Below are 61,929 nucleotides of genomic sequence, written 5' to 3'. Positions count from 1 at the left end.
TGCCTGACAATGCCTTGCCTGCCTCTTGGAAAACTCCTACTCATGCATCAAAACTCAAGCCAAATGTCCCCTCCTCTGGTACACCTCCCCTTCTCCTCTGGAGGAGCCCCACACTGAGCCCTCCAGATTGTGTTTCATCTTCTGCTTTAGTCCTGGTCACACAGCACTGGGGCTTCTCTGTGTCCCCAGCATGGTCCACAACACCCCAGTTCATGAAGACATCAACGTCTGCAAAATGAAGAAACTCCCTCTGCATGGCGTACCCTGCCCATAGCCCCTGCCCCTACTCTAGGAGCCTCCCTGTGCCCGCTGGCCCCAGCTCACCCAGGCACCCTTGCCAGGACACTTGGCAGGCAGCCGGCTGGGGTTGCCCAGCATCTTCCGGTACAGGGCGGTCTCAGTGCTCCGCTGGGCCGCGTGCTTCTTCACCAGCTTTGAGAGCTCTGCATGGATCGTCTATGAGAGGGGGGTGTCTGTGAGAGCAGGTGGCAGCAGAAGCCAACGATCACTGCTAGCAGTCTGCCTTTCTGGGGCCCTAGGGCCCTTCGGGGCTGGAACCACTGGGACATGGGAATTCTGTCAGCTATTCTCTGGGCATCAGCGAAGTGAGGGCTGCTATCTCCATCCTCCTAGGAAGCCAGAAGATGGAGGGGAGCAAGGGTGGCCAGGAGAGAGGAAGGTTCTGGGAAGAAAGCTGAAGACACTGGCATTGGCCAGGCTGGCTAGTGCCCTTGGCCTCTGGGACCCTGTTGGGGGTGAGTCCAGACTGCCTATGCAAGGGTCAATAAGGGTCTCAGCAGGTGGGCTGGGGCCCTTCAGCTACCTACCCCCTGCCACTTCCCAGGTAGAAACACCATAGGGAGAGCCACAGCAAGAAGGCTAAGGGGCAGACCACAGAAAAAACTTCCCAGACAGGCCGGCACAGCAAATCTCAGGGTGCCCCCATTCTGCTCACCTTGTTGGAAGGTTCCAGCTTCAGGGCTGCTCTCAAGATGGGGATGGCCTCACTGTACTCGCCTTGCTGGGCCAACACCTGTGGGAGGAAGTGGGGAGTACATCATTCTGGACCCACGCTGGGCCACGTTCTCCTTCAAGAGACCCAGCCCTGCCAGGCTCCTGGCCACCTGACTAGTCCCAAATGTATCTCTAGCAACTGCCCCGGGAGTCCAGTCACCCCTACACCGCTCCCCTGAGCCCTCAGACTACATGAGCAGACCACCAGGCTTGGTGTCATTCCCCTAACCTGCTCCTTCTCCTGAGTGTCTGGCTCATCCTGTGCAGGAGACCCAGGTGCTGGTCTCTCCTCCTCCTTCACCACCTTGGCTGGCTCGAGAAGCCAAATGGATGCTGCCAAAGCTCTGGCCACATCGAATGATTCAGAGCCAGGCATGTGACTCAAGCCAGCCAATGAGATCCAGCCTGAACTATGCTGGTACCACTGAGAGGCCAGTTGCTAAGTGGAAGGGATGGAACCCTGGAGCTTTTGGCAGAGCAGGAGGGAGCATCTTGGTCACCCTGAAAGAGGAGCCTGCCTGAGAGAGAAACACGGCAGACAGACACAGCATCTGCACAACATTTCTAAACACCTGGATCCAGCCGTGCCTGAAGCCAATTACCCCTGACTTGGCAGTTCCACAAGTCGTTAATTCCTTTGGCTGAATCTATTTGAGTAGTTTTCCATCACCTTCAACCAGCAGACCCAAACGTGTATAAGGCTACATAAGCAGACAGTCTCACTCCCCACAAGAAAATTCTAAATCCTTGAAAAACAGGGACAGCATCTTTTCTCTCCTCTCCGTTTCTATACAGAACTCTACACACAAAAAGTACTTTAAAAACGCTGGCTGGCCTGTTCAGGCCTCTCATTAACACACTAGGTGACCCTGCGTTTGCTTGCACCTCAGTTTCCTTGGTTTACTGCTAAAAAATGCTGAAAGCACCCCCTATCCCAACAGAGTGAAGATGAACAGAGACGGGGACAAAAGCAATTAAAGTCAAGTCCATTCAGGCCAAATTCACTCCTACATTCCACCAGCACTTACTCAGCACCTACTGTACGCCTGGCTCTGTTTGAAGGGCTAGAGATTTAGCAGTGAATGAGACATACAAAATCCCCACCTTCTGGTAAGGGAGATGGACAAGAGGCATGACACCTGCCCATGCTGACAGTGACACAGGAAACATGAAGGCAGGGCAGAGGGTCAGGGTGGGTGTCGTAGGGAGGACTTCCTGAGGAGGTGACATCAGAGCAAAGACTTGAAGGAGGTGAGAGAAGGACCCATGGGTGTATTTGGGGTATGAATATCTCAAGCAGAGAACATAGCCTGTGCAAAGGCACGGGGGTAGGAGCAGACCTGGCCCAGGCAACAAGTAGTGGAGAAGCTGAGCAGGATGCAAAAAAGCAAGAGTACACTGGAAGATGATGGCAGGAGGAAGACCAGATAGCTCAGAGCCTTAAAGGCTGAAATAAGAACCTGGTTTTTACTCTGAGGGAGATGGGAGTCACAAAGGGTTATATGCAAGGAACAGTTACCAATGGGCCAAAGGGCAGTGTCGGGGAGTAGAGGGAACCTAAGACCCAGGGTTCAAATCTGACCTCAGTCAGGGGACTTCCCTAGTGGTCCAGCGGTTAACACTCCACGCTTCCAATGCAGGGGGAACGGGTTTGATCCCTGGTTGGGGAACTAAGATCCCACATGCCATGTGGTGCAGCCCACAAAAAAAAAAAAAAAAAATCTGGCCTCAGTCAATGAATTGCTGTGACCCAGACCACACCCCTGCACCTGTCTGGGCCTCAGTTTCCCCATTTATACCCCAGAGAGCTTGGCTGACTGATACCTATGCCTTTCTCAAATCTAGGGTTTGGGACCAGAGTCACTGCTCTGAGGTCAGGGAGCCAGCCTGCCCACCTGCTGCCTGTGAGCTGCAGCTCACCTTGCCCTTGCGGAAGAGCGCCTTGATGTTGTCGGGCTGGTGCTCGAGCACGAGGCTGCAGGAGCGCAGCGCTGCACGGTAGTGGTCCAGCTTCAGCTGTGAGGCTGCCAGGTTGTTCAGACACTTCACCTTCAGCTGCAGGAGCTGCTCCTCCTCCTCAAATGTCATGTCCACTGTGGGGGGGACAGCACTCAACTACAGCCACTGTTAACATGCCGCCAGCCGCCCACAACCATCTGCAGAGGGATTATGTGACCCAGGCCAAGGCCCACCCCGCTGCACCTGGTGCTGGAGGAGACTGAGGGGGAAGGGTCTCTGAGTGTCCCAGTCACAGGAGATGGGGGGTTTCCAAGATCCCAGTGCTGGGGCCTCTACCACCTACTCCCTGGGGGACCTCAGGCCTCTCTGGCCTCAGTTTCCCCATCTCTAACATGGGCCAAGACCAGTGCCGTCCTCAGGGCACTCCCAAGGAGTCGACAAAATGGAGCCTAAGTGAACGAGGGCCTGATCATGGATTGACAATATCTGCAGTCACCCACGTTCCAACATCTACCTGCACTCCGTAACAGTCCACTGACCTGGGATATAAGTCTAGAAATATCTAAAGACTAGGCGTAGCTAAACATCTATCCATATTCTAGAATTTTCTAGAACATTTTGAATCTGGGGCCCTCTGTGGCTTGAAGTTTCTAGCACTAGTGGGGATGGCTTTGCAGGGGAGGTGCTGGAATTCCACCTGGCGGTCACCTTTGGCACTAGAAGTGATGGCCTTGATGGCGAGGTCGTAGGAGTTGGCGGCCAGCACGAAGTCGGCCCGCTGGTAGTGAGCATTGCCACACTCCCGCTTCCGGTTGGCCAGGGCCACGCGTTCCTGCCCCGTGAGCATCTCCAGGTCAGGCCCATCCACAGCAGCCTTCAGTGTCACCTCCAGGCACAGGGCCGCGTGTGGGGGGATGTATGGGCTCCTGCTGGGGGATGGGGTGGGGACAGCACTCAGACCCAGCGGCCACCATGACTGAACCCCAGACACACGAGGTTCAGTGGGAGCAGGCGGGAAAGGGCTGTCACCCCCCTCCTCAGTAAAACACATGGGAAGTTAACTCCTGCTACTCTTGAGCTCCGTGACTTGGTGCGGGAGTTCCCCTCCAGGAGCCTGTTTCCTTTTCTATAAAATGTGCACGTAGATGGGTTGAGATGGGGGAGCAACCCGTCCCACCCACTTCCTCACCCCCACAGGGACCCCTGCAGGCAGCAGGTACTCACCTGCCCTGGGGGCCGTAGCAGTACTTGGAATCAGCAGTGACCATAGCCGTCTCTCCCACGTCCATGAGCGGGACACTGAGATCCAGGGCCTGGGGTCGGGGAGGGGAGCAGCATGAGTTGAGTGGGTCCAGGTGCAGCACAGCAGTGCCCACCCACCCGGCCGCCACCACCACCACCACCTCCCCTGCATCTCACCCCAGCCCCTCCCCACCCAGAACTGCCCAGGCCCTGCACCGTTCCCACCTGGATGACATCACAGTCACCCAGGGTGAACACCAGCTCCGGCTCCTCCTGTACCCGTGTGCCATTCTCCAGCGAAGTCTGCAGCTGCACAGTGACCACCTGGCCCTTGGCCGGGCGGCTTGAGCCTGGTGGGCCTGGAACCAGCATCTTCTTCCTCAACAGCCCATTCCCTGCCATGGAGCAGGGACAAGCAGCCTGTCACTGAGCAGCTCAGATGGGCAGCTGCCCCCTGGGCACTTCCCCCCCCAGCTCTGCCTATCCTGGGGGTGGCACAGCACCAGGGCACAAGCTGAGTTTTCAGTGGCCACTCTGCCACTTACTGGGCAGGTGACCCCATGCCTCTGGGCCTCGGTGTCCCCGGCTGGACACTGGGCATGAAAGGATTGATTTGGGGACTGACGATACTGGCTCCAACGATGGGCTCAGTGAACGCTGGCTGGTCTGTTATCTTAAGAAAACCAAGGTAGTTCCCCGGTGGCCTAATGGTTAGCATTCCGGGCTTTCACTACTGTGGCCCGGGTTCAATCCACGGTCAGATAACTGAGATCCCGCAAGCCACGCGGCGTGGCCAAAAGAAGAAAAAAAAAAGAAAGAAAGTCAAGGCTCAGTGAGGGCAAAGGGCTGAGAAAAGCCATCCTGCCTACCACAATCAGGGCAGCAGGGATACCCAGTAATGAAACTCTGGAGCTACCCTCTCCTCCCTCCTCTGGTTCCAATCTCAGCCCTGTGACATGTGGACCTCAATTTACCCAGCCATGAAATGGGGTGATCAGGGGGTGATCCTGGTGACACCTAGTGAGTAGTTTGCTTGGTTAGCAGAGCACCTGTGATGCCAGGACTGTGTCCCGACCAAAGCACCACATCACAGAAGGACCTATAAGCAAAAGTAGCCCCCAACGCCCCCCTCCAGCTGCCGAAGAGACCACTATGTTCCCCTCCATACCCCAAACGATCTTAGGAATGGCCAAATGGCCACAGCCAACACCTACTGAGTACCAGGCATGAGGCCCCGTGCCCTCATGAATCCACTCAAGGAGCCCCCGCAATGATGACACCCACTGTCATGCCATGACAACTGCTGGGGCAATAGAGGGCTTACACCTATGGGGCACGTCAGACTGACATCATCTGCAGTCACCCATGTTCCAACAAGTACCTGTATTCCGTAATATTCCACTGGTCTGGAAAATACTACCATGAGTCTGAGTAGACCCTAGTCTAAAGGTTAGGGGCCGAGAGATCTATTCATACTATGGAATATTCTAGAGTGTTCCAAATTTCTGCAGTGCTCCCTAACTTATACGTGCCCCCGCATCCAGTTTGAGAACCAATGATCTAGTGGATGCCAAGAGACCCCTGTGTCTTGAGGTTTCTGGGCACTAACAGTGGATATGCTGGTAGGACCTCAACCAGGCACGGCCTCTCACCCAGGTAAACCCAGGGATGTAGAATCATATCCCCTCTCAAAGCCTCAGTTTCCTTGTCTAGAAGCCTGAATTCTGACTTCAGAAAGCAGCTGGCTCGAATATAAACAAACAGAGCCATCCTCATGCTCAGATGGGGAGCAGGGCAGCTCTTAACATCTGTAGAGAAGAGCTTCCCAAACTTTAATACAGCCAAGGAGGCTGTGCAACCTTGGGCAAGTGCCTTCACCTCTCTGAGCCTGTTTCCCTATCTGTAAAACGGGGATATGGTAGGAATTACATCGTGGGGTTGTTATGAGGATAAAATAAGATGATGCACAGGCCTGGCACAGAACCAGTGCTCAGTAAATATCACCTGGTGTTATTTTTAGGCGCAGTAAGGTTTGTATCTGTAGTGGAGGTGAAATCAGTACCAATTCGATTTTACCAGTGCCAGTATTATTTCATACTACTGTATCATTAGCACTAATGATGGTAGTAATAATGTTTTACTATTATTTGTGTGGTCATTAGCATTATTTAGTGTATTAGATATCAGAACTAGTAGCGCTGTGTTTATCTTCTAGAGTTGTTGTGATGGGGTACATGGGGGTGGCACATGTGTGGGTTATCCTAGTTTCTTTCTTGCAGGACTTTTCTGAACAATTAGCACACTAATGAATACTATGAACCAGACACAGGGATGAACAAAATGGGATGTTCCACAGATCTATTTGACCTCAGGACACATTTTTCTGGGGACAGGCACTTGCCAGACAAATGCCAAGAAAAGTGGGGGTTGGGAGCTGCCAGCGCCTGCTGTGCTGGCTGTGTGGCTCTGGGCAAGTGATTCAGCCTCTCTGAGCCCTGTTAGTAGCTCTGCAAAAGCAAGTCATGGGGTGGGGAGGCAAGGAAAGGGCATAAACGTGAAGTGTCTCAAGCAACTGCCTGTGGCTGGCGATCAACGTGGTTACCACATGTTTTACTTCCAACCTCCTTCACAACAGAGATGGGGAAATGAGGTTCAGGGGAGGAGAGGGCCTAGGCCAAGGTCACTCCTGAACCTGAGCTGTCCGGGCCCTGTTGGTCAACCCGAGCCACCCCTGCTCCTTACCCAGGATGTCCAGCCACTCGTCCAGGGCCGGGGCGGGCTCAGGCTCCGGCTCCATGGCGGCCAGGAACTCTCGGGCCAGGGCCCCGGGCTGCTCGGCCTCCTCCTGTGAGGGCTGCCCTACATCCTCAAGTGGTGGCAGCTCACTCAGATCCTCCTCCTCCTCCTCCTCCTCCTCCTCCTCGCCCTCTGCGTCTTCCACCCCGTCCAGCACTTCGAAGTCCTCAAGTGGTGGGACCCCAGCAGGTGGCGGGGCAGTGGGCTCAGGGTCCGCAGCAGAGGGCTCAGCACAGGATGCCATGCTGCTGGGGGGATGGGAATTGGCCCTGGTGGGGAGAATGGATGGGGGTAAGAATCCCACCAAGCCCCTCAAATCTCCTCTGCCTCCATTCTCCACACCGCCGATCACTTGCTGTGTGACTCAGGGGCTCCAAGCCTTAGTTTCCTCATCTACAGGGTGGGAAGAGTAACAACCCTGGTTTGTCCAAAGGACTTAACAACCCACTCATCAAGCCCTGGCATCAGGTTCAAACAGTGTTAGCTATTATTAGAGTTAATTATTATTTAATCTTTATAAACACCCCGGGGAAGTAGGGAACATCCCCCTGCAGAAAAGGAAATTGAGGCCCAGAGTGGCAAAGCCATTTGCCCAAGGTCACAGAGCAAGCCAACCACAGGAGGCAGGATTTGAACCTAGGGTTTTATCTACTTAAATGTCCAGAGCTGGTGCTGGGATTTTTTTCAGGGGGACAACCCCTGAGATCTTGGGGAGACTATTTTTTAGAGCCCAAGGGAAAAATAACTGAATCTTTACCAGGGCTCCCCACCTCCAGTTGTCCCTTCTCCTAAGGGGAGCCACCCAGAAACCCCAAGGCTTTCCTTCCATACACTGAACCTAATACCACCGCCCCCAACACCAGGGACCTTGACCCAAGCCATTCCTTGGGAGCCTTTTCTCCTCTCCTCAGGCCTTCTTACCACCTTCTCAAAGTAGCCTCCTTTGAGGAGGAGTGGTCGAGACCCCCACGGCTTCTTCCTTGGACCATCAAGAACTGTCCGCCTCCCCCAGGCCCCAAGCTCTGGCGGTGGTAGAGCCGTCATTCTAACCCGCAGCATCCCCTCCCTAACCCTCACCTGCCTGCTCCTTCAGGACTCGGGTCCCACTTTCTCAGACCCTCCCAGCCCCCACCCTCACAATCTCCTGCGCTCGCATAAATAGCCCTCCCCCCACCCCAAGCACCGACCCCAGCCCGGGCCAGCTTCCCCCACAGCTGACCCGTCGCCCCTAAACACCTTGATATCCCCAGACGCCCCCCCATCCCATAACACCCTACGCTCTCCAGACGCCCCCTGCACCGGCCTGGCCTACCGTCAACCTCCCACCCAAGTTCCCAACGCCCCATGCCTGTTTGACGCCACCAGTCTGGGGCTCCCGACCCCCCGCAACCCTCGGGCGCCCCCGGCCCTGCACGTCTCCGCCGGCAGCGCCCCCACCCGCTGCCCTTGACCTTCCGTGGCCCCCACCCCCAGCTGCCCTCACCAGGCCGCGCCCTCTCCGGCACTCAGACCCCCCGCGCCCCCCGGCTCGCCTCCCCCGCGGCCCTTCACTCCGCCTAGCAGCCGCAGCCCCCGCCGCGCCGGCCCCCGGACTAGCCCAGATCCGGGCAGCGCTCCGGGCCAGCGCTACCCCGCCGGCGCCCCGGGACACGTGCCTCCGGCTCCGGGACCCCAGCCTGGGGTCCTGCGCCCCCCTCCCCGCCCCCAGCCGCGGCCGCCGCGCCTCGGGAACCAGGCTCTGCTGCCCAGCACCGCCCTCACCGCGCCCATTGGACGCCGCCGCAGTGACTGCAGTGTCCATTGGTGCGCGAGCACATCCGTCTCAGGCACAGGCACCGCCCCCTTCCTGCTTGTATCTGTGGGGCGTTCTTAAAGGGGCAGAGGCCGTCGCGCCAACCCCGGACGGGGGCGGGGGCGGGGGCGGAGGCGGGGGCGGGGGGTGTAGATACGAGTCAGTTCTCGGGTCAGCGCCGCGCAGCCTGGCCAGACTTACAACCCATGTCTGAACTTCATTCTGCTCATCTGTGAAATGGGCATAAACACCTCTATGCACGCACTCTCACCTTGGGGGCTGTTGGGAGGACAACACTAAATGGTATTTCCTTAAGGAGCTCAGGCTTGCCGGTCAGGGCAGTCAGACTGCTGGATAACCCACTCTGAACCGCTAGTTACTTCTGTAGACCCGAGGCCCCAAGGGGGAGCAACGTGCCCAAGAGCACACAGAACCTCCGGCCCCCTACACCGCCCCCGCACCTGGTCTGTCTAATCCCGGGAGGGTGGCCTGGTGCATACAGGAGGAACTCAATAATGGCTAGGTTAACTGCTGAGAGAGCAGGGCCACTGGGAGGAGTCCCTCCTCCCTGCACCTTCTGCTAGAGTATGATAAGGTCCCCACGGCCCCAGGAGAAGGTGGCAGCATTGATTAGAAGGGTTTTTATGGCTCTTGTTTTGAAAGAGGGGGCACTTACTCCTCTTCACTCTATTTTATTTTCTTCCCAGCAGTTACCCCCTTCCAGAATGATCTTGTTCATTCTTTTGCTTCCCCCCTTCCCGCAATTTTGCTCCGGCCTGGAAAGAATTTTGTCTGTTTTGTCCTCACCACCTCCTTGAATGATGCTTAAGGGCCTATGGGAGTTCAATAGATGAATGAATAATTGAATGAATTAATGAATAAATGAGCGGGACACTGGCTTTTGGATGTAGCTAACACTGGAGGAGGTAACTGGCTTTTGGCGGTAACTTGTCAGATAGGTGCTCTGAGGTCACCTCCTACTGGAAGCCATCCCTGACCTCCCCATGGCAAGGCCAGGTGTCCTGATTGGTTGCAGTCTTGGTACAATGAACCTCCACTTCATAACTGATTCACTTGTGTCTGTGCCATCAGTTGACTTTTGCCTCACCCAATACACTGGAAGACCCCCAAAATCTGAGAAGGGTACATTGTTTCTTATTGTTTTAGTCCTGAGGCCTACATACTGCATGGCACAAAACAGGGGGAGGTATTCAGGGAAATCATTGTGGAAGGAAGGAAGGAGGGAAGGAAGGAAGGAAGGCGGGGAGGAAGGAAGGCTGGCCAGTCAGAAGAGGTGGTGGGGGGACTTCCCTGGTGGCGCAGTGGTTAAGAATCTGCCTGCCAATGCAGGGGACACAGGTTCGATCCCTGGTCCGGGAAGATCACACCTGCCGCGGAGCAACTAAGCCCGTGTGCCACAAATACTGAGCCTACGCTCTAGAGCCCGTGAGCCACAACTACTGACCCTGCGTGCTGCAACTACTGAAGCCTGTGCGCCTAGAGCCCATGTTCCGCAACAAGAGAAGCCACAGCAATAAGAAGCCAATGCACCGCAACGAAGAGTAGCCCCCGCTTGCTGCAACTAGAGAAAGCCCGCGCACAGCAACGAAGACCCAACGCAGCCAAAAATCAATCAATCAATAAATAAAATTAAAAAAAAAAAAGAATCCGCCTGCCAATGCAGGGAACACAGGTTTGAGCCCTGGTCTGGGAAGATCCCACATGCCACGGAGCAACTAAGCCTGTGCACAACTACTGAGCCTGCGCTCTACAGCCCGCGAGCCACAATTACTGAGCCCATGTGCCACAACTACTGAAGCCCGCACGCCTACAGCCTGTGCTCCGCAACAAGAGAAACCACCGCAATCAGAAGCCCGTGCCTTGCAACGAAGAGTAGCCCCCGCTCACCGCAACTAGAGAAAGCCTGCACGCAGCAGCAAAGACCCAACACAGCCAAGAAAATAAATAAATAAAATTTAAACAAAATAAAAAAGGAAAACATTTGGGACCAGCCAAGTCCCTTTTGGCTTCAATGTGCAGCCCCCACCCCTTCCAGGACCCTCGTAAATGTTCCCTGGCCTCCAACAGAGCCCAAGAGACCCGTTGAAAAGCTTGGTTTCTCCAGTCTGGGCCTCTTCTGCTACAGCTTGGCAAAGCCATGCAGACAGAGCCACGGTTCTACTTTTCCCAGCAGCCGCCACCCAGGCTCTTCTCAGCACTGGCTGCTGTCTGGCTCATGGAGCTCCACAATTCTTAAAAGATCAAATCCACACTATGTGCTTTCCCACCATCCTGTCTTTGCTCCTGTGATCCCCTCAGTCCTGAATGATTGTCAGCACCTGCAAAACTCCTAATCCTACCTCAAAACTCCATCCAGATGTACCTGCTTCCTGGCCTTCAGAAGTCCTCATACCCCACTCTGCAGGTTCCTCCAGCCTTGAGTCTCTCCTCCCTCTAGTCCAACATTGTTCCCTTCAGGGCTGGGATTGTCTGTGTCAGACTCTCCTTCATCCTCCAAGTCTAGGCAGGGACTGAGTATTTTCTAGATTCTCAGAATATGGGCCGAACCCAGAAGGGGTGACTAGAGGGTTTACTGAACAATTTTTAAAACTGTTGGTTGAACTATAAGAATGCATAAGATTCCTGATCATCATTAACTTTTCAATGAACGAAGGCAGGAGAGCGTGAGAGTAATAATAGAGTTTACCAAGGGCTTACAATGGGCCAAACTCTGTTGTAAGGCAGCGGTCCCCAACCTTTTTGGCACCAGGTTTCGTGGAAGACAATTTTTCCACGGATGGGGGTGGGGTGGGGCAATGGTTCAGGCCGTAATGCCAGCAATGGTTCAGGTGCTAATGTGAGTGATGGGGAGTGATGGCGAGTGGCAGATAAAGCTTTGCTTGGTCACCTGCCGCTCACCTCCTGCCATGCAGCCCGGTTCCTAATAGGCTGAGGACAAGTACTGGTCTGCGGCCCGGGGTTGGGGACCCCTCTTGTAAGGAATTAACCTGCATGATTTCTTAAGGTTAAGCGACTTGCTCAAGGCCACCCAGCTAGGATGTGACAGCTGGAATTAGAACTCAGATATGCCAATTCCAGGGCTCTCAAAGAGTCTTCCATGTGCCCAAGGGCATGTGTGTATCTCTCAAGCTCTGAGCAACCTTAAGAGGCAGATGCTAGGTTCACCCAGACTCACAGTTAACAAACTGAGACACAGAAAAATCAGACATATAATATATAGCATACATTTCATAAGACCTCAGAAACTAATGGTAATTGCTAACACTTATCAAGCAATTACTATTTGCCCCATTTTGTTCATGCATTTAACTTGGGTTATCTCACTTAATGCATCCTCATCTCAGTATGAACTCATGGTTTTCAGTAGAGACACAAGGGAACAGATATAGAACTAAAAATACATGTGTATATGCATGGGTTAGTAGACATACATGTATTTCCTAGCTCTGACTGCTGAGAGGGTCTCTAAGCAATAATACCTGGGTAGCAGTGAGCACACCCAGCACCCAGATCTTGGTCTCTAAATACCATTCTCCAAGAAGCAGAACCAGGCTCCTTGGAGAAATGGCTGATTCCAGGGATATTCCAAAGCAAGCACAGAACATCTTGTGGTGCCAAAAGTAAGGACGTACTCACAGAAACATGGAGACATATTAAAAGGACATAGGAGCTAAATTAAAGGAGCAGTAAAATAAATAATATAGAAACTAATTATAAGCCACAGAATAAAATAAATACTCATGACTCCATAGTGATATAAATACTTGAATACGTAATTGAGAATGGACAGCTCTTGTTTACAATAGAATTCCAATTAATAATTAAATTAAAAATCACCATTATGCAAACACATAGTAAGTAATCATTATTGCTGCCAAGAGCCATGAATGGATGCTAAAACTAAAGGGTGAAAAATATGTAAACAACAACAACAACAAAAAAAAACCAAGACCAAAACACCAAGGGTATTTACATGGTCTCTTAAGTATCCCCCCATAAGATACTTATTAATTGCAAAGGAAAATAGTAACTTGACAGTTGAGAAGCTGGTAGACACTGCCTTAAGCAAGTAATCAAAGTTAATGTCACCAACAATGAGACATAGCAACATCCCAGTGCCTCCTGATATGATGCATTGAGAAGGAAACATCACTTTTGTGGGATTCTTTCCCAAACTGCTCAACTTCAGTCTAATCATGAGGAAGTATTGAACAAACCCATAATGTTAGGTATTCTACAAAACCAGTACTCTTCAAAAGTATTAAGGTCATGAAAGATGAAGAAAGACAGGAATTGTCACAGAGTGGAAGAGACCAAGGAGACATGACTAAATGCAATGCAAGATCCTGGCCCAGAAAAAGGTCACCAAAAACGGAGCAGGGGTTTTTGAACCCGAGTGAGTCTGATTCCCAGCCTGGAAAGCAGAACATTTGGGTCTGGATCCACCACAGGCCACTCGAGGATTATATGACTCTGTGCGAATGCCTGCCGCTCTCGGATCTCAGTCTTACCATCTATAAAATTGGTTGTTTCATCCTCCCTCCCCATTCCCCTCCCTCCTTCCGGGCTGCCTCGGAGCTCGGGCTTTGGAAACTACGCAGGCGCGAGAGGGACTGCTTGATTGGCTATTTGTTGTGATGCACCCGCAAATAGAAGCTGCATCTAAGCTCCACCCGTTCCTGCCGCGCCTCCACGCACGCAAGTCAGCCCAGGGCACGTCGCCGCCACGCGCGCTCGCACGCATGGTGCGTGGTGACGTCGCGGCGGCGCGGGCGCCATCCCGGAAGCGCGAGCAAGGCCGCCAGATGTGCAGGTGCTGCTGCCACCGACGCCGGGGCCGAGTTCGGGGTGGGGTTGGGGACGCAGGAGCCTCTGGGGAGCCGGGCCAGGTCGGGCGCGGTCCTCGGGTTGTAGTGGGGTGCGGCGCGCCGCTGGCAACATCTGGGCACCCCTCCTGCGCACAGGCCTCAGTTTCTCCGTCTGCGCGGTGGACGCGCGGGCGGCGCCATGGGCCGAGTCTGGATCCGGGGCGCGGGAGTTGGGGCCGCCTGTGTTCAGGCTGTGCCGTGTCTCCCGGAATCGGGCGTTGACCTGCTTGGGCCTCAGTTTCCCGCTTCACAGGGGCGGGGCATGAGGGGATTTGTGAGCCCCGCCCCGCCTCGGGGGTTTTGCTGAGCTTGGGCAGCCAAATTAAATTATGTTAAATGACCTGGGTGGAGTTGCGGCGCCTCTCCGCATTGGTGTGTGACCTGAGCCCACCCCTGGGAGCCTTAGGTGCCCTCGGAGATGCCCTTGTAGGGGTGACTGGGGATTAAATGAAGTGCTATATAAGTGTTTGTTCTGTATTCTTGGAAGCACTAGGGAGGCCCTCATTAGAATACTGATTCCCGGGGCCTGTCCTAGGATTTCTTCACACTCCACTTGGAGAAACTGACTGCTCCGAGCCCAGCACCTCTTATCACTATTGGTTTTAGTCCCCACAGACAGCATTGTGAGATTCTGATTCTTTGTTATTCCTATTTTCTGGGTGAGAAAACGGATCTAGGAGGTGAGGTGACTCTCCCAAGGTCACACAGCCTCCCTCTCTGCGTGTGTCCCCCATAAATATATTTGGAGCAGGGATCAGAGCCCATGCTGGGTCATTTCCACTCTGTATGTGGGCCAGATTAGCAGTTAGTCAGGGAAGGCTTCCTGTGAGAGGCAGCTGGTGGGGGAGTGTGCCTTGAATCCCTCAGCCCTCACATCTGGGAGCCAGAGACAGGAAAGAGCCCTTCTTTGTAGCAGAACCATTTCCCACAGGTCCAAGTCCTGCACCTGCCAGGCTCTAGCTGTGGGCTTCCCGCCCCATGGCTCTGTCCTTTGAGAGCCCAAGTGTCCTCTTTATACATGATCTTCTTTGGAAATGTGGAGGGTGTGGGTGTCCATGCCTGGCACATAGAAGGAGCTCAAACGTGGTGATTGGGGAGGGGGTGGATTTCATCAGGTGTGGCAGTTTATCTCCAGAAGGCACGTAATGGCTGCAAACTGATAGCCAGATTCAGGGCACAAATAGATACGTACTCTTGGCCTCTATGGTGTTGGGGTAAGAAAAATATTAGTTGCTAACGTTTGTAAATGAGGCGATTTCACAGGAAAAAGAAATCCATATTTCAGGTTTATTTCTGGAAACAATCAGAAGTCTGGCAGGAATCAGGTGCTGTAAGAAGCAGCTGTCCTGTCACAGGTAGCTACTGAACGTCAGAGTCACACATTTGTGGATCCTGTGGTCTGTGGGCGTTTGAGTTGTGACCCGTGTTCACTGGCTGTGTGACAACGGCCTAGTTCCTCAGTCTCTGAGCCTCAATTTTCTCATATATAAATAAGGATGGTAACAATTGCCAGTGTTCGAAATTGGTGTCTTGTGCTCAATAAAGAGGAGGGTAGTTAAGTGGGCTCTGAAAGCCCTTCCTCATCCTGTGTGTGAATCTTAACCAATTGCAAGTGGGCCTTTCTGTCGGCCATTAAATGTGCAGACCTCAGAGCCAAGCTATGTCAGGATTCTGGGTTTTTCCTGAACCCCCTTAGGAGGGTCAGTGCTGAAGCTGTGGTCCCTCCTGCCCTAGCATGGTCCAGGAAGTCCCCACCTGCTGGGATGGCACTTGTGTGCCAGGGAAGCTGGGAGCCAAGAGCCACAGAGCCATCTGGGTTGCTGGGGCCCACAGCCTGGCTGCCAGTGCCTGAAATTCTTGGCTTTAACTTGCTGATATAAGTCTAGCTTCAGAGCTGAGTTTGAAAGGTTCTGTTTGCCTTCATCAAACTAAATTCGGGCAATCCCTTGCTGTGAACAAGGTTCTGGGCTGGGCTCTGGAGACAGAGCAGTGAGCAAGAAAGACACACACGCCTCTGTTCTGTTGGAGCTAATATTGCTGTGGGGGTGACAAGCAAAAGGGTTAACTGATAACTAAGATAATTTCAGGAAGAGATGAGACAGTGGAGCAATTAAAAAAGGTGAAGTGATGAGTGACCAGGATACCCCGTCATCAATGACTACCCCGTCATCAAAGATCTCTTGGGAGAAAAGCCATTGGAGGGGGTGATGATTTGAGGGGGCAGCCAGGAGGAGGGGGGCAGATCTATGCAGGAGGAAGGTGCCTGTAGCTTTGGGCACATGGAGAGTGGGGAGTGTGGCGGTGGGAGGGGTGATGGGATTGTGATGTGCTTGGGTGCAAGTTATAAATAGGAACTCCTGTGGTTCTCGAAACACCCCCGAGTTCCTGGCATGACAAAGCTGAGGCTCAGGTGGCATGACCCACTTACGGACAGGTGGCCTGTGGGGTTCCCAGCCCCTCCTCTCCATCCCACCTCCCCCCACTTCCTGATGCAGACTGAAAACACTTTCTTCCTGCCTGTTTCAGGCAGCGGAGGAGGAGGAAGAGATGGACCCCCCGGACTCGGCCTCGAGGGTCTTCTGTAGCCGCATCCTGAGCATGGTGAATGCGGACGATGTCAACGCCATCATCCTGGCCCAGAAGAACATGTGAGTGGAAGCCAAGGGCCCTGGGCCCCCGGTGTGGGAAGGAATCCACTTGCTGGCCAGCATTCTAGCCCTGCCCGCCTCTACCCCGGGCCCACACTGGTGATAAAATGAAGGAAATGAGCAAATCTGCTGGCTGGCTCCAAAGTAAATTCCTTCCTGGTCTGGAGGCGAGGCCTTGGCACAGGAAGCAGGGCTCTGGGACAGTTTCGCAGCTGCGGACAGTTTGGCGGGGACCACAGCAGCTCCTTTCCCGAGGCCTGGAGTGGGGAGACTTGCGGGGGGATAAGGAAGGAACTGCTGGGGGATTTAAGGGAGCCAGTCGGCTCACTTCCTGTTGGGAACCTATTCTCTCAGAGCCTAGGCTGTCTCTGCAGAGCACCCGGGGTCACTTGGAAGGGCTGTGAATGGCCTTTGCCCTCTTTGGGGCTTGGCACTGTGGCCACCATAGCCTCACCCTAATTCCGGCCTGCTCTGTGGGGAAGAAGGGCTGACACAACCTTCGGGGGGAAACACGGTCTCCTGGGGCTTTATTTTTGTGTCTTTAAGCCAAAGGCTCTTCCTTCCATTTACAACACAGCACAGACCTGATACCTTACCTTTCTTGCCCTGTGACAGGGGTGCTGGATATGTCTGGGTCTCAGCAATAACCATCTCCCTCCTAGGTCTTTAGTTCAGATTCAGACCTGACCCTGGGGAACTCCCAGACCGAGGGGAGACAAAATCAGACTTGAACCTTCCTGGCCTCGGAGTGTCAGGGCTGGGCCAGAGAAAGAAGCTGGGGCTAGGGGAGTCAGAGTGTCAAAGAGTCTACTTGAGGGAGAGGGTTAAGGCTACATGAGAAGGGTACACTTGAGTAGGACTTTTGAGTAGGGTTTTTAAAGTTGAATAGGAGTTTGCTAGCTGGCTCAAACACCAGTTAGAGCTCTACAAGACAAGGGAATGGTCTACGCAAAGGTCATGGAGCAGGAAAGGGCCTAGCAGGATCAGTTGGCAGGGACCTGGAGGCTGAGCAGAGGAGTCGGTGCCCTTTTTCCGCCACCAGGCTGGACCGCTTTGAGAAGACGAACGAGATGCTGCTCAACTTCAACAACCTGTCAAGTGCCCGCCTGCAGCAGATGAGCGAGCGCTTTCTGCACCACACAAGGACCCTGGTGGAGATGAAACGGGACCTGGACAGCATCTTCCGCAGGATCAGGTGGGTGCTTGGCCCTCCAGTCTCTGCCTCCTGCTCTGAGCCTCGGGTTCCTCCTCTTTTCAATGAGGGCCATCCTCCCCACGTAGCAGGGCGGTGGGGAGATTCAGCTTGTTTTACGAGGCTTCATTGCACATTTAGTATTGGAGAAGATCTGAAAATCTTGGAGTTTCTGAATTTAAATTTTATTCCTTTTTTGAAAATGCAACATAGTGCCAGACCCATAATGCAAAAGGCAGGCAGGAGCAGACAGGGAAAGGCTAGCCTCGTGTCCCCCTTGGCCTCCACCCAGGACTTGTCTCAAGAGGAAAATGAGATTGCCAGGTTTTGTGGGTCCTTCTCAAGCTGGTTTCCATGAGGACAGAGAAGGACGATGTCCAAGTCCCCAGCCACATAGAATGCTTGACACGGCCCCCGGAGCTCCTATCACCACTGCTGCCGTTAACAACTGCCGCTGGGGCGCCCAGGCCTGGAACAAGCTGGCACTACAGCTGTATTTCTGGCTGACTGTGCCGCTTCTTCTTTTCCGGGGGCAGCCGCATCTGCTGGCAGAGCAGGTGCCACAGATTGAGGGCAGCATGTTTCCTTGGAGCATGCTCTGTGCAGAAATCACAAGACAGGCCGGATAAATCCTTTATCAAAGCGTATCTTTTCTGGGGCATCTCACCAGGCTGGTTGCCCATGTGTGGTGTTGCAGGGATGGGAGTAGAGTAGGAACCCCAAGGGTTGACACCTTTTGTGTGTATCTGTGTCAGGAAGGAGATAAGTGTGTCTACCCAGGCAGGGATGCAGCAGCAGTGGTACTTCAGGGTGGGGGGTTTTGGGGGGGACAGTGCTGGCTGGCCATAGTCAAGGGTGAGAGACTGCTCTGAAGAGCCTTTTGTAATTCTTTGTAAACAGAACTGCATTACTTCAGGTAAAAAGGAAAAACCAGCAGGTTAAAAAGGGAAGCAGGGGCTTCTCTGTGAAGTTCAGTTTAGTGAGTGCCAGTGTTCGGTGTTTGGGGTGTGGATAGTCAGCACTCCTGGCCCCCACAGACATCCTCACCCCGGGGTTGGAGAGACAGGCTGGGACAAGTCACCCAGAGGAGTGCCTGTTGAGGCAAGGGGAAGGGAAGCTTCCTGGAAGGTTGTCCTGGTAGAAGAGGTTTAGACATGAGGCATTGCAGGTAGAGGGCCCAGCCAGCACGCAGAGCCAGCACCAAGGACACGCAGAAGCTGGGTGACAGCTGGGTAGCTGCCATCCGTCCTGGGGGTGGGAGGTCTGCTGGCTGAGCGCCCAGTCTTACCTCCAGCCCTGGAGCACAGTATGACAAGCAGTGAGGGGGAGGTTCCTGGCCTACACCGGGCCCAGCCTGCACACTCGGCAGGTTCAGCCCTGTGTGCCTTCCCTTCCCCTGCAGGACACTGAAAGGGAAGCTGGCCAGGCAGCACCCGGAGGCCTTCAGCCGTAAGTGTCACCCAGAGCTCCTACATCCTGCTTCTGGGCTCTGCGCCCTTGGATGCCAGGGCCCTCAGCCCAGGGCTGGCTTCTGGAAGGTCACCTCAAGGGCTGACACCAAGCCCGGGCCCTAGTGGGCAGTGGGTCCAGTAAGACCTGGGGCAGGGGCGGGAGTGCTGGCCTGATCTTCTTGGCAACCTGTGGAGCAGGTGTTGAGACTAGAGTCTCCTCCCTTGGGGGAGGTCACACGAGGGAATGTGGACAAGAATGATGACAGTCCTTAGCCCAGTGAATGTCATGTACCCCTACGAGCCAGGCTGTTACCCACAACCACCTATGAGGTGGGGACTGTGCCCAGAGGGGCAGTGACTTGTCAGAGGAAGCACAGCATCCTCCATGCTGAGCTTCAGTTTACCCAGTCTGTAGAATGGGCCAACAGCTCCCCACTCCAGGGCCACTGACAACCACAGGCATAAAGGCAATGCCGTCATTCCCAGTTTATAGAGCAGGGAGCTGAGACACAGGCAGGTGAGGGGCCTGGCCCAGGTGACACAGTCAAGAGGGCAGAGCCAGGCTCAGACTTGCCCCCAGGGCCCGCGTAGGCCTAACCCCAGAGAACCTGAGTCTTTACCTTACCTCAAAGAGAGGCCTCTCACCTGCTTGGACCTCTGTTTCCTCATCTGTAAAATGAACCAAGTTATGTCCCATGGGGTGGGGGTAGCTGTCAGGGGTCCCGGGCCCAGTTAATCCCTCAGCACAGTGCCTGGCATGGTGACTAAGCCAACTCCTGGGCCTCCTTCCCCCAGACATCCCGGAGGCGTCCCTCCTGGAAGACGAGGATGAAGACCCCATCCCGCCCAGCACCACAACAACCATTGCCACCTCGGAACAGAGCACAGGCTCATGCGACACCAGCCCTGACACAGTCTCGCCCTCCCTCAGCCCCGGCTTCGAGGACCTGTCGCACATCCGGCCCGGCTCACCTGCCATCAATGGCCGCAGCCATACAGATGACGAGGAGATGCCGGGCGAGTAGCCCTACTCCCAGGAGCTCCGAGGGGTCTCAGGGCAGCAGCGGTGCCACTGCCCAGATGTCTGAGGTGGCAGTGGGTAACCCTGCCTTGAGACAGTCAGCTTTGCCACCCTACTCTGTCATTTGGGGCTCACTGGGAGACAAGGCTCCCTCCCTGGGATATGGAATTCCTGGGGATCTATCATTCCCCCTCCTTCCTCACTGAGAACATCTCTCTTCTGTAGACCCCTCTGCCAGGCCAGGGGATGACCAGTCCAGCTGGAGTTGGGTTGGGCGCAAGGGAGCTTTTCCAGAGCCAGGCCTGAGGTCTGCTCTGAGCAACACCTAAAGGTTCCCAGAGACCGGAGCCAGATGTCCTCTGCCCCAGCACCCTGGTCAGGACCTCCTCAAGGTGGCCAAGCACTGTCATGTCTGAGTTCACCCCAGCCCACCCCTGTGCCTACTAATTCTGGTCTCCTTGCCCCTTCCTCCAATGACAGTATTGAATACTTTCTCCAATCATTATCTCAAGGAGGTTTCTGAGACAGTTGTAGAAGCCTCAAGGCAGAGATTAGCCATCCACTCAGCACCGAGCCTGGTTAGGCCCTGTTTCTCGGACCAGAGGTGTGGACCCTGAGGGCCCAGCAGGCTTCTCCTGGGGCCTCCATGGAGCAAGCTGCGCCACCTTGGAGAACAGAGTTAAGCAGAATATTTTTGTACCCGATGTTTACAGATGCTGTTGGGAAGTTAATAAAAAGACTCTGTTACTAAAAAGGGAAGGGTGCACCTAGCAGTGGCTTCCTTCCATCCTTGGGCCCAGCAGTCCAGAATGGGGGCAAGTGCTGGATGTGGGACAGGATGGTTATGGACAGCCAGGCACCATTGAGCTGGAAAGAAGTGGGCTGCTCTGCTTTGAGTGGGAGTCTCCAGTGGTGGCAACCATAATAACCCCACTTCCTATCACCACCCAGGCCTTCAAATGTGCTATTCCCACTGCCCACAACATTATTCCTTTACCTCCTTGAGTAACTCCTCCTCCAAATCTCAGCCCTAAGGTGGGCTCCTCAAGGAGCTAGGGTCTCATTCCCCATCAGACACTCTCACAGAGTCCCCTCATCTTTGGAGCACTCAGAAATTATGTTATTAAAGGCCTCTTCCCAGACTTTAGAGTGTCTGCTTTTGCCTGGTCCATAGGGGGCGCCGGGAAGTGTTCAAGGAAATAAGGTACGCTGCCAAACCCACAGGTAACTTCTCAGTCCTCACCGCTTTCCGGCACCCAGCACTTTTTAGCCATCCTGATGACTCAGGAGCCATCCTGAGTCTCCTCCGTCTTATATCCTAAACAGACCCTGGGTCCCATCCTATTTCCTTGGGTGAATGCACCAGCCCCACCTGCTCTCCGTGCTCCTATACGGACCCGCCCTGAAATCCATCTGTGCACAGCGGCCGGCCTCCAGTGGCTCCAACACATTCGGCCCTTAACGCCGCCTCCTGCCTTGACCCTTGCGTCTTGGACCCGCAGACCCTCTGCTTAATGCCTTCACTTTAGCACAAAAGTTTCCCCTACTCTGTTGAAATATTTCTGGAGCACCCGCTACGTGCGGGCAGTCTTCAGGCGGCCTGGAAACAGCGGGCGGAAACAGCGGGCAGAAACACCAGGAAAGGTGCGGCATTATTCCTACGTGACCCGACTGGCGGAGCTCACACCCCGAGGCGGGCGGGCACCGGTCACCCACTGGCGCCGCGGCTTCGTGCGCCCGCGCCCAACATAGGGGCGGGGCGGGGCGGGGCCGGGGGCGGGGGCGGGGGGCGGCGCGGATTGTGACGCAGACGCGCAGCGTGCCCGGTGCGCAGGCGCCCTCGGCGGCGAATCGGCGGTTTCCGGTTCAGCAGCCCTCTTTCACTTCAACGAGACGACGGAGCAGGTCGGTGATGGCGGGCTTGCGGGTTGGCCCTGGGCAGGGTTGGGCGGTAGCCTGCGGGGGCCCAGGCAGCGGAGGGGGCGGCCTGGAATCCGTCTAGGCGAGCTAGGCCCTGTGGGACGGCTTAGCAAGGCACACTGGGCCGGGTTCCGAGACCGAACTGGGCCCCGGGAGGGAAGCCGGCCATTGGAAGAGGACCCTGCCCGCTCCGCCGGCCCCAACTATCTGACGAGGCTTGGGGCGAGGATGTGTCCTTCGGGGCAGATCCGATTTAATGGAGAGGAGTATTAACTGTAACTTTGCCTCGTGGCAGACACTCTGCCAGTTCATTTAAAAATATTAAGCCTTTGAGCTGGGTCTCTTATCTCCTTTTCTAAATCTGTAAGGAGAGTTTGGTAGTAGCAGCTATTTTCTAGACTTGGAAAGTGACAAAATGGAAATACCTATGTAAACAAGTATCAGGCACGTGGTTGGCAGTTGTTACTTATGGATTGGATCAAAGGCAGGAAATGTGGTCTGAGGATTAGGGCGTAACCCAGAAGGAAGCCACAGTTTTGGGTGTCTGAGCTTGGAATTAGGAGAAGGGACTGTAGGGTGGAAAGCGTGTGTGTTGGGGGGATGCTACTAAGATGGGATTCCCACCCCGGCTGCAGGAAGAGCGGGGGCTGGCAGAGGAGAGGAAGGATGGGACCTCCAGACCGTGCTTGGCAAGATGGTGCCGTAGACCTGTACTTTTCGTTCCATCTTCAAAGACGAAGCTGCTGGCTTGGAGGGTGGAAGGAAACAGGCACTGGGGCGGGCCTGCATTTGAAGTCGATGCTGGCCCAGGGCTGGCAGGAACTAAGGCTGGCCGGCCCGTGAGCTAGGGCTGCTCAGACCTTCAGTGCTCACCACTCCACCCGGCCATTCTCCCCCCTCTCTTCCCCAGCAGACGCAGAGATGCAGATCTTTGTGAAGACCTTGACGGGCAAGACCATCACTCTAGAGGTCGAGCCCAGTGACACCATTGAGAATGTCAAAGCTAAAATCCAAGACAAGGAGGGTGAGTTGGGTTGGGGCTAGGTGCTCCACACAATGGGGGCCCTTCAGCCCTGGGGATCTGCTGTCCTGTGTGAAATGGGTGCTTGGACAGATCTCAGCCATGCCAGTGCTTCCCCTGTGTGATTTTGGGAAGGCAGCTTGTTCTATCTCATTTTCCCTTTTGACAGTTTGAGGGTGATCCTGGCACAGCCCTGTGGAGGGAGGGGAGATCTGCTGGTAGTATTCTTGCCAGCACTTTAGTAACTGAAGTGCTCTCTCCTTAGGCATCCCACCTGACCAGCAGCGTCTGATTTTCGCGGGCAAACAGCTGGAGGATGGCCGCACTCTGTCAGACTATAATATCCAGAAAGGTACGGGGGTGGGGTGGCTAGACAGGACCTCAGTGAGGCCTAGGACCCAGGATGGGGCACTGACAGCCTCTTCAGCACCGGGAGGGGGCTGTAGAGGAGGATTCTTAAGCTGAGGATCAGATAGGGCTAGGGAGTATTGCTTTGTAAGGTACTGTTTCCATCGCTGGAAAACATCTCAAGATCTCCACCAGGATTTCCAAATGGCGATGGTTTCTCGTGTTCTTATTCACTTTTTTTCTTTAATTCTTGTGTTTGTGTTTTTTAATGTGATAACTACTGTAAAGAAAATCAGCACCACTTTTTGCAGCAAAAGATTTAAATGTCTTACCTAGGAAAATAAAAGGTCGTCCTTGCACCACTTAAAAATTGCCTTGCCCTTGGGGAAACCCAGATGGACACCACTGTTGACGTATATTTATTATTAGTCTCAGACTCCCCGAGGACTGGTGGGAAATGACAAGGTGGAGGTTCTGTGGGGTGGGCTGGGCTGGTGTGCCCATCTACACATAGAACACCCAACGGATTCCAATGTGTCCCTGTCACACTTGAGAAGCTATGGGACTGAGGTGGTGAGCCTAGGCTCAGTCACTGTCTCTCTCTGCCCTTCGTTTCCTATAGAGTCCACCCTGCACTTGGTGCTTCGTCTGCGAGGTGGCATCATCGAGCCTTCCCTTCGCCAGCTCGCTCAGAAATACAACTGCGACAAGATGATCTGTCGCAAGTATGTACTCTTCAGATTGGGGGTGTGGGCTGGCCCTGGTGGGGGTCGGGATGTGCCCTCACCACTCGCTCGTGTCCTCGCACAGGTGTTATGCTCGCCTGCACCCCCGTGCTGTCAACTGCCGCAAGAAGAAGTGCGGCCACACCAACAACCTGCGCCCCAAGAAGAAGGTCAAATAAGGCTCCTCCACCGGCTTCTTTGCCCGCAGGGTGGCCTCCTGCCTAAGCCCCATGGCCCTGGGGCCTCAATAAAGTTTCCCTTTTGTTGACTGGAGCAGTAACTGGTGTCCATGTGGTTGGTCTGTCCAATGGGGAGGTGGCTGAGGTGCAGGCATCTCCCTTAGGGACTTTCTGTCACTCAGTTCTTCATAGCTCTTGGGGGTCCTCTGTCCTGGGTTCCAGTTGTCTTACTTGTAAAGTGGGCCATGGTCTCTGCCCTTCATGTCTAAAGTTGTCATAACCACAGCACAGGCAAGTCTCACTCCTGGCCCTCTGCTACATAGCCTAGTGAGTTCACCCATCTGGATTTTGTCATCTGTAATATGGGAATAAAAGACCTCAGCCTAGGGACTGGTGGAACCTGGTCAGGCACATTAACAACCCTCACATCTGGGCCCTGGAGGTGTTCAGGTGTGGGTGGATGGCGGGGTAGGAAGGAACACCCCACCTAGCGTAAAATACCTGTTCTCAATTTTGACTGATCTTTAAGAGCTCTTGGGTCCCACCCAAGACTGATGTCTGTCAGGTGAGGGGTTGTAGTGCCCTGACAAGGCCATGCTTCTATTTGTCTTGGGATGATTGGGGCTTCCCGTAGGTGACAACCCAGGCCTAGACAGTGATGCCTGAGAACAGCTGAATGCCTGAGAACAGCTGAGACCTGGAGTGCCAGCTAAAGGCTGTCACTTCAGACCTCAGTTGAGTTTCATTTTTGTCAGTTGCCCCCTCCTCCCTAAGGCCAGGCCACCACCATCTTTCTGGTCTACCCTGTGTCCACTCCTGGAGGAGGAAGCTTCCAGAAACTCAAACTAGGCAGTGTATGTCCAGCTCCCAGGCCTTCTCTGTACTTAATAGGAACCCTCCCACCCCCCACCCCCAACCTCAGGCCTGCACCAGACTCCCACCTCAGGGCCTTTTGCACAGGCCCCCCTCTTCAGAGCAGTTCACACACAACCTGTGGGTGCCAGTGACTTGAATTCTCCAGTGTCAGAACCTGCGTTCAGATCCCACTGTTGTCACAACCTTGTGGCATTAGATGATGGCTATCACTTCTTGGATTCAATTTTCTTTTTTTCACCCAGCACCAATTTCATTAATCTTTAAGTATGGTTGTAGAAAAGACATCAACACTACCCGCATGGCAACAACACAGCAGAAAACTCAAGACTCTAAAGCACAGCTTTCAGAGTCCCAGAAAATGACGCTCTGTACTTGTGTGGTTATGAGAGAAGAGGTTAAATGGACATTGATGTCTCAGGGAAGCAAATCAGCTGTGGGATCCCTTCAGTTTTCAAATCTTGGTTTTTTTTTTGTTTGTTTGTTTTTTTACTTCCCTAAGTTCAGCGTCAATTTTCTTAGTGGGGATGGGATGTGAGGAAGTGAAGTCGGGTTGTTTTTTTTTTTTTTTTATAGTTACTTTATTTATTTATTTATTTATTTATTTATTTATTTATTTATTTTTGACTGTGTTGGGTCTTCGGTTCGTGCGAGGGCTTTCTCTAGTTGCGGCAAGTGGGGGCCACTCTTCATCGCGGTGCGGGGACCGCTCTTCATCGCGGTGCGCGGGCCTTTCACTATCGCGGCCCCTCCCGTTGCGGGGCACAGGCTCCAGACGCGCAGGCTCAGCAGTTGTGGCTCACGGGCCAAGTCGCTCCGCGGCATGTGGGATCTTCCCAGACCAGGGCTCGAACCCGTGTCCCCTGCATTAGCAGGCAGATTCTCAACCACTGCGCCACCAGGGAAGCCCTGAAGTCGGGTTTTGACATAGCTGCATAGAAATAAGCCGAAGGACAGCCTTGCTGTATACAGAACCGTACATTTAAGGTCGAAAACGTTAAGGCAGGCGCCGGTCGGGAACAAACACAGGGGTGGGGGTGGGTGGAGGGTGTCAGGCCTGAGAAGCCCCCAGTCTTCGCTTCCGATTCCTCCCCCGGGGTCTCCAGGTTAGCTGGCCGCCGTAAGCTGGCTCCAGAGGCCTCCGGGCCTGCAGGGGGCGCCAGACGCAGCGGAGCAACCTGCTCCTGGGTGGGACCAGAGCTGCGCAGTCATGATCACCACTGAGGCTGCGGCAGAGTCCGCTGTCCCGGCGGTGCCCGGTGATTCGGGAGCCACTGGAGCCCCGGAGCGCGAGCAGCTGGTGTGGCCCTGGGTGAGCTCGAGCCCGAGCGGGAACAGGCGCGGGGCGGGCGGTGCAGGCTCGGGGGCGCCGGCTTCATACCCTAGCCGTGCCCCTCTCCCCGTAGAAAGATGCCGCGATACGGGCGCTGGTGCAGCGCATCCACCAGTTGCAGGCTGAGCGCGCGCAGGCCTTCCGCCGGCTGGAGGAGTGAGTGAGGGCGTAGGGGAGGGGAGGGGTCGCAATGTTCAGCCCCCAGTCCGCTCTGGGGATGGGCGTGCCTTGGGGGAGGAACTGGGTCCCCACGGGGCCGCGGTGTCAGAGGTGGGGCGGGATTTGCGGGGAGACCAGATCGCTCCCTTCCGCGTGCGCAGGGGTGGGCCCGTCTCGGGTTACCCTGCGGGAGTCAGAACGTTCTCAACACTTTGGGGTCTAGGGGACACTTGGAGGGCTTTAAGGTGGTCGATGCGGGTGCAGGGCGTGAGAGCCGGGGCCGTAGCCTCAGGATCCCCGCCTGCCGCAGAGGCCACCGACAGTACCTGAGCAGCGGCCCGCCCTACGACTTTCCGCGCTACCGGAGCACAGTACACGAGGTGACCCAGGCCTTCGCCGCCGCCTCACGGGAGGTGCTGGCTTTGGAGGCCGAGCTAGCCGGACCCCGAGCACAGCCGCTGCTCGCGAGCCACGTGCGCAGGCTGCAGCAGTTGGAGGAGACGCGCCTGGCCACGGTGAGGTCCCGCCCCCCGGCCATGTATCCCCCTACTCCACGGCTTGTCTCTCGGGCCTTGGCCCACTGTGCACCCCTTGGGGGAGGGGCCAGATTCCGTCCCCTCGAACCCCGCCCCTGGCGCCCCAGCACCCCCTCTTCCTGCCCCACCTCAGTCATCCATTAAGAGTTCACTCGAGAGTCTCAGGGTTAGCCCCCTCCTGTCCGCCCGCATTTTTCATCCAGATCTTTAGTCCCAGGACACGCTCACTCTATCCCAGACCCTGCCCCTACAATGCTCCCACCCCCCCTGGCTTGTCCCAATGCCCCAGACCAGGTACTCAACCCCCTGCTGATTGGGGGCCTTGGATTTCCAGGCCAGGTCCCCTTCTGGGTACACCCTCGATCCCAGCCTAGGTTCTGGGCCTGTTCCTCGCGCTAGGGATCCAAGGCCCAGCCTACTCTGCCTCTACAGCCAATCCTGACCAAGATACACTACCATTCCCAGGCCAACTCCACGCGAAGCCACGCCCACATCACACTCTACGCTGGGATTCCCAGGCCACGCTGCTTTAGAGACCCAATCCCAGTCTAGGTTTTTGGCCTACTTCCACTCTGGGATTGTAACGCCCTGGCTGGTCCCTGAGACTCCGCCTACTTCACAACCCTCACAACCCACCCACCCCACCCCACCCCCGCCCCTGCCCACCTATCCCTGGCTGAGATTTCACCACTATTCCCCTTCCCCGCCTACATGAGGCCATTCCCATGTTGCGCTCTGCACTGATTCTAGGGCCCGCCCACTCGGCCCCTCTCCTCAGGAGCCCCCCTAAACCTAAACCTAGATTCCTCCTGCGCTAAGTACCGCCCCTTGAGACTCCCGCCTGCTGTGGCCCCACCCTTCCGCTGCCTTTGCGGGTGCTTTAGTGTCTCTTCCTCCCTAATATGTGGGAGGGCAGGGGGTGGCCTCTGCCAGTTGTGGCATCCTCCTTGCTGCCTATTCCCCAACCAGGTGGCCCTGCTGCAGCTGATGGGGACACCAGAGCTGACTGGGCAGGACAGCCTGCAGATGCACCAGCTGAAGATGAAGTGAGCACCGCCTCCCAGTGGGCTGACCATGCTAGATTTGCACATGCACCCTTGGGCACCCACCCCCAGCCAGGTGCGCCCCAGGGCTGGCAAGGGCAGACTGTGCCAACCCCCTGGACCTGCACACTACCCTTAGGGTGTGCACGCCAGAGTACTCACTTGGTGACTCCTAGATGTACTGCACACATTCCCCCAGCGCACAGGCTGTGCAGTTTCACTCCAGACTCGCTGTGCATTCCCAGGACACAGCTGCGCACCTCATACACACCAATCCTGCTCACATGGCTCGACTCCGAGCTTGGACATGGTCGCCCAGGCCCCACCAGGCACACGCCTGCACATTCCTGCCTTTAGCCCCCCAAGCGCACACATGTGCACACCCACTAGACGTGCCACAGTCACCCTGCACACCTTCCTGATGGCACACACCCACCCAAGATGGCCTTTTCTCTTGCCACTCGGGACCCGTGGGACCACCCATCCTCCCAGGCACCTAAATGGTCCTTCTGGCTGCTAGCGCTGCCTGGAGGTTTGGCAGCAGGCAGGAGGGCCCGGGGCTGGCTACAGCCCCTTCGGAGCTGCGCAGCAGCGGCTAATTCGCCCCATCTGGGTTTTATTTATAGTTCCCATCCACTCTTGTAGGGTAATTAAAACCATGGAAGCGATCAGTGAGGTTCTCCAGGATCTCAGGTTTGATGCAGAATCTGCCGAGTGATGGTGGCTCCCCAGGGACAAGCCAAAGGAGATGGGAAATGGGGCATATAGCGCTCTGCCCTGACTGCCAGCTGGCTGGGGTCATGCCCCACCGGAACACTGACCCTCTTCAAGTTCGCCTCACCTCTCATAATAAAGAACCTAAAGAACCTTTCGTCTGCAGCTGCTCCACTGTCTCTCTGTGCTGGGGTGGGATCCCACAAAGCCAGGGATGGCAGGTGCAAGATTCCTCGACTCCATGACTGTAAAAACTCTGGTGTTTTGAATCACACTCTCCACGGAGTTTGGAACCAGATATTTCAGATCATGGAGAGAGTCAGAAATTCTGGGAGGTCAAGATTCCCATCCCAAAGGGTCATCAGGATTCCTCGTCAGCCCCCACCCTAGACCACTCTAGCCCCAAACTCACCTTCACAATCAGGGCACCTAAGTAGTTTGTTTATTTAAAAAGACTCTTTGGAGTGGTCCTGGGTAGGGGGAGTAATGACCCTTCTTCACCCCCAGCCCTGGCAGGCGTTTTGGGAAGCTCAGCCCCCTTCACACACACTCCTCCCACTGGGGTGCACCTCACGTGGAGGCCAGAGCTGTTGTGGCCCTCGGAGCTCAGAGTGCTCGCCCCAGCTGCTGCCGAGAGGGCTGGGGCACCCTGAGGTGAGGGTACAGAGGTGGCCCCCAGTCTGGGGGTGGCCCCTGGGTCTCCATGCAGCAGGGAGGGCAGCTCCAGCCTCTAGAGCTTATCTGGCAGGACCTGCAGGCAGAGGGGAAGCCAGGCTTAGCAAGGAGCCTGGGAGGGGCCAGGACCACAGAGCAAATGAGGAGGCCCCAGTTCAGGTTCTGGTCCCACTTTCAGCTGGGTGACCTTGGGTAGGCTATTGCCCCTTTCTAGGCACCGGTTTTCCCATCTGAAAAGTAATATCTATCTATCCCATGGGGTGTCCTGCAGGTAATGCGCTTGGCACAGGGCCGGTATGCAGTAGGCGCTCATATAATGCTACCGGGCGGCTATGTGCATTCATCCCTGAGGACGACATTCCCCTCTGGACATTTTAAAGGGGTCTGGATGCTCTTACTAGACTAAGGGCTACAGGGGCAGGCACACAGTAGGTGTTACGTAAATGTTGATAAGAGATGGAGGAAGGGATTGCACCTCAGTAACTAGGGCTGAGGGTGGAGGGCCCGTGGCCTACGGCCACCAGGAGGGGCCCTTGTCTCCCTGCCTGCCCACCCACCTGGGCCCCCCTTACCTCTCGCCGCGCCCCGTCTGCCCGAGGACAGGATCCCCTCGTCCTGTGCTTGGAAGGAAGGAGGCAGTGTCTGAGAGCTGAGGACCTACCTCCCCAGCCCGTTTACCCCCCTGGCCCCACCCCTCCACCCCTCGCCCGGGGGTCCCTCCTTCCTACCTGGTTGCGGGTCTTATGTGACTTCTGCATCCAGGCTCGCCACTGGTCATAGAGGCGGAAGCTGAGGTTCGAGCAGTAGGCGTGCTTCTTGAGCCAGCCCAGAAACTGCTTGAGCTCGCGCCGCACCGGCCCCGAGCTCGGCTCGCCGCCCCGCGGCTCGCACGCCCCGCCGCCCGGGCCCGGGCGCTCTAATGGGGGCGGAGAGGCAGCGTCAGGGCGCGCCCGGCAGAGGGCGCGCGCGGGCAGGAGAGGGATGTTCCCTTAGGGCACCTCCCTCCCTGTTTCTACGGGACCCGGTCCTCCCCACGGCCCAGCCCAGCACTGCAGCCCAGCTGCGCCCCCAAGGAGATAGGGGGCAGGGGAAGGAAGGGGCTCCTCCTCCACATCCCCTCTAGGAACCCGATTCCTGTGGCCTGAGCCAGGTGTGAGTGGAAGGGGACGGGGGGAGGAGAGAGGCCAGGGCCAAAGGGATGAGAAGCAGACAGAGCAGGGGGCAGAGGAAGGAAGAGAGAGACGCTGATGAGAAAGAGCTGGAGAGAGAGAGACAGAGACTGAGCGATGGAGGCAAGGAGAGACAGATAGAGGGAGAGCGAAAGCAATGAGGGACAGCCAAGGAAATGCAGAGGGTCGAGAGATGGAGAGCCAGAGCAGGGAGGGACAGAGACACTGGGGGTGTAGGGACGCAGAAACCAAGAAAGGCAGAAAGATAGAAACAGGGATAGAGAGTGAGTGACAGAGAGATGAAGGGAGACAGAGAATTCGAGGTGGCTCTGAGGGGGAGGGGCAAGCCCCCAGGACAGGCCTGAGAGTACAGCCCGTTGGTTGGGGAGTGGGCCAGGAGGGCCAGGTGGGAGGCCGGCCTGTCGGTCCAGTCGCTGGCCGCAGTCAGCCGTGAGCAGGCCGGCGGATAAGGACATCGGCCTCACGTCATAAATAACGCCGGGGACCCGCTGACAGGCCCTGGCACAGCCCCGGCCCCCACCGCCCCTGCCGGCCTCCCCTGGCCTCCCCAGCCTCCCCAGCGGACACAGCCGCCTGCTGGCTCCCGTGCAAGAATCACAGGTGCTGGGCACGAGCAGGGGCCAAGGCTCAGGCCCCTCCCAGCTGTGCTAGTTCCCGCCCACCGCCGAACCTGGAGGGGCCTGGGATGGGGGCTGGGGGACTGGCTGGAGCCCTGCTCTGCCACTCCCTGACTCTGGGATCCTCTCTGGGCCTTGGTTTCCCCATCATCCCAGGAGCATGAGCCTGGACTTCAAGGGAACTGAGTTCAGATCCCTGTGTGACCTTGGGGCCTTGGTGTCCTCATCTCAGAAAAGGGGCCCTCCCTTAGGTGAAACCACTGGGGGAGCAGGGGATGGGAGTCTCAGTAACTATTACTTGCAAATCCTTGTGTGGCACCCACCATGAGAGCACTTTCCATGGGTTATCTCTCATCTAACCCTCACAATAGCCTGAGGCAGGCATGATTATCATCCCCACTTTCCAGATAGGGAAGCTGAGGCCAGACGTACCAAATAAGATTTCATACCATTTCACAAAGGAGAGAAGGGAGGTCCACGGGCTTAGATAAACCCCCGACCGCAGAGGGAATCAGACCCAGGCCCCTGATCATCCCATCCCGCTACCTTTAACAGAAGGGGAAATCAAAGCCGGTCATAGGGAGAGTTGGCAGCCCATCGTCTTAGAAGCAGGGGTCTCAAACTCACTTGCCCTTAGGGGCTGGGGAAGGGGTACATGTGGGTGAAACAGGCTAGGTGGGGATGGCACAACTGAAAAGAGTAAGGGCCCTGACTTAAGGGGCAGCCTCTGCTGATGGGGGCTGTGGAGTAACTCTGGCTGTGTCCTATTACATTTTCTAGACAATTTTCCTAGGGAATCTAGGATATTTGTGTTAAAACTTATTGTTTTTAAAAGTCTGCCAGTAGGTCAAACTTTTTTTTTTTTTCCAAATGACAGGCCAAGAAAATAGATCCAAGGGCCACAATTGGCCCCCGGGGCCAAAAGTTTGAGACCTCTGCTCTCTTGAAGGAAACAAGGAAACAGAGGCCCAGACTGGTTTGGGGCTGGTCCCAGGACCACCCAGCCCTGCTGGGGTGCTCACCACTTCGGGGGGTGGAGGCAGCCGTGGGGTGGCTCCATTCGCTCCAGATCCCTGCCTTCTTGGAGCCATAGATGCCAAAGGGGTTGCAGCGCACTTGCACGAAGTAGACGGTGCCTGGCTTAAGGCCCGCCAGGCGGCAGGAGGTCTGGTTGCTCACATCGTCCACCACCTGGGCGGCAAGGGCAGGGTCAGAGGCGGGGGCAGCTTGGGGAGGGGAGGGGGGAGAGGAGGAGGGAGGAGCGGAACTGGGGGCTGGGTGCGGGCACCTTCCAATCCACGCTGTCCTCCACTCGGTAGCGGATCTGGTACTTGGCTTGGAAGAGGAAGTCCTTGAGGGCAGGCGGGGAAACCCAGCGCACGCTCAGCTGGTCCTCCAGGCCCCCTACGCGGCTCACGTGCACTTCTGGCGGGGGGTCGGTGGTCACTAGGGGGGCGGGGCGGGGCTTAGTCACTGGGCTCTCTTTGGACCTGGCTGGCCCCTGTCTGGGTCCAAATACCAGGGAACGTGGCTTAGATGGCACCTGCCTCCGTTCTCCCCTCTCCCCCCTTCAGGACGGGTGGATTACATTAGATAATATTCAGGAAACACTCAGCACCTAGAAGCACTCAATTAATGTTAGCTGTTATCACCATTATTATCTGTGACAGGAGAAACATAATCCTATCTTCAGGGAACTATGTAAAAAGCAGACACTGCCTGGATGATGATATTATTATTATTATGCCCAGGAGACCAGGGAGCCCTCAGGCTGCCAGACTCCTGGGAAGCTCCCCCGACCCCCCCACTGCCCACCTCCTGCTCCTTCCAACTTCTCAAAGGTCCTCAATGTGACGGCTTTGCTTGGTGCAAAGGGACAACTGAGGCTTAGCACATGCCCACTGCAGCTTCAGGACTTAAGAAAGCAAAGTGGGAAGCAGGAGGAGGGAGTCACTGCAACACTTCTGAGGAACCTTCTGGGAGCCCTTTGGGCAGCAGGGAGGGCTGGCCTCTTCCCCTGAGGCCTTGGTGAGGGGCCGAAAGGGTTAAGGCACAGGCCTGCTTGGGGCTGAGAAACACCCTAATTAGATTAGGCCCAATTCTGCTCGCAGATCATCCATTTCCTGCCTCCCGCCTGCACGCCCCCCCAGCTACAGGCTGCTGCTTCCTGGGGCGCCTCCAGACCTGGGCGCCCCCTCCCAGCTCCCCGGGGGCCCCCCCTCAGCACACCTGGGCTGCCGAGGGGGAGGCAGCCAGGCCAGGTGTTCTCCACAGAGTAGGGGTATCCTGGCTGCTTCAGGGGGCTGGGGACGGATGGGTGGATGCCTAGCTCCTCCCCATCCCAACCAGCAGCGCAGACCTCAGCTGAGCTGCAGCGTGGCTGGGCTGGTGGGGGCCGAGGGGGAGGGGGTGGATCCCAGGTGGGCCAGGCTGGCCTTGCGGGGGGCAGGGCTCACCCACATCCAGGATGTCCAGTGTCAGCACATCAGAGCGGGCCGAGCCCAGCCGGTTGGTGGCCTCCACCCAGATCTCATAGGGTGTGAAGAGAGCCAGGTCCTTGGGGATGTGGCAAGAGTGAGGTCCCACCGTGTGGTATTCCTCACATGTGTTGTCCTGCCCATACCACCTGCAGGGGCAGGAGGGGAGGAGGACATGTGAGGGTCCCTTTGGGCCCCCAAACCTCCCCCCCAGCAGCCCCGAAGTGCAGAGAGGACACCAGAGCTCCGAGAGGGAAGGCTTGGCCAAGGCCACACAGCCAGGCTGGAACACATGTCACCCGAGGGCCACCACCAACCTCAGCTTGTACTTGAGGGAGTAGTTGGTGTGGAGGAAGGTTTCCCCGTGGGCCCCCGGCGTCCAGCGGCATGTCAGGTCCTTCATGTTCTTGGACCAGCAGCTGATGTTGAAGGGTTTCTCTGGGGGCACTGGGGAAGGGGGGTGCAGGGGCTGAGGGTCTGGACCGGCCGTGGACAGGGGGAAGGGGGAGTTGCTGGCTGCCCGCTGGGGCCCCCACCTTGGAGTGGAAGGAGGATGGACAGAGCAGATGTTGGCAGGACCACCTGCATGGCTCTCTTGAGGATGGTTTTGGGGGGGTGGTGGTCTCCAGGCTCTCATTCCCACCCTAGCGGCCTGTACCTCTCAACTTATGCCAGTATACCCATTGTTCAGCCCCAGACCAGAGGACCCATGATTCATGCCCCTCTCCAGAGGGAGATGTTGCCCCCAAGAGCTACCCCTAGGTGTCCTGGGGGCCCACTTACGGCCAACATAGAGGCAGGAGCCGGCTAGGATGCTGCCGTCACGGGCGTGGCACACGAGGTTGTCCCCCGACTGCTGCCTGGATCCGTTGAGGTTGGCCAGGGCAAGGGCTAGAGTGGAGGCGTTGAGCATTCGGGACAGCTCAGGGGGCAGGCGGTGCCCGTTGAGGGTCCAGTAGAGGCCCTCGGCGGTGGCCCCTGGTGGGTCCCCGTGCACTGAGCACGTGGCCTGCAGGGAGGATCCGATGAGGAGCGTGGGGTCCTGGGGACTGATCACAGCCGTGTCTGGGGTCAGAGAGGAGCACCTGTCAGGCCTGGGATGGAGCTGCCCTGAGCATCCCCCACCATCCTAGGTCCTCCAAGACTCACAGTAGTCCTGCAAAGGAGCTTTATATGATTGTCCCCATTTTACAGAGAAGGAAACTGAGGCTCTATTAGGTCAAGTGACAAACCCAAGGTTGGTGGCAAAGCCAAGATTCAGCCCCAGGACTGTCTGATTCCACAACTCACGTCCTTCCAAACCACTTCCTCACTGACTTGCTCAGGGCTTTCTGAGTGGTTACAAACCTCACTCAGATCCAAGTACCTCTTGCTTTGCACATACTTCTGACAACCACTACACTCTGCTTTTTTTTTTTTCCATTTCATTTTATTTTTGACAATTAGAAATAACAGATTGTGTGTTCTTTCTCTTCTACCCCCAGAACCGCACACATATGTCTCTGTGGGGAGGAAGGCACTTCTAAAAAGGGGTGCCCTGACCCCTACTAGAATCCTGCTCATTTTATGGATGAAAAAAAACAAGGCTCTGAGAGATCGAGTCCTTTGCCTAAGGTCACCAAATAGAAGGGCACACTATTTAAACCTATATTTGTCAGTCTCTGCATTGCCACTGGAATTGAAAGTGACTGTGGCAAGCTCTAGGCTCCCCACCTCATCCAAAGGGACTTGCCGTCATCATGCTTTCCCTCGATTCAGTTTTCCTAATCTGCAAAATGGGAACAAGAAAACTCACGGTCCTCAGGGCCATTGGGAATATCAGATGGGAAGTGACTTCCTAAACTGGGTTGTGTGTGAATTGGGTGCTGGGCACAGGAGCCTCTGGGATGCCGTGGTTGATGCCTTTCCTCCTGCCTTCCACTGGAGAAGCCTTCTAGTCCAAAGATTAGAACTTAAGGGAGACCTGTTTTTATCCAAGGGGAAACCAAGGCACAGAAGAGGGGGAGGGGATGCACAGTTCAAGCCCCTGATGCCCCTCTGAGTCTCAGTCTCCCCACCTGGGAAGTGGGCATCATGGTATCAGCCACATGAGATTGTTTGAGAAGAGTGAAAATATTGTCTTAAGGACAACTCTGTGGGATCTTTAAGCCAGGCTGAGCTGGGTTCGAATGCCCCCAGCTCACTCAGGAGGTTAACCCAGTTCTTTTACTTCTCTGAGACTTTGGGAAGGGGCCTCTCCCTCCACCAAAAGCGGTAGTGAGGACTCATTCACTCATTTGTTCATTCATTCATTCAAGGAGCACCTACAGTGTGCCAGGACCTGAGGGCACAATGGTGACCAAGATACCCAAAATTCATGCCCTTTTGGGCCTTGAATCCAAGGGAGCAGTAGGAAAAAGCACAAATAAATGTCTAGGAGAACAAGTAAGGGAAAAAATAAACCACGAATCAGTGGTGGCAGCTAAATGGCCCAAGAGGCCTGTCTGGGGAGGTGGCATTTGAGCTGAGATGTGAATAAAATGAAAGAAGTAGCCATGAAAATATACAGAAGAGAGTGCCCAGGCAGGGCGAGCAGCAAGTGCAAAGATACTGGGGGGCAGGGGTGGTAGGAAATGAGGTCTGGGAGGTTAGCAGGGGGCCAGACCTGCAGGGAGGAGTTATTCCAGGATTCTGAGCAAGGGAGGAATGTATATTTTAAAAGGATCGCTGGGCAGCTGTAAGAAGGGACTGCAGCGGGGCAGAGAGGCAGGGGCAGCCCAGCTTCCCTGGCAGCCAAGGACAGGGTGATCCTGGTTCCCCTGGGAGGCCCCTAAATGCCAGCGGCTGCCCTGTGCTGGCTCTCACTGCCCCAAATGGGCGAGGTGGGGTGGACACAGTTCCCGGGGCCAGCCCTGACGATTTTCCGGGGCAAACTTGGCTTGAGGGCCATGTCTTGCTGGAGCCTGGGATCGCAGTTGCGTTTGGGGCTTGGCCCAGGGCTCGCCGGAGGTCTCAGCGTCCGTGCGAAGGAGCCGGCTGAGCCGGCCAGAGCCGAGGAGGCGGGGGCGGCTGGGGGGCGGGGGGCCAGGGGGCCGCCCCGGAGGTCCCAGGCAGCCAGCCGCCCGCTAATTCGGAATTCCTTCAGCATGAACTCGGGCGTGCCAGCGTCTCTGCCCCGGCCCACCCACCGCTTCCTGCCTGGGCCCCCCCAGCAGGGTGGGAGGCACGGCCAGGCCTGCCCGGACCCCAGGCCCATTCTCAAATCTCCAGGGGTGGGTCACGGCCCTCCTGTCTCCCACTCACCCCCACGGCCAGGCCAGGAAAGGGGCTCTCAGGGGGGTCCTGGCTGGCTGTGGCACTGCCCCTCTGCCACACCCGCCTGGCCTGGGCTGGTGTGGCCTGCCTGCCAGCAGCTGCAGCTGCCCTCCCAGGGCTGGGCGGGGGACAGGGCAAGAGGGCAAGGCCAGGCGGGCCTGGACAGGCCAGTCCCCCACCTCAAGCTCCAACAGGAAAGGTCACAGGGAGGCCTTCTCCTCCTGGGATGTGGGTGCCCATCTCGGCTGGGGCACCTGGGCAATTGGCTTCCCCTCCCCTGTTCTCAGTTTCCTCCTCCGTAAAATGGGAGGAAAATACGTTCTACCTGCTGGGGAGATGAATGCGATGAGCTCACCATGTCCAGAGGGCCAAGCACACTGCAGTGCCTAGGAACTGTTGGGATTAGGGCCCCTCCCAGCTCTGGGGTCCCGGCTGGCTGGTGCACTCCCTCCAGGCCTCCCCAAACAATGGGCCAAGGCATTTGGGACCAGGATGCACACATTCCAGCCCAGGCAAAGCAGCTGGGGACAGCCCACCGAGGTTGGGAGGGCCCTTGGCCTGGTTTGGGGGGCTTCCTAGAAGCCTCCCTTAAGCAGATCCCTGGGCTAGGCTTTTGGACAGCCCCCCTCCCCTGCTCCCTGCCTCCCCGCCTTTCCCGCAGAGCTGGGGCCTTTAAAAGTTTTTTCTCTCCCCCTTCCTAATCTGGAGCCACTGCCGTTATTAAAAAGGAACACCATGTGTTTTAAAAGGGAAAAGTGTGAGATTCTCTGCAAGCAAGGCAGGATGGTGGTCTCCACCCGGGGTCCCCATGGGGGTCCCCATCTCCTGTCCTGCTGGTACCTGCAGACACTTTACGACCCACCCGCCTGTTGGTCAGGTGCTAAGGCACACCACACCGTAAGTAGAAACATATTGCTGAGGTGTGAGAATCTTTAATTTCTTCCCCCTTAAAGGAAAAAACACACGCACAACAATCCTTCCACTACCACCACCTTTGCCTGCTGCTCTGCTGGCTGGGAAACAAAGCCTGCCACTAAAGGTGGCATTCACAGGTGCTGCCCACTGCCTGGCAGAGCTGTCAGGAACCCCAGGAGGGCCTGGGGCAGCCCCTCACCTGCCCAGGAGCCTTGGGCATGTTAGGCTTTCAGCAAGAGCCTCCAGGACACCGGACCCTGCTCTTTCTGGAAGAGCACCGCAGGGAGCCTGCAAACAGCTCTGTGCAGTGTAGGTCCACCTGGGGTGCAGTGTTTGCCCACCCGGGTCGACTTGTGTGCCTGGATGGGGTGCGTGGAGTGACTGCGAACATCCGAACATCCAGGGCAGGTTGTGCCTGCGTGTGTGCCCTGTGTTGCCTCTCCCTCGGAAAGAGTGTGACCATGAATGTGTGTGTGTCAGGGATGGAATGTGTGTGTGCGCCCCGATGGTGTGCGAATGTGCATCTGGGATGCAGTGTGCGCACATCTGAGGGCGAGGGTGACGGGCCACAAGCCAGTGTGAGTCTTTGTGTGTCTCTGGGTGTGTCCCAGAGCGGGTCTGGATGTGGAGACCGTGTCCTGGCGGGGGTGTGCATTGGGTGGGGGACCGGAGAGTGCCGGAGGCCAGGCGCTCCCAGCAGGGTGGGGGTCTCGGCCTGCGGGGGCTGTGGGCTCCCGGTGGCTGCTCCCCCCCAACGGCTGGGCCTGCGGTGCCCGGACTCGCTGGGTCCCGCTCCCTCTCACTCTCACCCACTATCTCACAAAGATTTCTCTCTCTAGAGTCTCCTAGCCCGGCGCAGCGTGGCCAGGAACAGTTCTGAGCGCCGCCAGTGGCGAGGACTCCGCGGACCCCCGCGCGCGGGGTCCCGCCGGGGGAGGGCGGCGGCGCCGGCCCGCGGAGAGGCGCGTCCCCGGGGACCCTGGGCCGCGAGCCAGGAGGCCAGAGCGGCCCCCTCCCGCCCCGCCTTCCTCACGGGGCTCATCCCTCCACCCGGGGGGGCCCCGCTCAGGGCCGGCACCCAGCGCGCCTACCGCGTGCGCCCCCGCCCAAGAGCGGTGACCCGCGGTCTCCGCGTCTCCGAAGCCAGCAGACGCTGTCGCGTGCGCCCACCGCGTCCTGGAGTGCAGAGTGTCCCAGGCCGCGGCCCCTCGACCCCCCGGGGCCGAGTCGGGCGTCCTCCACAGGACAGCCCAGGTAAAAAGGCCTGGGCAGCGGAAGCCGGACCCTTGGGCCAGGGGACTTCGGCGCTGTGCGCCCCACAGGTGAGGACGCCCCGAGGGCCGCGCCGGGGGCGCCTTCCTTTGTTCCCGGGCCGTCCAGGTGGCGCCCGCGCCCCCTCCCCCCGCGGCTGCCCCCGGGGCGCACGCTCTCGGCCCAGGCGGGAAAAGGGGAGCACGGCGCCGGCTACTCACCGGCTCCTGATCCCGCTTGCGGCGCCCCGAGGACGCAGAGCAGCAGTAGGGGCAGCAGGGGCGGCGGCCGCCGCGCGGATTGGGCGGCGGGGCCCGGGCGGCCGGCGGGCATGGGGCCGGCGCTGCCTGGGGCGCGCGGCGGGCGGCGGCTGCAGCGGCGGCGGCGAGGGACTCGGGGCGCAGGCGGGGCGCGGGCCAAGTAGCCCGCACGTCGCTGGGCGCGGGCGCGGAGGCCAGAGCAAGTCTGAGCAACCGAATTGACAAGGCGCTAATGCGCCGCTGGCCCCGCCCGGCCCCGCCCCCGGCCCGGCCCCCGGGGGGGGGCGAGCGGCGGGCCCCGCACCGGCCTCCCAGCCGCCCGCCAGCCCGCGGGCACCGCGGGCCCCACCCGTCCGGCCTCCGCCCCGCTGCGCACCGCACGCGCCCTTTCCCGCGGCCCCAAACCCCCAACTCTACCCTTACCGACCTGGGACCTCCCTTTCCAACCCCGCCAGCTCCAGGCTCCCTACCCCCAATCTGGGACCTGGAGCCCCCAGTCGGGTTTCCATACCCTCGCCCACTTCCCTGCATCCTGCTCTCAGCCATGTGCCCCTTCGGCGTCCCCTGAGGCCCCCAGCCCTCGCCCGCTCCTCCCCCCCATCCTCTGTCTCGGCCCCCACCCGAACTCTAGCCCCGCCCCCCCACTGAGCGGTCCCTGAGCCCCGCCTGCTCCCATCTCCAGCCCCCCTTCCTCCCCAGGGGCCTAAAAGTCGCCCTCCCTCCCGCCCCATGCCATCGGCGCGCGGGTCCCACCGGTTTTGGCCCAGCGCTCCCCCTCCCACTTCATCCCGCCTCTTCTGGTCCTCCAGCGCGCGAAGCCTCGGCCCCAGGCTTTGCTGGAGGGAAGACGGAGAAAAAGCTGCAAGGCACAGCGTCCCTGGACCTTACCCTGGCTCAGCTGTCCCCCTCGAGCGGGACCGAGGTGAGGTTCTTTGGGGGCACCCGGGGGCCTCAGTAGGGAGTTCCCGCGTGGGCAGGCGGGGAGAAATGGGCCCCCGTGGGAAAGGGGACGGGGGCTTGCGCGGGTCCCGTGTGCGGGGCAGGACAGAATCCCAGGAGGAGAGCGGTAAGGAGGCTCCCCCCGACTCGCTGACACCCCCCCACGGAAAAATCCGCTCAGCGGCCCGCGGGTGGGGTGCGCCACGCAGTGAGTAATCACTCGGGCGGCCGCCTCCCGCCGACTCCAGGTAACGCCGGCTGCCCCGAGCGACGCATAGCTTGTCTTCCTTTTTTTGCGTAGGGATCCTTCTCCGTGTTATTGTTTTTTGGCCACTGCTTGGGTTTCGGGACCCCTCCCGGCCCGGGCGCCTCACCCCCCTCCTCTTGGTCCCCACCCGATTTGGGCGCCCACGATAAAAGGGCTCTAGACCTCCAAGGCCCCGGTGTAGGGGGAGCCTGAAATGAGAGTTCCGGGGCCGCCTTCAGCCCGGCTGTTAGAGTCGCAGCCCTGCCCCCAGCCGCGTGCCCTCAGAGGGGAAGGGCTCTAACTCCCCTTTCCAGAGGTTCCCTTAGAGACCTGGACCCTCCCTCTTGGTCCCTAACCAGCCAAGGGGGTAAAAGTGTCTGAGGAGGGCTCAGGAGTTCCCATCTCATTTGCTCACGGCTGCCCTCCACTCCTGCTACTTGGGTCCCCAACTCAGACCTCAGACTGTCAGAAAAGAGGATTAAAGGATGGAGTCCGGGGTGCGCCCCTCTAGTCCCCCATTCTGGACTTTGGATGGGATTGTGAAGGAGAGAGTAAAGCCCTGGCATGCTGCACTGTCGTTTACTGGGGCACACCAGGCCTCTCTGCCTCAGTTTCCTCCTCAGCACAGTGGGTGACTCCTAGCCAGCCTAAGGGTTTCTGTGGGAAGTTGCAATGTAGCAGAAGGCTCCACGGTCTAAACACTTAGCATAGTGTCTGGCATCGGGGGCACATTCTTTTGGAGCATCAGTTTGTCACCTCTGAAAAATGGGGCCATAGTCCCACCTGCCAGGTGGTCCAGAGAGTTAAGTGGAGGTGGCAGTTCTTGGATGGAACTGTGTTTCCAGGATTTATGCCACCCCTCCCCCACAACCTCTGTCCTGCAACGTTTGACTCCCTCCTGGAGGACTTCAGGCTTCTGGAGCAAAATCTTGATTGTTTTCCTCCCTAGTCTCTGCTCCTCCCCAGTCATTCCCCAGTCTCGGGCAAAGGCTCCCCCATCCACCCAGATGCTCGGGCCAGAGACCTGGAGGTGCGCGTGACAACTCTCTCCTTTGCTCATCCCCTACGTCCAATCCATCAGCAAATCCTGTTGGCTGATTCCAAAACACATCCCCATTCTGAGATTCGGACCCCTTTCCTCCACCCCATCCGGCTCCAGGCCCCACCATCTCCGTCTGGGATGCTGCCCAGCCTCCTCCTAGGCTTCCTGGGTAAATCCTCTTGCCCTCGTCTGTACAGCAGGCAGAAGGAGCTTTTAAAAGAAGCGAAGCAGGTTTTTTTTGCCCTGCCACCCTCTCCCCCCTCCTTTTCTCCTCTCTTCTCATCCTCCTTCTTCCTCTCCCTTACTCCACTCCAGCTGCTGCAGCCCCGTTTCTCCCAAACACATAGGCTTGTTTATTATCACGGGGTCTTTGTACATTTGCTTTTCCCCCTGCAGGGAGGCAGTTCCCCCAAATCTTCCCCCAGTTAGCACCTTCTCTTCCATCATGTCACAGGTCAAGTATTCTCAGAGGGGTCCCCCAACCTTCCCAGGCACCCTCCATCCCCTTCCTCTTTTTAAATTATCTTTGTAACACAGTTCTTCGAACATCATCTTTCTCTTGAGACATTTTCTTTAGACTGTGAGCACACTGAGAGCCATTAGGACCCCATGCTGGGCCCAGTGAGGGCCATAGGAGAAGAACTCAGTGAACATTTGCAAAATGAAAGGATGGAGAATTCTCAGTCCCTCAGAGTAGCAAGAAAATTCAGTCCCAGTGAATCATGCTGTCTGGGGTCCCAGCCAGGCCCTGGACTTGCAGTGTGAGCTAACCTGGTAGCCACCCCTCTCTGGTCCTTACCTGTAGAAGGGTATGGGTTGTTCACCCAGCCCCTCCTTGGAGCATGCCCTCTGCCCTCTGGGTGACCTTTACCTCAAACCTTTGACTTTAAGGAAAGTGATTTGGCCTCTAGGTGCACCCTTCCCTGCCCTTGGTTCTCCAGGTGGCTTAACCCCTTCCTCATCAGTCCCACCACCTCTTTGTGCAGGAAGGGGAACGAGCGTTGATGGAACTTCAGGCAAATATTGACCCAAGTCCTTGAAGGTGGCTGGGAATGTACTGAGGTGGCAGATGGAGGGAGGGCCCCACATAGGGGAGGGGCTCCTCAGTCTTTGCATCTAAGGATTACCTTGGGGGAGACCCTCCAGCCCAGCTCCCTGCATAATTCCAGGGCACTGAGGGGGCCCCAGGGAGAGGCAGTGGTAACAGCCCCTTCAGGGTCGCATTGGGATTGAGGAGGGCACAGAGCTGCCTCTCCCATGTTGAGACCCCTCAGTATGGGATTAGCTGCCTTGTGTTCCAGGCCAGTGTGCCCAGGAAGCAGGGACAGTGAGGGTCTCGCCTGGAGGTGGGCTTGGGACAGCAGAACCTAGGTTCAGGACACGTGTGCAGGAGAAGGCGGGGCTTTATCATTTCCACCCTGGAGGTTCATCCTGGGGAGCTGGGTTGCCTGGGTCCCAAGCTTTGTGCAGTCTATGCTTAAAAAATCCAGACCCCATAGGCATTGGAGGTGAGATCTCAGGAGTGAAGAGCTAGCTGCCTGTGTCTAGGTCAGGGCCAGTGTTTACCGGGCCTCGGAGGCCTGGGTTCCCTGCCTCTCCGCACGCTGGAGAACCTCGGACGTCTGGGTTCCAGGAGGCGCCAGCTATGTTGGGGGTGACAGTTGTGCCCCTTCCCCTCCCCCCACCCACTGTCTGCAAGCCGCCGGCGCCAGGGAGCCGTGCCCGCTCCCCAGGCTGTACCCGGCTTGGGGGTGGGGGTCAGCGGGGTCGTGGCGAGGGCGGCAAGGGATAAAGGGCGCTTGTCCGATGCCCGCCCTGACCTCGGCCGCCGCTTCCCGGACGCCCGGCCGGCCTCTGATTCACGCCCAGGCCGGCCGCAGCGCCCTCCCCCCCGCCCCCCACCCCGCCTGCCGCCCCGGGGGGTAGGAAGTGGGGGTGGCGAGGGGCGGCGCCGAGTCAACTTTCCCTCTTAAGCCCCGAAGGAATGTCGGCGGATTTCCTGAAACCCGACCCCGGCCGCCCGCCGGCCCGCCTGCCCCTCACCTGGACCTGCTCCCTCGGGAACGGCAGGAGGGGCGCGGGGGCTCACCTGGGGGGCCGGGGTCAAGTCCTCCTTCCGCTCCCGCCCCAGGCGGCCTCTTGCAGCGGAAAAGGGGGTGAGTGGGAGGCAATCAAATCCTCTCACTCCTCTCCAGCGACCTAGGCCAGCGTCCCAACTCCTCCAGCCTCAGTTTCCCCTTCCGCTTTTAAAAAGGCGCGGGTATCCTTCCTTCCTGTTGTGGTTTAAGAGGCGCCTCTTAAGCCCGATTCCCCTGACTCCCCACCTCCTAGTCTTGGCAGGGGTCTGCCCACCTCTCTTGGCTTCTCTCGCTTGTCACCTGGGCCGACCCCCTTTGCCACCCTGATCCTCAATTTCCTCAGCTGTAAATTGGACAACGCTGCCTGTTCTTCCTTATAGGTTGTTACAAGAAAATACTTGGGAAGTGTTTTGTTTGGAATGAATGAAGAACAGTAATTGTGGAAGGCTTCAGCGCGCTGGGCTCTGGAATTGACATGTGTGGGCTTGAATCCTGGCTCTGCGGAGGGGTCCTGGGGACTAGGTTTCCCACCTGTGAAACGGGGGACAGTATTGGTCATAACCAATGGCTGTTTCCCAAGGCGCAGGCCTGGCGCGCGGTAGGTTAGATGCGGGGTTCCCTGGCTCTCGCGCAAACCGCACGCTGGAGGCCCTAGCCGCAGGGTCGCGGCAGCCTAGCCCGGGAGGGGCGGGGCGGGGGAGGGGCCGCGCGGGGATCCAGATGTTCAGGGTCCGCCAGGCACAGCCGCGCCTGATTAAGCCATGTGGGGGCTGGCCGAGGCGCGGAGATGAAAGCGCGGCGGCCGGCCGGGGGAGGGGGCGTGCCAGCCATCACCCCCCCCCCCAGTCCCCTCCTCCTCGGCCGGAACCTACGGCGCCCTCTGACCCGCCGACCCCGAGTGGCTGCCGCCCTGTCTGCTGAAGCAGAGGGTGGATGGAAGATGCGCAGGCGGCAGACACCTGCGCGGGGCACGCCAGAAAGAGGGAGGGTGTCATTTTTGCAAGGTCTCAGGCTTAGAGGGGAGCCCCCACTCCCATGCCTGCCGGAGAGGAAGCTAGGGAGACCTCCTAACCCAAGATTCATGGGGCTACACTCTTGTCACCTTGGAGTGCGATGGAAGTCAGAAGTGTTCCTGTTTGTCCCAAGTTTTCCCACGAGAATTAGAAATTTTAGCAGCACCCCATCACCCCTATCAGCATCTCTGTGCCCCCTCCCTCTCAGCCCCAGGCCGCGGGGCCCCTAGTCTGGGGGAGCAGGGACCAGATCCCCCAGGTTTGTAGATCAGGGCTGGGCCAGAGGGAGGAGAGGCTGGGGGAGCCCTGGAGGGTCTGGGAGGGCTTCCTAAAGGAGGCAAACTGTGCACACGTTACCGGATCTCTGACTTGGGTACCAAAGTGGATGATGACACAGACCTTCAGAAGGCCTTCTCTAACACAGCTCTGCGACACTCACGACCCTCCATCTCCACTCTCTGGCTGGGTTCCAGCCACGACCACCGCCCTCCTACTTCCTTTTCCAGCAAGCTCATCCCCTCCTCAGGGCCCTCGCTGTTCCTTCGGCCTCCTCGCGTGGCCAGCTCCAACGTTGCCTATCCGGCAGGCCTTCCTTGATTCCCTGGCGAATAGATCTCTCCCCCATCCTACCACCCTATTTGTTTCCTTTTGGCACCTAGCGATGGCTGAGATCCCTCGTGCGTGGATACTAGGGAGGTGTCATGGACCCCCGAGATGGGACAGACGGCAGGGGCCACGATCCACCTGCCTCGCCCTGCCCGCACACTGACGGTGCCGCAGCGCCGCTCCCCCGCCCGTTCTCCGCATCCCCCACCCCCCCTTCCCAGGCTGCCTCGCTCGGGTGACGTCAGCTACCCGGTCCCCGCCGCCGCCGCATCCTCCGCGCCTGCCAGGAGCCGGCGTCCCCCGCGCTCCTTGCGCCCGGCCTGGCCATGGCTTCGGTCGCCCTGATGCCGCTCCTGTTGCTGCTGCTGCAGCCTCCGCCCGCCACCCCCGCACCGCCTGCCCGCGACCCCTTCGCCCTGCAGCTCGGGGACACGCAGAGCTGCCAGCTGCGGTGCCGAGACCGCTACCCTAATCCGCAGCCCGCTCAGGTGAAGCGCATGCGGCGCCAGCGGGAGGACCAGAGATCTCTCCAATGGGGGATGGGTTGAGGATGCGATTCCCCCCATTCGGAGCGGGAGGCAAGGGTTCCTCGGAGGGGGAAGGGGTCAGGGAAGGGGGTTCTCCAATGGGGGTGGGTCCCTCTGGTGGGAGAAGGGCTGGCGTTCCTTCAATGATGGTGAGCGCAGGGGTCGGGGGTCCCTCCGGTGAGGATGGGGATGTCCCTTCCGCAGGGGAGGGGCTGTGGGGTCCCTCTGATGGGGGAGGGTTTAGGGATGCGTGTCCTTCCGATGAATTCGGTGTTGCGGGAGTCTCTCCAAGCCTGAGGCAGGGAGGAGGTTGGGGCCCTTGACGCTACCTGGAGGGTTCTGGCTCCACACTGCTGCGCAAGGACCCTTGGGGCGCCCAACCCCCACTTTCCTCAGGCCTGACAGTCCCCTTCTCCTCCCCCTCTACCCTAGCAGCTTCCACATCCTCCTCCCTCCCCCTCCGAGCTACCAGCCCCCACTCCTATCCTCATGCCCCCCGCAGTCGGATCCCAATTTTCCCAGGCCTGAAGGGTGACAAAACCTCTGAGCCCTCCCTCCTTCTTCAGGCCTGAGAATCCCTCCTCCCTGGAGCCTTGGGGGGGGGGGACCATTTCCCTCCATCTTCCCCAGTTTTCCAGCCATTACCCAAACCCAGCAACCTCCATTGTTTATTCTCTTTCTCAAGCCCCCTCTCCCTCTCTCCTCCAAAGAGCCAAGAGCCCCTGCGAATATGCTTAGCCTCCTCCCCAACCTCATCCCAATCCCCTTAGAAGATCTGTGGGGGGGGATCAAATCTTCTACCTCCTCACATGAGGGCTTCCAGCGCTGCCCTCCTCCTGCCCCTCCCCTGGCCTGAGCCCCACGTCTTCGCTTCCAGGAGGAGCTGGAGGAGGACCCCACTGAGTCCCGGAAAGCGAATGCGTATAATAGGGCTGTCCTGATCAGTGCTTGCGAGCGAGGCTGCCGCCTCTTCTCCATCTGCCGATTCGTAGCCAGGAGTTCCAAGCCCAATGCCACACAGGCTGAGTGTGAAGCAGGTAAGGGCTGGATGGGTGGGCCAGGGTGGGGAGAGGTGGCCTGGGAAGGGCTGTCCCCCCAGTCACCCTCTCCTGCCTCTTGCAGCCTGTGTGGAGGCCTATGTGAAGGAGACGGAGCAGCAGGCCTGCAGCGAGGGCTGCTGGAGCCAGAATCCAGAGCCGGAGCCCGAGCCCGAGCCTGAGCTGGAGCAGAAGGTGGGCGACCTCCCACCTGTGGCCCCACACCCCCCACCCCCACCCCCCAAATCTGCACTCATATCCAGCGTCTCTGAGGCTCTCCATTCCATTCGGGGCCTACTGGGTGTCCTTGATTAAGCCATTTCACATCTCAAGACTCACTTGTCATCTCTGTGACATGGGAAATACTCCCCCTCCCCGCCCCCGCTGCCGCCAAAACAGCCACTATTTACATTATTTAGCAAGCATTTGTCCTGGTCCAGGCCTGACCTCAGCCTGTCCTAAATTCCTTGGGCCACCCGGAGGCACCTGAGACAGTGTCATCCTGATTTCATGCCCACAGAGCAACTGGCCAAGGTCACACAGGGCTGTGCAGAGGTGGGATTTAAAGCCAGTGCCACTAGGGCTTGTGACCACCCCTCACCTCCCTCATCTTTAGTGCCACAAGAGCTGACTACTGAGCACCTACATACCAGCTACTGGTCTAAGCACTCTCCTTGTGATGAACAAGTGGCCACTCTCATCTGGGGTGGCTCAGAACGGAGGTGCAGGGAGGAGCAGCCTCCCAAGCACACATGTAGTACCCCTCTCCCCACTCCAGGGAGAAATAGTAACTGCTCACCTATCATAGTCTGTGAGAGAGTCTAGAAAACGCTGCATCAGGGGAAACTGAGGCACAGGAAATCCTTCATCACAGCCAGAAACCCATGGGCTGGGATTCCCCAGAAAGCCCTTTCTCTCTTCACTCGTTTTCCTCCACCCTTTCCAGGCTTTCACTGTTCATAAAAGCACAGTGCACTATCATTTCTTCCTATTCTGAGTTCTCTCCTGATGCTGTCAAAATAAGAACAATGATGGTGACATTTTTAATAATAGCAGCTACTACATATTAGGCACTTGTACCATTGTCTGGTTGAAATCTCATAGCAACCCCACGAGGGAAGAGAATCATCCCCATTTCAGGGCTCGGAGAGGGCAATCCACTTTCCCAAGGGCACACAGTCAGCCAAATGCAGTGCTGAGGTCTGTGTTCATTGTATGAAGCCCTGTTGCCTCAAACCACTTAGTGAATTTTGATCACAATGAATTCTCCCAGCTCCCCTCCCATTGGTTAATGCCCTACATTGGTGACATTTCTGTGCCTTGGGCCTCCCCTTGGCAGAGAAAAGTCCTGGAAGCTCCAAGTGGGGCCCTCTCGCTCCTGGACTTGTTTTCCACCCTCTGCAATGACCTTGTCAACTCGGCGCAGGGCTTCGTCTCCTCCACCTGGACATACTACCTGCAGACTGACAATGGGAAGGTGGTGGTGTTCCAGGTGAGGGCTCTGGCAGGGGCCGCACTAGAGTAGTGGTTGGGTGGTCAGGGTAAGAAGGTGGGATGAGTTGGTTCTTGGCTCATGGGATGCAAAGTCCACAGGAACCAAGCTTCAGGCACAGCTGGATCCAGGGGTTCAGTGTCTCACTCCACCGCTGGACACTGCTGTCCTTTTTGGTGGCTTCATTCTCAGGCAAGCACGTCCCTCCTCACAGCAGGGTGGCTGCCTGAGGCTCTAGATGACAACCTCTCTGAGGTTTTAACTAAGCTGATTGGCCCTGGTTGAGTCATGTGATAACCTCTCAGCCAATCCCTGTGATTCTATTGGCATGCCCTGGATCACATCCCTACTTTAGGAGCAAGGCAAATCAGGGCCCCACATTAGCAGGGAACAACATCCCTGGTATCACAGCCTACAGCTCCATAGGGGGTGTCCTCTCTGTCCCCAGTGGAACTAGGTGCCAGCTGGGCTTGGGACAATGTAACCTACAGGGGGCACAGAGAGGTGCCTCCTAGGGCCAAGATGGTGCCTTTCTAAAAGGCTTCTCTGTGCTGTATCATTCCTGGCCCAGACCCAGCCTGTGGTAGAGAGCCTGGGGCACGAGGGGGCCCGTCTGCAGCGAGTGGAAGTGACCTGGCGGGGATCCCACCCTGAGGCCTTGGAGGTGCATGTTGGTAAGGTCCAAGCCTAGACCAGTGTTCCTTCCACAGGTGGCTCCACTGCCACAGGGGGTTCTCCTGACAGATGAACCCTTGAGGATTGGGATTTCCATCTCTCAACTCCTGGGGTTTCTTGGTCCATCTCCCAGGGTTCCATGGTTCATCTCCCAGGGGTCCGTGGTCCATCTTTCAGGGTTCTGATTTATTCCAGGACCCAATGCCCCGTTGCCCCAGGTCCTGGCCTCCTTTCTGTTCTCCATGGCTGCTGTCGCCTCTTGGCGAAGGCCTGGAGGCTGCTGAGAGGTGACCTATTCTCTCAGACCCTGTAGGCCCCTTGGACAAGGTAAGGAAGGCCAAGATTCGAGTCAAGACCAGCAGTAAGGCCAAGGTGGAGTCCAATGAGCTGCAGGACAACGACTTCCTCAGTTGCATGTCCCGGTGGGTGGCAGAACCCTGGGGATGGCGGAGGGGGGTGGGGCCAGAGGGGAGTGACTATCTGGCCCAACTAGGGCCACTGAGCGTGCCTGCCGGGTGGGGCAGGCGCTCCGGGCTTCCTCGCTGGATCCTGGCCTGCTGCCTCTTTCTTTCTGTGCTGGTGATGCTGTGGCTGAGCTGTTCCACCCTGGTGACCGCACCCGGCCAGCACCTCAAGTTCCAGGTGGGCGGGGCCCACAGGCAGGGTGGGAGGAGAACTGCTCCCTCGTCTGGATAGGGCTGCCCCCTCTCCCATGGAGGCAGGGACCCCTGACTTGCTGCGTGACATTAGGCAAGTTTCTTCACTCCCTTATGAAATGGGGGAAACAACTCCCACCCTTAGTAGGGGCGACTTCAGATCAGGGGTGGGAAGGACTTGCCAGGTTGGGGACTCATAGCCCTCGCTCCCTCTTCCTCCCCCTGCAGCCCCTGTCTCTGGAGCAACACAAGGGCTTTATGGTAGAGCCAGACTGGCCCCTGTACCCTCCCCCGTCGCACGCCTTTGCAGACAACCCCCCGCCCTACAAGCTGAAGCTGGACCTGACCAAGCTGTAGGCCTCCATTGCCAAGTTCAGGAGCTCCTTGGGTCTCACTTGCCCGTTGCCTAGAGGTCCGGGTCAGGGTGGGACAGTCCTTGGGCTCCTCCTCTCCCCAGATTCTTCTTCTCTCCCCAGTCCTGCCCCTCCCCTCCTCCCCCCCATCCTGGGGTTGCCATGCCCCTGCTGGGGGGCGGGATCTGACCTTGGTTCCTCCACACCCCCCTTCCCCAGAGCGTGTTACTTTTGTCTTCTATCGTGTAGCTTCTTGAGTATTTCAACCCCAGTTCTGTGCTGCCTTCCTCATTTCTCCCCTCTCTGGGGGGCTGAGGCCACACGGGAGCCGCTTTGTTCTAGGGCTTCCCCCTTTCTCCCCACCCCACCACCGGCGATGTAGCCTCGTGAGAGGAGGCCCCCCCAAGAGAGGAGGTGGTGGGTAGCTCCATGCTGGGAGTTGCAGCATGGGGGTAGGGAGGAATAAACCATGTATATAAAACCCATCTTGGACTGAGCCTGCTTCTGTTGGTCTTTCCACCTGCCTCCTGGGGAGTGGTCTGAGCGTGGCCATGACCCCTGCCCACCAGGCCCTTTCTGAGATGGGGGAGGGGAACTTCGGGAACTCCCCGTGGCTTGAGTGGTGAGAACCAGCTGACACCTGGAAGGACAGCCCCTCTGCTACCCAGCGCACATCACATTCCTAACTAGGGGTGACTCTGGATAAGCGGCTTGTGCCACCTGCCTGGCCCAGGTGGGTCAGTGCCCCTTCCTGGGCCTCCACGTGGCTCCTGTGAAATGGAAAGGTCACATCTTGAAGAGGACATTTGTTAGTTTTGTCGCCACCTGGCTTCCATCCGCCTTTCTTTTGGGGATGGAGCTCTGCCCTGTTGGGGGCAGTCTCAGGGTCCTGTCCACAAGTTCTCTCCCCTTCCTTACCCAAGAGGTCCAGACTTGGTGTTCTTTCCTGCACTTGGCATTCAAGAGGAGTCTTGTAGGACAGGAACAGCCCACCCTGATGAGGCCACAGCCATGACACTCCATCCTTCCTGTCTATTCTGCAGACTCCCCAAGATCCTCCCAATATATCTTTTGGTTAAGTAGGCTAGAGTTGTTTCTGTTGCTGGCAACCAGAGATTCTTGGCTGGTGGGGGCCGCATCTCTTGGGAAGAGTTTGGGATGAGGGACATGGTGGTCAATGTGGCAGAAGTTTCCAAGGGCTGATGGAGTCCTGTGGGTGACGGGTGAGTGGTTGGGGGAAGGTGAGTTAGAGAGAGCTGAGTGGGGCTGATTATCTGCCCCGCCACCCTTCACCCCACCCTGTGTCCCGGGAGGTTGATTCACTTGGGCCCTCAGCCTCTGCTAGAGTCAGCCGGGGGGGCCACCAGCAGGAGGTGGAGGGAAGGAGGAGTGAGAAGTCGGGGGTTTCTCTCCCTGTTTCCCTCCCTGCATCCTCCAACCCAATGCCACAACTCCACCAAGTGAGCCTTCAGCCTGGGCGTGTTAACAGCTCCCCACTGTTGCCCATCCTGTGTGCTGCACCACCCCATGTCAGTTACCCAACCCTGCTGCACCTTTGTAAATATCCCCTTTATTACTGCTCTCCTGAATCGTCCATTCTGACCGGCTCCTGCTTGCTGCCAGGACCCTGCCTGATATAATGAGCATCAGGATTCAACATAAAGGCAATTTATGCCCCTGAGTACATTTCTGGGCCCAGTGTGGGGTTTCAGAGCAGCCCTGGGAACGTCACCAGGAACTAAGACCTGGGCAGAGGTGAGAAGTGATGGCAGGCCAGCGCTGCCCAGTAGAACATTCTGTGATGACGGAAATGTTCTGTCTGCGCCACCCCCAGCCACATGGTGTTGCAGAGCCCTGGCTAGTGCGACTCAAGGACTGTGTTTCCTGGTTCTTTAGTTTGAGTTGATGTACATTTAAGGCTTTTCCTCTATTTTTTCATGGTGGTAAAAAAATATGCATCACATAAAATTTGCCATTTTAGCCAGTTTTTAAGAGTACAATTCAGTGGCATTAGGTACCTCTGCAATGTTGTGCAATTATCACCATTATCTATTTAAATGATTACCCTAATTCCTCAGTCCAGCTCAAAGGGAACCTTGGCCGTCCTTTCCCCTGCAGACCTGCCCTGCCTCTGGCCTCCCCATTTCAATGGCTCTAGACAGCTGGGTGGCGTCTTGATTTTTCTTTGTCCTCCCTCCACCTTATCCCATCAGCAGGGCCTGTCCCCTCAGCCTCCAGCCCACATGCTTCTCTATATCTCCATGGCAACAGCCGAGGTCCAAGCTGCCATCATCTCTTGCCCAACAAATGTGCCCATCTCCTCTCAGAGCTCCCTGCTTCCCCTCCAGCCACCCTCCAGCTTCAGGCAGCAGCTGGGGAGCTGTTGGTATAAAGCAAGTCTGATCCTAGACATCACCCCATTCTGGGGTCTAGTGCTGCCATGAGGAGCCCAAATATTCACATGAACCAACAAGGACCCCAATGACTTGGCCCAATTAGCACCTCCAACCGCTTCTACAGAGGCTTTGTCCCTTGCTGACATGGGTTCTTTCTGGATCCTTCGAACCTATCTTGTTCCTTCCAGCCCCAGGGCCTTTACACTCGCATCTCCCTCTGCCAGGAACACCCTCGAAGCCCTGTTCTACCAAAATTCTCAACAAAAAGGGTTCCTCCTCAACCAAAGACATCCCCACCACCCCAGACTGGGTGTCTTCCCTGTGCTTACCACATTTACAGTCGGTTAATAATTATTTGCTTCAATGTCAGCCTCCTTTAACATAATTTTATGAGCTCCATGAAGGCAGCTCCCTAGGGTCTCACATGTGACCTGGCATGGAGCAGGTGACCAGTAATTATTTTTGCTTGGGTGTCTCCCTGTTTCCCTCTCAGACCCCAGAAGCACCCTCACCCAGTCAAATCCATTCTCTACACGGAGTCTGACCTTGTCCCTCTCCTACAAGCTCCCTGTTGCCCTCGGACACCACCTAACTTTCCTCCGCTTACCTTTTCTTTTTTTTTTTTTTTTTTAACTTGTGGCATGTGGGATTTTTTTGTTTTTGTTGTGGCATGTGAACTCTTAGTTGTGGCATGCACGTGAGAGTCTTACCCACTGGACCACCAGGGAAGTACCTCCTCTGCTTACCTTTTAAGGGCTTTTCATCCTCACCAAGCTGGCAACCACCACCTCTTATGTTCCTCCAAACTTTTAGTCTGAAGACATAAGGGACATCAATGTTCCAGCCTCCAGACCTTTGCTGTAGCTGCTCCTTCTGCTCAGAACACCATCATAGACTTGGTAGGAATCTACCTGTCACCTGTCACCCTCATCTTCCTTTCTAACAGACCTCTGGTTTGGTTTGATCAAACCTATGTGGTTCAGGGGAAGTTGAGCAGCATGACCCAAGCTTCCTCTGCTATTGGTGGGATTTATTGGGAGAGAGACATGCCCTGTTAAGTGGGGTTGTTGAGCTGGGAGAATGTCAGTCTGAAGCTAGAGGGATGGAAAGAGACGGTATCTTCATGCCTTTGCTGGAAGTCCTGGATCAAGCTGTGCCTGAAGCCATCTTATCCTTGATTTTTTTGGCTTAAGCCAGTTTGTGTTGGGCTCCTTGGAACTGAAAAGTTGTGACTGATTCTTGTCTCTTTGTCCTCCCTCCCCTCTCTCAAGACTGAGCTGCAAGGGCAGAGACTTTTGTTTGTATGCTGCTGTGTGTCTAGTGCATTAAATCTTTTTTTTTTTTTTTTGGCCTTGCTGCATGGCTTACAGGATCTTAGGTCCCGGACCAGGGATTGAACCAGGGCCCCTGGCAGTGAGAGCACTAAGTCCTAACCACAGGACTGCTGGGGAATTCCCTAGTGCATTAATTATTTTTTAAAAATTAATTAATTAATTAATTAATTTTTGGCTGCGTTGGGTCTTCGTTGCTGCGCACGGGCTTTCTCTAGTTGCGGTGAGCAGGGGCTACTCTTGGTTGCGGTGCCGTGGGCTTCTCATTGCAGTGGCTTCTCTTGATGCGGACCACGGGCTCTAGGCGCGTGGGCTTCAGTAGCGTGGCATGCGACCTCAGTAGTTGTGGCTCGCAGGCTCCAGAGTGCAGGCTCAGCAGTTGTGGCGCACGGGCCTAGCTGCTGTGTGGCACGTGGAATATTCCCGGACCAGGGCTCGAACCTGTGTCCCCTGCATTGGTAGGCGGATTCTTAAATTTTTTTTTTTCTTAATTTTATTTATTTATTTATTTATGGCTGTGTTGGGTCTTCGTTTCTGTGCAAGGGCTTTCTCTAGTTGCGGCAAGTGGGGGCCACTCTTCATCGCGGTGTGCGGGCCTCTCACTATCGCGGCCTCTCTTGTTGAGGAGCACAGGCTCCAGACGCACAGGCTCAGCAATTGTGGCTCATGGGCTTAGTCGCTCCGTGGCATGTGGGATCTTCCCAGACCAGGGCTCGAACCCGTGTCCCCTGCATTGGCAGGCAGATTCTCAACCACTGCGCCACCAGGGAAGCCCGGTAGGCGGATTCTTAATCACTGCGCCACTAGGGAAGTCCCTAGTGCATTAGTTCTTGAAACCCCAGTGAACAGCCCAGGGTTGGGCCCAGATTGGATCCCTCATAGTTGTGGAATGCCTAATGCCATATGGTGCGGGTAGAAACTGTGAGCCCTGTGGATGTGTGGAGGTGAGAGAGGATTCCCTTCCAAGCTGGTGGCTGCCTGAAAGAGGTGGCAGCTGAACTGGGCTTTGAAGGATGCGTAGAATCCGGGGAGAAGGGAGGGTGTTCCAGGTGCATGGGTATGCGTGTTGAAGGTGTGTGTGTACATTCAGAGGAAAGTAATACCTACTCACATAACCTGCCGTTCTGAGGGCTTCACTGGAGAAGGGGCCCCAAGTGCTCAGTGAAGACTCTTCAGGAGTCTTAGGAGAGAGGGAGCCCTTCACCTCCATCAGAGGCTCCTCCCAGGGGCAGGGCCCCACAGAGCTTACTCACGGATAAGTCCTGACTTGCTGCAGCTCTCTGAGCCTCAGTTTCCTCGTCTGTCCTCAGCCCTCCCCCCCAGCTCCGCAAGGCATCTGGGATGCCACCCTCTCTGCCCCTCCCTCCGCCTTCCTCTCATACCCCAGTGCAGGCCTGGTGGAAGGTGGGTGGGTGACTGGTGTCATGGCAACAAGCAGGAGCGCCCATGTATCTGGGTAGTGAGAGTTGCCACGGCAACCTGCAGTCCTGGTTCCCTGGCGACAGGCCTGAGTTCTGGGCCTAGGGGTGGGAAGGGAGGGAGGGAGGCGTCCCTGGAGACACTCTGTAAGATCTTGGAGGGAAGAATGGGGACTCATGTCTTTCTCTTCTGTGAGGGGGGCAGGTGCAGGCCAGATCCCAGCTGAGGATTGCTTAAGTCCCTGCTTGGGGCCAGGTGTGAACCCAACAGGGAAACTGAAGTCTCCAGGGGTCCTGTGTCACGTGATGCTGTCCACCACCCCCCTCACACCCAGTCCCACCAGGTTCCAAGTGGCTCCTGGTACGCTCCCTCCTCACGGTCCCCACACAGTCTGTTCCCTCTGGCTGGAAGGCTCTGTTCTCTTCCTAGCCAACTTTTCAGCCCGAATGTCCCTCCTTGATCTCATGGCTCAGCCCAGCCCCCCTAAATCACTACGCCCCAGCTCAAATCTCTATCATGTTGACAATTAAGTTATTGCTTCTTTGCTTGTGTGATGATTGGTTTAATAAATGTTCCCTCTGCCAGATGCGACACTGGAGCAGTCTCGGTCACAGCTGTGTCCCACACACTGCTTGCTCTCAATACATCTTTGTCAACACTCTCCCTCCCAGCTCCAAGCCTTGCCCATGTCAACCCAGCCAATGTGGTCTCATCTCTGTCCCTCAGGCTCTTTCAGGCACCCGGCTTGATCCATACACATTACCTCCACCTGGAATATTCTGGAACATTCTGGGCCCTTCCACAATGTTCTGGAATGTCCCAGAACACCCTAGAACATTCTGTCTCCTGCTTTATTAAAGCTGGGACATCACCTTCTCAAAGAGGCTCTCCCCAACCTCCTGGTTAAAGCAGTCGTTCCACTCTCGGTCACTCTCAGCCCATTGCCTTCATGGCAATGATCACATCTGGAAAGGTCTTGGCCATTGATTGGTTTGTATGTCTCAGGTTTGTCCTTCCCATTAGAATATATATTCCAGAATATTCTGGAACATGAAGGGCAGGGATCGGGTCTGGTGTGCTTACAGTTGAATCCCTAGCCCCTGGTGCATAGCAGGTGCATAATAAGTGCTTGTTGATTGAATGGAGAGAGGGGGTGATGAGACCAGGAGGTGGTGATGAGAGCTCCAGGGTAGGCAGCTCTCACACTATCCTGCTGGAACCTTGGGTGAGTTACTTACCTCTCTGAGCCCCAGGTTTTTTCTTTTCAATCCAATGTAACTTACAAACAGCAAGGTGCACCCATTTTTACTGTGCAGCCCAATGAATGGTAACACTCCTGTGACCCAAATACAGAGTACCCGCCAGCCGCCAGGGGCTCCCTTGTGCCCCCTTCCAGTCACTTCCCAGAGGCAGCCCCACATCTGACCTCTGTCCCCTTTGCTCCATCCGATCTGTTTTTTTAAATAATTAATTAATTAATTAATTAATTTTTGGCTGCATTGGGTCTTCGTTGCTGCGCGCGGGCTTTCTCTAGTTGCGGCGAGTCGGGGCTAGTCTTCGTTGTGGTACACTGACTTCTCATTGCGGTGGCTTCTCTTGTTGCGGAGCACGGGCTCTAGATGCACGGGCTTCAGTAGTTGTGGCATGCAGGCTCTAGAGCGCAGGCTCAGTAGTTGTGGCACACGGGCTTAGCTGCTCCGTGGCATGTGGGATCTTCCCGGACCAGGGCTCGAACCCATGTCCCCTGCATTGGCAGGCGGATTCCCAACCACTGTGTACCAGGGAAGCCCCAACCTGTTTTTCTGTTTTGTTTTGTTTTTGTTTTTTGCCACGCCATGCAGCTTGCAGGATCTCAGTTCCCCTACCAGGGATTGAACTTGGGCCACGGCAGTGAAAGCCCAGAATCTTAACTACTAGGCCACCAGGGAACTCCCTATTTTTGTTTATTAAATCAGCTTTAATGAGGCAAACTTTACATTTAATAATATAGCATGTTAAGTGCTCAATGAGTTTTGACAAATGTAATCCCCCCTGTTGCCCCATAATCAAGATATAGGACATTTCCATCACCCCAAGGCCCCGTGTCCCTTTGTGGTCACTGATTTGCCTCCCTGATGATCCCCACCAGGTGGCCCCCTGGCCCAACCTCTGTCACCCCAGATTAGTGAGACCTGTTTGTGAATTTCACATAAATGGAATCACAACATGTGTCCTTTTTGTTTCTTTTGCTTAGTGTTGGTGAGATCCCTTGTGGGATACATGTAGCAGTGGGTCATTCTTTTTCCTTGTTGCATAGTATTCCACCACTGAACATGTCGTTGTCTGTTTATCCATCAACCTGTTGATGAACCTTTGGGCTGTTTCCAGTTTGGGGCTGCTATGACCATTTATGTTTACATATTTTGGTGAATCCCTCTCCTCCTTTCTGTTGGATGGATACCTGTAGTGGGTTGAGTGGTGCCCCAAATCCCCCCCAATTCATATCTACATGGAACCTCAGAATGTGACCTTGTTTGGAAATAGGGTCTTTGCAGATGGAATTTAGCTAAGAATCCAGATCAAACTGGATTAGGGTGGGCCCCAAATCCAATGAGAGTGTCTTGGTAAGTGACAGAAATGAATACGCAGAGAGACACAAGAAGAAGGCCACGTGAAGACAGAGGCAGAGATTGGAGTGATATAGCTGCAAGTCAAGGGACGCCAAAAATGGCAGACAACATCAGAAGCTGGGAGAGAGGCATGATTCTCCCTCGGAGCCCTCAGAAGGAACCAACCCTCCCAACTTCTTGATTTCGGACTTCTGGCCTCTTGAACTGTGAGAGAGTAAATTTCTGTTTTAAACCATCCATTTGTGGTCATTTGTTGTGGCAGCCCCAGGACACTCGTAAAATGCCCACGGATGGAATTGCTAGGCCACAGAGTGTACAAATACTCCCTTTTAGCAAATATTGCCAAACGGCTGTCCCAAGTGGTTGTACCAATTGACATTCCCACTAGCTGAGCGTAAGAGCCATTGCTTCTCCATCTCTAAAATGGGGACACTAATAACTGTTCAGAGGTGTGGTGAGAATACACGAGAATGCACAGTTCTGGGCATTGAAAACACTCTGTAAGTGGTAACTTAAAAAAAAAATTGCAGAGAAGGTGCAAACTCGGCTCCATCTGTCTTCAATGTTGGGTTTTTCTGCTCTTCCCTAGAAGAAGTCACACACAGGGAGCTCGAAGTGGGGACCCTCTCCCCCGGTAGGAGAAGCCAGTGGGGGCTGGTTTCTGGGGTGATAATGGGGACACTGGGAGGCCCAAGAGAGCTTCAAGGCTGGAAGAAACTAAGGAAAGCCAGAGCAGAGCCAGCACAAGAAAATATTATTCATTCATTCATTCATTCACCGACAGATTTGCTGCCAGTCAATACTGGATTCAAGAGGCTGGAAGCCTGGCAAGGCCCCAATCTGGACACAGGCTAGGCAGCCAGACTAGGCAGAGGGGAAATGGGATCTCTGCTGAGCAGCCAGGAAGGCTTCCTGGAGGAAGAGACCTGTGGTGGGTTTGAAGAACATGGGAGGGTGCACGGGACCACACTGACCAGCCCTTCTGCCATGCCAGAAGTCTGAAATCAAAGTGTTGGCAGCTGTGCTCCCTCTGGAGGCTCTAGAGGAGGATCTTTCCCTGCCTCGTCCAACTTCTGGGGGCTCCAGGTGTTCCTTGGCTTGTGGCCACATCACTCCAATCTCTGCCTCTATCTTCACATGGCCTTCTCTCTGTTTGGATTTACCTCTTCTTCTAGGGTCACCAGTCATTGGATTTAACTCCCTCACCCAATCCAGCATAATCTCATCTCGAGATTCTTACCTTAATTATATCTGCAAAGACTCTTATTCCAAAAAAGGTCATATTTCGAGGTTCCAGGTGGACATGTCTTTGGGGGGACACCATTCAACCCAGTACAGTGAGGGCGTTTGTTCAATTTCTTTTCAGAGAGACTGTTCTCCTGGGGGTAGGGCTGTCTCAGCCTTGTCTGGAGCATGTACTCCGTGCCCATCACAGGGTCTGGGGCATAGGAGGCTGTCAATATGTGCTCATTGAATGCCTGAAGAAAAGGAGGAGAGAGAGTCAGCATGGGGTGCTGGAGAGGGCATAGCCTCGGGGTCGGAGATTGGGGGTTCCATTTCCAGCTCCTGAGCCTTGGCAGGACGCTTCCACTCTCTGAGTCTCACTTTCCCCACTTTGCAAGGTTGTTGTGAGGACGAGGGTCAAAGTCTGGAGGTCACCGAGTACCCAGTACGATCTTAGGAGGTATAGCTATGGTGGTGGGCCGGGAGGGCGACCCAGGCAGGAAACGTTCTAGACGGCAGGTAAAGTTAGAGAAGGTGGACCCGGTGCAGATCTGACTTCAAGGGGGCGCTGCAATGAGGCCGGTTGGGGTGACAGCGAGAGAGAAGAAGATCAAGGGCAACTGTGTTTATTTGTCACTGAGCCCTGCTCACAATCCTGGAAGGAAGTGGTCTCTATGCCCCTCCCCTTTTTTTTTTCCACTGAAGTGAGATTCATATAATGTAAAATTAACCTTTTTTTTTTTTTTTTGCCTTGCTGCGCAGCTTGAGGGATATCAGTTCCCCGACCAGGGATTGAACCCAGGCCCTTGGCAGTGAAGCACCAGATCCTAACCACTAGACTACCAGGGAACTCCCTAAAATTAACCATTTTAAAGTGAAAAATTCAGTGACATTTAGTACATTCACGATATTGTGCAACCATCACCTCTGTTTAGTTCAGAACATTTCTGTTTTTCCCAAAAGGAAGCCCTGTTCCCATTAGCAGCCACTCCTCACCCCCCTCCCCCAGCCCCTGGCAACCACTAATCTGCTTTCTGTCTCTATGGATTTGCCTGTTTTGGACATTTCATATAAATGGAATCATACAAAAGGTGACCTTTTGTGTCTGGCTTCTTTCACTCGGCATATTTTCTAGGTTCTTCCACGTTATAGCATGTGTCAGAGCTTCATTCCTTCTCATGGCTGAGTAATAGTCCATTGTATGAATGGACCACATTTTGCTTATCCATTCGTCACTTGATGGACACTTGGGCTGTTTCCTCCTTTTGGCGGTCGTGACTAATGCTGCTGTGAACATGTGTGCATGTGTATTTGTTTAAACACCCGATTTCACTTCCCTTGGGTGTACGCCAATTTTAAAGATGAGAAAACTGAGGCTGAGAGGGGATGAGTCAGCTGTGAAGAGAGTAGATTTGAAATGAGGTGAGATTTGGATCTGGCGTGAGGCTGGGCTCTGCCGGACACTCACATGTGACTTTGGTCCTGGGGAGCTACCAGGACCCCTGGCTCATAGGAAGAAGCTTCTGGGAGGACATGTCACAACACTTGGTCCATAGTGGCTACTATGTTATTAATAGTAACAACGGGGGAAGCTGGGATTCCTCCCCTTGCCCAGAGCCCACTCTCACTGGGGATCAGTTACTGGGGCCTCCTTTGCCCACCCTGCATGAGGTCCCCTGGGGTTGGCTCACCTCTAAGCAGCAGTCCTGGCCCTGCCTGGCTGTGGAATGGCGTCTACCCCCAGTGCTCCAACTGAGGTGGGGCTCCCCAGAGCTGGCTCTGTCTCAGCCTCCCAGACGGCCCACTCTTTAAGGCGCAGAGCCCAAAGCCATTGCTGCGTAACTGCAGGAGCCCCTCCCCATCTCTGCACTTGACCTTCTCTGCTGTTCAGGTTCCGGCCATTGAGCATCTGTGGAGGCAGCACTGGGAGGAAGAAATGCAGAATTGGTGATTGTTTGCTTGGGGAGAGTTAGCAGCCCATGGTGCTTACACTGTGGACATCTGAGTGTCAGGCTCACAGCTTTTTTGGAGGAAGGGGGACTAATTCTTTTCTTTCTTTTTTTTTTTTAAATTTATTTTATTTTTGGCTGCGTTGGGTCTTCGTTGCTGTGCACAGTCTTTCTTTAGTTGCGGCAAGCAGGGGCTACTCTTTGTTGCAGTGCGTGGGCTTCTCATGGTGGTGGCTTCTCATTGTGGAACACAGGCTCTAGGCATATGGGCTTCAGTAGTTGTGGCGCGTGGGCTCAGTAGTTGTGGTTTGCGGGCTCTAGAGTGCAGGCTCAGTAGTTGTGGCCCATGGGCCTAGCTGCTCTGCGGCGTGTGGGATCTTCCTGGACGAGGGCTCAAACCCGTGTCCCCTGCATTGGCAGGTGGATTCTTAACCACTGCGCCACCAGGGAAGCCCAGGACTAATTCTTACCAAGGGAAGGATTGAGTCCATTCGCATTTCACAGATATGGAAATTGAGATCCCAGAGAACCTAAGAGTTATTGTTCAGCCAAGAGTCACATTGATTTGTTCATGCATCGTGTATTTACTTAACATTCTGGGTGCTGCCCAGGGCTCTGTGGAGTGGCCAGGAAGAAAACAGAGTTCCCATCCCTTGAGGAGATGACAAAGGATAAGGAAGAAAAGAAAATGCAGGGAATTCCCTGGTGGTCCAGTGGTTAGGACTCTGTGCTTTCACTGCCGAGGGCCCGGGGTTCAATCCCTGATTGGGGAACTAAGATCCTGCAAGCCACACACGCCATG

General features: G+C 56.3%; 6 protein-coding genes across 20 annotated transcripts in view; 4 read left to right on the top strand and 2 right to left on the bottom strand.

The window, feature by feature from the left end:
* FKBP8 (FKBP prolyl isomerase 8) overlaps positions 1 to 8,762 on the bottom strand; it is a 9,404-nt gene extending 642 nt beyond the window's left edge. The window contains exons 1-8 of one of the 5 annotated variants that reach the window (XM_057541621.1): positions 8,667 to 8,762; positions 6,958 to 7,280; positions 4,441 to 4,610; positions 4,198 to 4,286; positions 3,682 to 3,902; positions 2,935 to 3,107; positions 956 to 1,033; positions 325 to 456 (exon numbers count right to left, since the gene is read on the bottom strand). In XM_057541621.1, coding sequence (XP_057397604.1) covers positions 325 to 456; positions 956 to 1,033; positions 2,935 to 3,107; positions 3,682 to 3,902; positions 4,198 to 4,286; positions 4,441 to 4,610; positions 6,958 to 7,255 — 1,161 coding nt within the window. In that variant the 5' untranslated portion in view covers positions 7,256 to 7,280; positions 8,667 to 8,762. Of the gene's footprint in view, positions 1 to 324; positions 457 to 955; positions 1,034 to 2,934; positions 3,108 to 3,681; positions 3,903 to 4,197; positions 4,287 to 4,440; positions 4,611 to 6,957; positions 7,281 to 7,932; positions 8,089 to 8,666 lie in introns of those variants that run through there. The other 4 variants (XM_057541619.1, XM_057541620.1, XM_007195459.3 and 1 more) reach the window with 4 other exon arrangements.
* A 4,759-nt stretch (positions 8,763 to 13,521) lies between these two features.
* KXD1 (KxDL motif containing 1) lies at positions 13,522 to 21,146 on the top strand. Its single transcript, XM_007195458.3, has 5 exons — positions 13,522 to 13,637; positions 16,219 to 16,340; positions 17,383 to 17,535; positions 18,935 to 18,981; positions 19,779 to 21,146. The coding sequence occupies exons 2-5, from the start codon at positions 16,240 to 16,242 to the stop codon at positions 20,006 to 20,008; spliced, it is 531 nt and encodes a 176-aa protein (XP_007195520.1). The 5' UTR covers positions 13,522 to 13,637; positions 16,219 to 16,239; the 3' UTR covers positions 20,009 to 21,146.
* A 639-nt stretch (positions 21,147 to 21,785) lies between these two features.
* On the top strand, positions 21,786 to 24,291 carry UBA52 (ubiquitin A-52 residue ribosomal protein fusion product 1). 2 transcript variants are annotated; one of them, XM_057541009.1, is made up of 5 exons: positions 21,786 to 21,909; positions 22,838 to 22,948; positions 23,211 to 23,297; positions 23,916 to 24,018; positions 24,104 to 24,291. In XM_057541009.1, exons 2-5 carry the CDS (start codon positions 22,846 to 22,848, stop codon positions 24,195 to 24,197), a joined length of 387 nt encoding a protein of 128 aa, XP_057396992.1. In that variant the 5' UTR covers positions 21,786 to 21,909; positions 22,838 to 22,845; the 3' UTR covers positions 24,198 to 24,291. The 2 variants fall into 2 exon arrangements, with proteins under 2 accessions (XP_057396992.1, XP_007195519.1); XM_007195457.3 differs by having other exon boundaries at positions 21,787 to 21,909; positions 22,835 to 22,948.
* A 1,931-nt stretch (positions 24,292 to 26,222) lies between these two features.
* REX1BD (required for excision 1-B domain containing) lies at positions 26,223 to 29,012 on the top strand. Of its 7 annotated transcripts, none has more exons than XM_007195455.3 (5): positions 26,223 to 26,382; positions 26,477 to 26,559; positions 26,873 to 27,077; positions 28,068 to 28,144; positions 28,787 to 29,012. In XM_007195455.3, the coding sequence occupies exons 1-5, from the start codon at positions 26,281 to 26,283 to the stop codon at positions 28,857 to 28,859; spliced, it is 540 nt and encodes a 179-aa protein (XP_007195517.1). In that variant the 5' UTR covers positions 26,223 to 26,280; the 3' UTR covers positions 28,860 to 29,012. The 7 variants fall into 7 exon arrangements, with proteins under 7 accessions (XP_007195517.1, XP_057396614.1, XP_057396611.1 ...); XM_057540631.1 differs by having other exon boundaries at positions 26,827 to 27,077; XM_057540628.1 differs by having other exon boundaries at positions 26,786 to 27,077.
* Positions 29,013 to 29,279: 267 nt separating this feature from the next.
* On the bottom strand, positions 29,280 to 39,750 carry CRLF1 (cytokine receptor like factor 1). Of its 2 annotated transcripts, none has more exons than XM_057540623.1 (9): positions 39,496 to 39,750; positions 34,598 to 34,879; positions 34,132 to 34,261; positions 33,794 to 33,963; positions 32,626 to 32,783; positions 32,360 to 32,528; positions 30,259 to 30,446; positions 30,103 to 30,150; positions 29,280 to 29,606 (listed from the first exon to the last, which is right to left on the bottom strand). In XM_057540623.1, exons 1-9 carry the CDS (start codon positions 39,605 to 39,607, stop codon positions 29,586 to 29,588), a joined length of 1,278 nt encoding a protein of 425 aa, XP_057396606.1. In that variant the 5' UTR covers positions 39,608 to 39,750; the 3' UTR covers positions 29,280 to 29,585. The 2 variants fall into 2 exon arrangements, with proteins under 2 accessions (XP_057396606.1, XP_057396607.1); XM_057540624.1 differs by having other exon boundaries at positions 30,103 to 30,145; positions 39,496 to 39,749.
* On the top strand, positions 39,085 to 50,678 carry TMEM59L (transmembrane protein 59 like). 3 transcript variants are annotated; one of them, XM_057540626.1, is made up of 10 exons: positions 39,092 to 39,345; positions 40,344 to 40,456; positions 45,681 to 45,947; positions 46,864 to 47,023; positions 47,109 to 47,218; positions 48,450 to 48,515; positions 49,087 to 49,189; positions 49,495 to 49,612; positions 49,715 to 49,832; positions 50,075 to 50,678. In XM_057540626.1, exons 3-10 carry the CDS (start codon positions 45,786 to 45,788, stop codon positions 50,201 to 50,203), a joined length of 966 nt encoding a protein of 321 aa, XP_057396609.1. In that variant the 5' UTR covers positions 39,092 to 39,345; positions 40,344 to 40,456; positions 45,681 to 45,785; the 3' UTR covers positions 50,204 to 50,678. The 3 variants fall into 3 exon arrangements, with proteins under 3 accessions (XP_057396610.1, XP_057396609.1, XP_057396608.1); XM_057540625.1 differs by having other exon boundaries at positions 39,096 to 39,345; positions 48,363 to 48,515; XM_057540627.1 differs by lacking the exon at positions 49,495 to 49,612 and having other exon boundaries at positions 39,085 to 39,345; positions 48,363 to 48,515; positions 49,684 to 49,832.
* Positions 50,679 to 61,929: the final 11,251 nt, after the last annotated feature.

The sequence above is a fragment of the Balaenoptera acutorostrata genome, chromosome 2, assembly GCF_949987535.1.
Source record: "Balaenoptera acutorostrata chromosome 2, mBalAcu1.1, whole genome shotgun sequence".
NCBI lineage: Eukaryota > Metazoa > Chordata > Mammalia > Artiodactyla > Balaenopteridae > Balaenoptera > Balaenoptera acutorostrata.
The sequence above is the reverse complement of the archived record's forward strand: the minus strand, read 5'-3'. Positions and strand labels throughout refer to the sequence as shown.

Bases quoted from the DNA above. Each gene is read 5' to 3' on its own strand.
- KXD1 (XM_007195458.3), top strand. From the start codon at position 16,240: ATGGACCCCCCGGACTCGGCCTCGAGGGTCTTCTGTAGCCGCATCCTG. The intron at 16,341-17,382 runs GTGAGTGGAAGC...TTCCGCCACCAG, and splicing joins ATCCTGGCCCAGAAGAACAT to GCTGGACCGCTTTGAGAAGA. The intron at 17,536-18,934 runs GTGGGTGCTTGG...CTTCCCCTGCAG, and splicing joins AGCATCTTCCGCAGGATCAG to GACACTGAAAGGGAAGCTGG.
- UBA52 (XM_057541009.1), top strand. From the start codon at position 22,846: ATGCAGATCTTTGTGAAGACCTTGACGGGCAAGACCATCACTCTAGAG. The intron at 22,949-23,210 runs GTGAGTTGGGTT...CTCTCTCCTTAG, and splicing joins TAAAATCCAAGACAAGGAGG to GCATCCCACCTGACCAGCAG. The intron at 24,019-24,103 runs GTATGTACTCTT...GTCCTCGCACAG, and splicing joins GACAAGATGATCTGTCGCAA to GTGTTATGCTCGCCTGCACC.
- REX1BD (XM_057540628.1), top strand. From the start codon at position 26,281: ATGATCACCACTGAGGCTGCGGCAGAGTCCGCTGTCCCGGCGGTGCCC. The intron at 26,383-26,476 runs GTGAGCTCGAGC...CTCTCCCCGTAG, and splicing joins AGCAGCTGGTGTGGCCCTGG to AAAGATGCCGCGATACGGGC. The intron at 28,145-28,786 runs GTGAGCACCGCC...CCACTCTTGTAG, and splicing joins ATGCACCAGCTGAAGATGAA to GGTAATTAAAACCATGGAAG.
- CRLF1 (XM_057540623.1), bottom strand. From the start codon at position 39,607: ATGCCCGCCGGCCGCCCGGGCCCCGCCGCCCAATCCGCGCGGCGGCCG. The intron at 33,964-34,131 runs GTTGGTGGTGGC...CTGCCCCTGCAG, and splicing joins TCCCTCAAGTACAAGCTGAG to GTGGTATGGGCAGGACAACA. The intron at 32,529-32,625 runs GTGCCCGCACCC...CTTGCCGCCCAG, and splicing joins AGGACAGCGTGGATTGGAAG to GTGGTGGACGATGTGAGCAA.
- TMEM59L (XM_057540625.1), top strand. From the start codon at position 45,786: ATGGCTTCGGTCGCCCTGATGCCGCTCCTGTTGCTGCTGCTGCAGCCT. The intron at 47,024-47,108 runs GTAAGGGCTGGA...TGCCTCTTGCAG, and splicing joins ACAGGCTGAGTGTGAAGCAG to CCTGTGTGGAGGCCTATGTG. The intron at 49,190-49,494 runs GTAAGGTCCAAG...CTATTCTCTCAG, and splicing joins GGCCTTGGAGGTGCATGTTG to ACCCTGTAGGCCCCTTGGAC.